Raw genomic sequence first — 72,089 nt, forward strand, 5'->3', positions numbered from 1 at the left:
ATGGCAAGTTAACTCCTGATGATTGCGTACATAAGTTTGCAAAGATTTTACTGACCAATGTAGTAATAGACGTGCAAACATGTGTTTATGTTTTTATAACATTTCTTTGTCCAGCCCAACATAATATTTTCACCCAGCCCAACAAATCCACGGATTTCGAGAAAAATGCAAAAGGGCTTTAAATTCTACCGTAATATATAAAGGGGTTGCATAGGTGCTACATCATTGTTTCACCCTGCCCACCAAATGGACTAAAAAACAAATGGACTGGCTGACATGTGGGCTGGTAGGTCGAAGCCTAAGCACTTTCATAAAAATAAAAATACAAAGGTCCAAGCCTAAGTAAGGCGTTGGATTCACATCCAACGACGGACATTCTTCTTCAATCTGTCATCTTCTTCCCCCAGCGTTGCCAGGACCGCCTGCTCCAGCTTCCGACGTCCAACAGGGCTGTTTTGCACGCCTCGCAGTGAAACGCTACCCCACCGATGGCCAGGCCATCCCTCTACTCCTCCGCACCTCCTGTTATTCTTTGCCGAGGGTAGGCCCCCTAAGCAGTCAAGTTTCCCACTCGTCTCCGTCTACAACTCCACTGCCGCGGCATCCCCATCTCGGGGCGTTCCAGTTTGGGGCCTCGTCTTTGTCCACTGGCTTGGTGCGCTCAGCACGGTGTGGTCAACACGGTCAACAAATGAGAGTCATCGGAAGATGACTGTACTTGGAGAGGCTGACAGTGGGGATGCACCATGCCCATGGACGCATGCATGCAACTGCATCCTTTTTAACCTAAAAAATAATGTTTTCTCCCACTGACAGCTGTGACCCACCAGCTACATCTTCGCACACAAGGAAGTGCGTCCTTATTATGGAAAAAAATGATTCCCCCCTGACAGCTAGGACCCACCAGCTATATATTCGCACGCAAGGAAGTGCGTCCTTATCCTCCCTATCAGCTGGGACCCACCCGATCGAAGCGTACGTAGCGTTGTCTGTGTACATATCGGTCGATCGGTTTGTCTGCCATGATGAACCGTGGTCGAGTAAGGAGCAATAGAAGTTTAGGCAGTCCAGTCCAAACCATGTACACATACGTACCACTAGTATGCGTCGGTGCTATACAAACGGTTTAAAACCCCTTTCCGCGATGGCATTTGGAACCGTCGCCTAGTGAGTGTGGGCGATTAGGGGGTCCTTCCCACATGACCTAGAAACCGTTGGGGATATGCCCTCCTGGCACACACGCTCGGCAAAATGAGGTCGTGTGCGACCTGCGAGCGACCAAATACGGTTATACGTACAGTAGTGCTAAACAAATACAATTATATAGGCGAAACCATTTTCGGTCGTAAGTACATCCCACACAGTCAGTCCCCGTGAAACGTTTCCGTTCGTATATACTTCTCACAGAGTCGCTACAAGGAAAACGTTTCCGTTCGTAGGTACATCACACACAATTTTCTCATTAAATCGTTTGTGATGGCGTTCCCATCACACACAATATTAAAAAAATTATTGTTTACGTTATTGAATGCATCACACACGGTGCGTAGAAGAAACTGTGTGGCAAAGGCTATCCATCACACACAGTTTTCATGCGGTAAACGTTTGCGCAAGGTGGCCTAACGCAAACAGTTTTGAAGAGAATGTCGTGTGTGATTGTTCATAGATCCAACATGGTTTATTCCTAGAAACCGTGTGCGTTGCCTGAGGTCATTGCCCACGGTATTTTCTCAATAACCGTTTGCAATAGAAAAAACCAATTAGCAGGCTAATTGCCCTATTATTAATAATCCATTTATTAATCTAATTGACATTCGTATTAAACACATAATATATTTCATTCCCATATTAAGGAAGCAGGATTTCATAATTGAAATACATCAGAGTACAACATGATAGCTTCATCACTCAGCTACCCCATTACACAACTGCACCAGCACCAAGTTTCAGATAAACTTTCGAAATTAGCATCATAGACAGTACATAGACAGATGCATCTCATCGGGAAAACTGCTGAAGCAGTAGGCGAATATTGAGCCTTCATTGATGTTGAAAATCTTTGCAACTTTAGGCCAGTGCCTGTGGATGATTGACCGTCCATCCTTTGTCCTCTTCAGGAACACTTCAATATTGAACCGTGGGTGTTGTATGAAAACCTTCCTCGCCTCCTGACCATAGAGGTGGTTTGAGAGGTAATCATCATTGAACTGCTTTGGAAAGGCCTGAAAACAAGGATCTGCATAAATATCTTCTCTATATTAGAAATGGCGCAAAGGAATAAAAAAAGGCAAGGTATAATAGTTAGTACCATCTTGTAGTGAACTGATGTCCTCTTCATTGTGCAGACAAAGATGTTGTTATTTTTTGTCGCCAATTTCTTTATCCTAACAATCTTTCTGAGTTTCTTGACTTGATTGATATTCATGGACAACTCATTTCTCCATATTCAAAAAGGGTCGAACAGTGGGTCAAAACCTCAGACAGCAGGACCTACATGTGCAAGACCAAATTGTTAAAAACCTAAGTATTAGAATGGTTCCTGCAATTGCACAATAATGTGCTATTAGACAATGGACCATGCACGTGCTAACCTCGATTGTAAACCTCGGTGCTTCCCATTATACTGTTTCCCTGAAATGCATATAAGGTAGTTAGTCATCAGGTTAAGTAAGGGTTCACATGCTATTAGTAAAATATGTAGATGAAAAATAAGCACATTGCATATTCATCAGATTAATTCAAGCCACATGGAAAACCCATTTATGCAAACCAAGCAAGATTAAGAACTAGGAAATATAGCACTTGTATATGTTTCTCATGTATTAAGTGCAGCCAAATTCGATTTATTCCTCACATGCACAACAATACAAAATTCCAACCACGACAATTGGACATCACATTGCAAAATTGAACCAAGCAGTTAACTAAACACCACAACAAATGAACCAAACATTAACTGAGCACCACATTGCACAATATAACATACTCCTAATAGAAGATCAAACAGTTAACCGAACCAAGCATGCTTAACAACTTGGAAATATAGCAATTGTATTTTTTCTCATGTATTTAGTACAGCCAAATTCGATTTACTTCTCACATGGTATACAATAACAGAATGCACCCACAACTATTAAACATCGCATTGCAAAACTGAACCAAACAGTTAACTAAACACCACAACACAAATGAACCAAACGTTAATTGAGCAACACATTGTACAATGTATAACCAAACCAAGCATGCTTGACAACTTGTAAATATTGCAATTGTATTTGTTTCTCATGTATTTAGTACAGCCAAATTCGATTTACTTCTCACATGGTATACAATAACATAATGCACCCACAACTATTGAACATCGCATTGCATAATTGAACCAAACAGTTAACTAAACACCACAACACAAATGAACCAAACGTTAACTGAGTACCACATTGCAAATGTACAACCAAACCAAGCATGTTTGACAACTTGGAAATATAGCAATTGTATTCGTTTGTCATGTATTTTGTAAAGATAAATTCGATTTATTTCTCACATGGAAGACAATACAAAATTGCAGCCTGAAGAATGGAACATCACATTTGCAGAATTGAACCAAACAGTTACCTAAAGACGACAACTAATTAACCAAACAGTTATAAGTGAGCACCACAATACACGACATATAAAACATATACACAGGAGCAACGGATTGCATGGTAAAATTAGATAGCACAATTCACTAGAATTTATTAAGGAAAGGCAGGAATAGCACACGCAACGGTAAACCGAGCATGCTTAACCAGCATAGCTAGAAAATGGCAAGGTGATCCTCCAAGATCTGGGGGTCGGCACGAATGGTAGCCATCACGACGTCATCCGCGCGTGCGGCCACGATTTGGTTCTCCGCTGCCAAATGCTCCTTGAGATCCTGGCTATACTGCATGCACCATGGCTTAGGACGACGCTTATTTGGTGGAGGGATCAGTGATTTGGGTGGAAGGTGTCGCGCTCGCGCCGGCGGTCGGGGCATGTGGGATGTGGAAGGAGGAGGAGGACGGGGTTCGGGTGTGTATTACCTGCCTAGATAGGCGAGCTCGAGCAGCGTGAAGGAGGGTCGTTGGCGAGGAGGCGGCGCTGCAAGCAAGGAGTGAAGGTTTCAACTTGGAAAGGAAGGCGGAAACAGGAGAAATATGGCTTTTGGTAAGGGGGAGGGGGCGGGGAGGTAGATATTTCCGCGAAAGATGAAAATTTGGAATCGCTTCAGCGAAAAACTGGCGCGCAAAGTGTCATCAGACACGGTCCCTTATTCAGAACTGTGTATGATATGTGAACACCACAAATGGTTCAGATAGCTTAACCCGTGTGCAATGAGTTTGAATGTCAAAACTTTTGGTTCCAGTTTACCTGCTTGCAGTGCTCATCCACGTCATTGCATAATTTGGGTACACAAAGGAGACTACAGCACACCCACACTGCTCAATCGAGCAAATTCAGCAATTAAACAGAGCTAGCTGGCCTAAACATTACTCTAACAAATTAAAGAACGATGCTCTTAATTAAACAAAACAAAGAGTACTACTACGGCTGGTGCTCGTCGATCTCCGCCACCTCCTCCATGTCCAGCTCGCGCCCAATGATCCCTGGGGAAGGAGCTCCATGGCATCCAACCACCATATTAGGCAAGCATCTCGCCATCCGCGTCCGCCATCTCGTCATCCGTGTCTGTGATCTGGGCTTGGACGGCCTCCGTCATCGCAAGGTATGTGGTGGAGGAAGGGACGGCTGCTTGAACGCTCTCGGTGATTGCCAACTCTTCGGTCGTGGGTTGTCGTCCATTGTTGGAGAAGCTTCGTTTGATTTGTGTGGTGACTGCCACGAGTTGGGTGTGGCGGCCTCGACATGGTCGTGGGCGGCTGTCAGGGCTAAGGCCGCCGCTTTGGAACGGACAACTGTTGTGCCGCTCTCGCCAGCTGCTATCCCTGAGACAGATGTTGCTGCTGCCACCTGAGAAGCAACAATGGCCGTTTGGGCTGCCATGGCCGCCCGATCACAGATTGCGGCGCGCTCAAGCACCTTGTTAGCATGCGCATGGAGGCTGCGCCCGCGCTTTCGCCGGAGTGGGCCGCCGAAGTTGCCCTCACGACGCGGGTCCATGTCCCCATCTTTCACCGACGACGATTGAATAGTGAAATGATATTTGGGGAGTGAACTAGTGTGCTTGACACGCCGCCGGCTATGGATTGTAGCTGACGCACCTTCTCGCGTAAGCCATGGGCGTACTATACACTGATGGTGCTCCAGGATATTTTGTACTGCATCTCACACGGTTGGTGATAATAAAATGTGTGGGATCAATTTGATTTTTAATTTTGATTTGAATTATAGAATGGGGTCACAGCGGCGATGGATGGTGTTTGAATTGCTAGACCTTTTATCTGAAGTGAACATGCAACTATATGTGTGTCGTAAAAAAATTATAATTCTTCAGGGTTCCTTTGGACATTTTTATATGGTAACTTGGTTTTCTAGGCATTTCAGGTGCACAATTCAAAATTAAACCACATGCTCCAGTCCATAAAAACGGGTTGCAAAATCAAATGTTTGTCCTTGGTTGCAAGCTTAGGTCACATGCAAGAAATGAGAATGAATGTCAAACACCTTGACACTGTCGCTCAGCCGCTAACATTGAGATACATGCTTTTAACATTCTAGTAAATCGAAAACTCGTCTGAAATTCATGAAACTTGACATGATATCATGGAACGGCAACGACATGCCATGGTAAAATTGTCCCATTTTGGGCAGGTGTGGGGTATAAGCTTCTCGCAAACCAGAGCTTCTCTCACAACAAGCCTGATCGTTTCAGTAGGGTACGTGCTACCTTGGGGGACTAAACGATATATGTTGCCTCTTCTTACTTTCAAAATGTTTCTCGTGTCAACATAGAACAACACGAGTGTTGTGTCAATTTTTGGGATTTTTCGGGGTTCGTTTTGACATTTTCATGCATTAATTGCGTTTTCAATGCATTTATGAGCACAATTCAAATTTGAACTACATGCACATGCTCTAATGCATATAAATTGGTTAAAAATTCAAATATGTGTCCTTGGTTGCATGCTTAGGTCCCATGCAAGAAATGGGAATGAATGTCAAACACCCTGCCACCTTCACTCGGCCCCCAAACATTGAGATTCCTGGTTTTTAAATTCTAGTAAATCCAAAACTCGTCTGAAATTCATGAAACTTGGCATGCTATCATGGAGCAGCATCAACATGCCGTGGTAAAAATATTGTCCCATTTGGGGCAGGTTTGGGGATATGCTTCTCACAAACCAAAGGCTCTCACAACAAGCCTGATGGTTTCGGTAGGGTACGTCCCACCTTTGGGGATGAAACGATATCCGCTGCCTCTTATTGCTTTCAAAAAATTTCTAGTGTCAACATAGAACAATATGTCGTGTCAATTTTTGGGATTTTTTGGGGTTCGTTTGGACATTTTTATGCATTAATTGCGTTTTCAATGCATTTATGAGCACAATTCAAATTTGAACTACATGCACATGCTCTAATGCATATAAATTAGTTGGAAATTCAAATATGTGTCCTTGGTTGCATGCTTAGGTCCCATGCAAGAAATGGGAATGAATGTCAAACACCCTGCCACCGTCACTCGGCCGCTAACATTGAGATTCCTGGTTTTTAAATTCTAGTAAATCCAAAACTCGTCTGAAATTCATGAAACTTGGTATGCTATCATGGTGCCATGGTAAAAATATTGTCCCATTTGGGGCAGGTTTGGTGACATGCTTCTCACAAACCAAAGGCTCTCACAACAAGCCCGATGTTTTCGGTAGGGTACGTCCCACCTTTGGGGACGAAACGATATCGCTGCCTCTTATTGCTTTCAAAAAATTTCTAGTGTCAACATAGAACAATAGGAGTGTCGTGTCAATTTTTGGGATTTTTAGGGGTTCATTTGGACATTTTTATGCATCAATTGCGTTTTCAATGCATTATGAGCACAATTCAAATTTGAACTACATGCACATGATCTAATGCATATAAATTGGTTGAAAATTCAAATATGTGTCCTTGGTTGCATGCTTAGGTCCCATGCAAGAAATGGGAATGAATGTCAAACACACTGCCGCCATCACTCGGCCGCAAACATTGAGATTCCTGGTTTTTAAATTCTAGTAAATCCAAAACTCGTCTGAAATTCATGAAACTTGGCATGCTATCATGGAGCGGCATCAACATGTCGTGGTAAAAATATTGTCCCATTTGGGGCAGGTTTGGGGATATGCTTCTCACAAACCAAAGGTTCTCACAACAAGCCTGATGGTTTCGGTAGGGAACGTCCCACCTTGGACGAAACAATATCCGCTGCCTCTTATTGCTTTCAAAAAATTTCTAGTGTCAACATAGAACAATAGGAGTGTTGTGTCAATTTTTGGGATTTTTCGGGGTTCGTTTGGACATTTTTATGCATTAATTGAGTTTTCGATGCATTTATGTGCATAATTCAAATTTGAACTACATGCACATGCTCTAATGCATATAAATTGGTTGAAAAATCAAATCTTTGTCCTTGGTTGCATGCTTAGGTCCCATGCAAGAAATGGGAATGAATGTCAAACACCCTGCCACCGTCACTCGGCCGCAAACATTGAGATTCCTGGTTTTTAAATTCTAGTAAATCCAAAACTCGTCTGAAATTCATGAAACTTGGCATGCTATCATGGAGCGGCATCGACATGTCGTGGTAATTTTTTTGTCCCATTTGGGGCAGGTTTGGGTATAAGCTTCTCACAAACCAGAGCTTCTCACAACAAGCCTGATGGTTTCGGTAGGAATGTCCCACCTTCGGGGACGAAATGATATCCGCTGCCTCTTATTGCTTTCAAATTTTTTCTAGTGTCAACATAGAACAACATGAGTGTTGTGTTAAATTTTGCAATTTTTCGGGGTTCGTTTGGACATTTTTATACATTAACTGGGTTTTCTAGGCATTTTATGTGCATAATTCAAATTTGAACTACATGCACATGTTCCAGTGCATATAAATTGGTTGGAAAATCAAATTTTTGTCCTTGGGTGCATGCTTAGGTCCCATGCAAGAAATGGGAATGAATTTCAAACACTAGGGCACTGTTGATTGCCAAAATGTTGAGATACTTTGTTTTTAAATTCTAGCAAATCCAAAACTCGTCTGAAATTCATGAAACCTGGCATGCTATTATGGTATGTCACCCGACATGCAGTGGTACTTTTCATGTCCATTTTGTTAGAAGAAGCACTCGAATAATAGCCAACAAAGGCATTTTCAAACAAATAGCTACCACTCTAACCTCACAAACGTTTCTATAATTTAAATCATGTCCGTTATGTTAACCATTCACGTGATGCCACATGTCTTCATTCTAACGACTATAGGAGGTGCTGTGTGGACAGCTGCTTGACTGAACGGGAGGTGTGCGAGCACAGTCCAGTGCGCACGTCGACCGAGAGGCGTGCAAGTTGTCCTCCAATGCGCAGGCTCACCGGGAAGCTTGTGAGCTGTACGGTGCGCAGGCTCACTGGGAATCGACCCCTTTGACCTCCATGGCCGCCCGCCTTCCTCTCCATTAATGGCGCCCGAGCCACTGCTTAATCGGGGCGGCCTTACTATTCGCCTCCCATTCCCCTCCGTCCCGCAGACCTCCACCAACGCCATGGTGCAGAAGGATCATCTGCCACTAGTCTTCAAGTTTGGTGAAGTCGACTCCGAGCCAGAGGAGATAGAAAATAAGGAGGAATGTGGCCTCATGGACATGGCCCAGAACAAGCTGGCCACGGCTGTTGCTGCCCCCGCTCCCGTCCCAGCTCCATCCCAGCACCCGCGCCAGTGACCATCCCCGTAGCATTGACGGGCTCGTCGCCGAGCACTATCATAGAGCTGGAAGCCGCGGGCGTCACCGAGGTCTCCGCGGACCTGCACAAGCTCGTGTACATGCCAGCGCCAGCGCCCATGCCCGTGCGCGCCCCTCCACCCACCACGATGCCGGTCCATGTGCGTTTGGCTGCACCCGCCGCGCCAGTGCCCGTGCGCGCGCCCCCCTCAGCGGCATGGGACGTCGCCGTCGACCGCTGCCTCTCAGCGCCGTTAGCTGCCATCCTCCCGTGCCCCGCCCATCGATCGCGCGAAGACATGATGTTTGATTTACAAGTGAAGAACATTCTGAGCTGCCTTGAAGACTTCAACGACGGCGTCCCGGAGGACGACAACGACAAGGACGGCGCGGACGCCGCCTTCGCCACTGCCAGAAATAGTTTTTTTCTTGGGTTTAATATTGTATCTCGATCGCAAACATTTTAGTTAGAACATTCTACCTCTTGAGCACTGCATTGGATTTCCCCGAAGAGGAGAGGATGATGAAGCAAAGTAGCGTAAGTATTTCCCTCAGTTTTTGAGAACCAAGGTATCAATCCAGTAGGAGACCACGCATAAGTCCCTCGTACCTGCACAAAACGATAGCTACTCGCAACCAACGCGATTAGGTGTTGTCAATCCCTGCACGGTCACTTACGAGAGTGAGATCTCATAGAGATGATAAATAATATTTTTGGTATTTTTGATATAAAGATGCAAAGTGAAAAGTAAAAGGCAAAGTAAAAACAAAGCAAGTAATAAAGCGATAGAGATTGATATGATGAGAATAGACCCGGGGGCCATAGGTTCCACTAGTGGCTTCTCTCAAGAGCATAGAGATTCTATGGTGGGTGAAACAATTACTGTTGAGCAATAGACAGAATTGAGCATAATTATGAGTATATCTAGGTAATGATCATGTATATAGGCATCATGTCCGAGACAAGTAGATCGAAACGATTCTGCATCTACTACTATTACTCCACTCATCGACCGCTATCCAGCATGCATCTAGAGTATTAAGTTAAAAACAGAGTAACACTTTAAGCAAGATGACATGATGTAGATGGATAAATTCATGCAATATGATAAAAAACCCATCTTGTTATCCTCGATGGCAACAATACAATACGTGCCTTGCTGTCGCTGATGTCACTGGGAAAGGACACCGCAAGATTGAACCCAAAGCTAAGCACTTCTCCCATTGCAAGAACTACCAATCTAGTTGGCCAAACCAAAAAGGATAATTCGAAGAGACTTGCAAAGATAACTCAATCATACATAAAAGAATTCAGAGAAGATTCAAATATTTTCCATAGATAAGTTGGATCATAAACCCACAATTCATCGGTCACAACAAACACACCGCAAAAAGAAGATTACATCGAATAGATCTCCACAAGAGAGGGGGACAACATTGTATTGAGATCCAAAAAGAGAGAAGAAGCCATCTAGCTACTAGCTATGGACCCGAAGGTCTGAAATAAACTACTCACACTTCATCAGAGGGGATATGGTGTTGATGTAGAAGCCCTCCGTGGTGGATGTCCCCTCCAACGGAGCTCCAGAATAGGCCCCAAGATGGGATCTCGTGGATACAGAAGGTTGCGGCGGTGGAATTAGGTTTTTAGCTCCCGTTCTGATTGTTTGGGGATACATAGGTATATATAGGAGGAAGGAATACGTTGGTGGAGCAACGGGGGGGGGGGGGGGCACGAGGTAGGGGGCGTGCCTAGGGGGGCCGCCCTCCACCCTCGTGACTGCCTCTGGCACTTCTTGGAGTAGGGTCCAAGTCTCCTGGATCACGTTCGGTGAGAAAATCACGTTCCCGAAGGTTTCATTCCGTTTGGAATCTGTTTGATATTATGTTTCTTCGAAACAGTGAAATAGGCAAAAAATAGCAATTCTGGGCTGGGCCTCCGGTTAATAGGTTAGTCCCAAAAATAAGATAAAAGTGGAAAATAAGCCCAATATAGTCCAAAACAGTAGATAAAGTAGCATGGAGCAATCAAAAATTATAGATACGTTGGAGACATATCAGGTATCCCCAAGCTTAATTCCTTCTCGTCCTCGAGTAGGTAAATGATAAAAAAGAATTTTTGATGTGGAGTGATACTTTGGCATAATTTCAATGTAAATCTTCTTAATTGTGAGATGAATATTCAGATCCGAAAGATTCAAGACAAAAGTTCATATTGACATAAAAAATAATAATATTTCAAGCATACTAATCAAAGCAATCATGTCTTCTCAAAATAACATGGCCAAAGAAAGTTATCCCTACAAAATCATATAGTCTGGCTATGCTCCATCTTCCCCACATAAAATATTTAGATCATGCACAACCCCGATGACATGCCAAGAAATTGTTTCATACTTATGACATTCTCAAAACTTTTTCAATCTTCACGCAATACATGAGCGTGAGCCATGGATATAGCACTATGTGGAGTAGAATGGTGGTTGTGGAGAAGACAAAAAGAGGGAAGATAGTCTCACATCAACTAGGCGTATCAACGGGCTATGGAGATGCCCATCAATAGATATAAATGTGAGTGAGTACGGATTGCCATGCAACGGATGCACTAGAGCTATAAGTATATGAAAGCTCTACAAAAGAAACTAAGTGGGTGTGCATCCAACTCGCTTGCTCACGAAGACTTAGGGCATTTTGAGGAAGCCCATCATTGGAATATACAAGCCAAGTTCTATAATGAAGAATTCCCACTAGTATATGAAAGTGACTAAATGAGAGACTCTCTATCATGAAGATCTTGGTGCTACTTTGAAGCACAAGTGTGGTAAAAGGATAGTAGCATTGTCCCTTCTCTCTTTTTCTCTCATTTTTTATTTGTGCCTTTATCTTTTTTTTGGCCTCTTTTTTTCGTCCGGAGTCTCATCCCGACTTATGGGGGAACCATAGTCTCCATCATCCTTTCCTCACTTGGGACAATGCTCTAATAATGATGATCATCACACTTTTATTTTTCTTACAACTCAACAATTACAACTCGATACTTAGAACAAAGTATGACTCTATATGAATGCCTCCGGTGGTGTACCGGAATATGCAATGAATCATGAGTGACATGTATGAAAGAATTATGAACGGTGGCCTTGCCACAAATACGATGTCAACTACATGATCATGCTAGCAATATGACAATGATGGAGCGTGTCATGATAGACGGAACGGTGGGGAAAGTTGCATGGCAATATATCTCGGAATGGCTATGGAAATGCCATGATAGGTAGGTATGGTGGCTGTTTTGAGGAAGGTATATGGTGGGTGTATGATACCGGCGAAAAGTGCGCGGTATTAGAGAGGCTAGCAAAGGTGTAAGGATGGGAAAAATGCGTATAATCTATGGACTCAACATTAGTTGTAAAGAACTCATATACTTGTTGCAAAAATCTAGAAGTATTACGGGCATGCTCCTAGGGGGATAGATTGGTAGGAAAAGACCATCGCTTGTCCCCGACCGCCACTCATAAGGAAGACAATTAATAAATAAATCATGCTCCGAGTTCATCACATAACGGTTCACCATACGTGCATGCTACGGGAATCACAAACTTCAACACAAGTATTCTTTGAATTCACAACTACTTAACTAGCATGACTCTAATATCACCATCTTCATATCTCAAAACAATTATCAAGCATCAAACTTATCTTAGTATTCAACGCACTCAAAAGAAAGTTTCGCATATCTTGAACACCAAGTATATGAACATTAAGCGAATTACCATGATATTAACGACTCTCAAAATAATCTAAGTGAAGCATGAGAGATCAATAGTTTCTTTAAAACAAATCCACCACCGTGCTCTAAAAGGTATAAGTGAAGCACTAGAGCAAAAATTATCATGCTCAAAAGATATAAGTGAAGCACTATGAGCAAAACTATCAAGCTCAAAAGATATAAGTGAAGCACATAGAGTATTCTAACAAGTTCCAATTCATGTATGGCTCTCTCAAAAGGTGTGTACAGCAAGGATTATTGTGGTAAACTAACAAGCAAAGATGCAAATAATACAAGACGCTCCAAGCAAAACACATATCATGTGGTGAATAAAAATATAGCTCCAAGTAAATTACCGATGGAAGTGGACGAAAGAGGGGATGCCTTCCGGGGCATCCCCAAGCTTTGACTTTTTGGTGTTCTTGGATTATCTTGGGGGTGCCATGGGAATCCCCAAGCTTAGGCTCTTGCCACTCCTTGTTCCATAATCCATCAAAAGAATTCACCCAAAACTTGAAAACTTCACAACACAAAACTCAACAGAAATCTCGTGAGCTCCGTTAGAGAAAGAAAACAAAGAACTACTTAAGGTACTGTAATGAACTCATTATTTATTTATATTGGTGTTAAACCTACTGTATTCCAACTTCTCTATGGATTATAAACTATTTTACTAGCCATAGATTCACCAAAATAAGCAAACAACACCCGTAAAACAGAATCTGTCAAAAACAGAACAGTCTGAAGCAATCTGTAACTAACACAAACTTCTGGAACTCTAAAAATTCTACCAAAATAGGAAGTCCTGGACAATTTGGTTATTGAACATCATCAAAAAGAATAAATGCAAAAGCACGTTCCTGTGATTTAACAAAATTATATTCGTGCGTGCAAAGTTTCTGTTTTTTAGCAGAATCAAATCAACTATCATCGTAGGTTATCCTATAGGTTCTACTTGGCATAAACACTAATTAAAAGATATAACCACATCCAAACAGAGGCTAGATGTATTATTTATTCCTAAACATAAGCAAAAACAAAAAACAAAAATAAAATTGGGTTGCCTCCCAACAAGCGCTATCGTTTAACGCCCCTAGCTAGGCATAAAAGCAAGGATAGATCTAGGTATTGCCATCTTTGGTAGGAAATCCATAAGTGGCTCTCATGATAGATTCATATGGTAATTTTATTTTCTTTCTAGGGAAGTGTTCCATGCCCTTCTTTAAGGGAAAGTGGAATCGAATATTCCCTTCCTTCATATCAATAATTGCACCAATCGTTCTAAGGAAAGGTCTACCAAGAATAATAGGACATGAAGGATTGCAATCTATATCAAGAACGATAAAATCTACGGGCACATAATTCCTATTTGCAACAATAAGAACATCATTAATTCTTCCCATAGGCTTTTTAATAGTGGAATCCGCAAGATGTAAGTCTAGAGAGCAATCATCAAAATCACGGAAATCTAGCAAATCACATAAAGTTTTGGGAATAGTAGAGACACTAGCACCCAAATCACACAAAGCATGAAACTCATAATCTTTAATTTTAATTTTAATAGTAGGTTCCCACTCATCATAGAGTTTTCTAGGGATAGAAACTTTCGACTCAAGTTTTCCTTCATAAGATTGCATTAAGGCATCAACAATGTGTTTGGTAAAGGCCTTATTTTGACTATAAGCATGAGGAGAATGTAGCACGGATTGCAACAAGGAAATACAACCAATTAAAGAGAATTTTTCATAATTAAATTCCTTGAGATCCAAAATAGTGGGTTTAGCAACATCTAGGTTTTTATTTCTTTGAATCCCACTTTCATCAAATTCATCATCAAGATCTAGAAACTTCGAAATCTTAGAACGCCTTCTAGGCAAAGGAAGATCATATTCAGTTTCATCAAGATTCATATTGCAAAACAAAGATTCAATGGGGGACACATCAATAACTTTTAGATCTTCATCTTGATTTTCATAGGAATCGGAAGAACACGCTTTAATAAAGGCATCTTTGGAAGCACACATCCTAGCAGTTCTTTCTTTGCACTCATTAATGGAAATTCTCATGGCTTTGAGAGACTCATTGATATCATGCCTAGGAGTAATAGATCTAAGCTTTAAATTATCAATTTCAAGAGAAATTCTATCAACGTTCCTAGCCAAATCATCAACTTTAAGCAATTTCTATTCAAGCAAAGCATTAAAATTCTTTTGTGAATTCATAAACTCTTTAACACTACTCTCAAATTCATAGGGCATCTTATTAAAATTTCCATAAGAGTTGTTGTAGGAATTTCCATAATTATTAGAAGGATTACTAGGATAAGGCCTAGGATTACAATTCCCTCTATACGCGTTGTTTCCAAAACTATTCCTACCAAGAAAATTCACATCCATAGATTCATTATTATTCTCAAGCAAGGTAGACAAAGGCATATCATTGGGATCAAGAGGAGTATTTTTAGGAGCAAACGTCTTCATAAGTTCATCCATCTTTTCACTCAAAACTTTGATTTCTTCTATAGCATGCACTTTTTTACTAGAAGATCTTTCGGTGTGCCATTGAGAATAATTAGCCATAATATTATCAAGCAATTTTGTGGCATCTCCTAACGTAATTTCCATAAACGTGCCTCCCGCGGCTGAATCTAAAAGATTTCTAGAAGCAAAATTCAATCCGGCATAAAAAATTTGTATGATCATCCATAAATTCAAACCATGAGTATGGCAATTGCGAAGCATCAATTTCATTCTTTCCCAAGATTGGGCAACATGCTCATGATCAAGGTGTTTAAAATTCATGATATTGTTCCTAAGAGTGATGGTCTTCGCGGGAGGAAAATACTTAGAGATAAAAGCATCATTGCACTTGTTCCAAGAATCAATACTATTTTTAGGCAAAGATGAAAACCAAACTTTAGCACAATCTCTAAGCAAAAATGGAAACAACTTCAACTTGACAATATTGTTATCCGTATCTTTCTTCTTTTGCATATCACACAAATCAACAAAATTGTTTAGATGAGTAGCGGCATCTTCACTAGGAAGGCCGGCGAATTGATCTTTCATAACAAGATTCAGCAAAGCGGTATTGATTTCACAAGACTCATCATTATTAAGAGGAGCAATCGGAGTACTAAGGAAATCGTTATTATTGGTATTCGAGAAATCACACAATTTGGTATTATCTTGTGCCATGGCAACAAGTAATCCAACACACAAGCAAACAGAAAGGCAACGAGAAAAGGCAAACAGGAAAGAGAGGAGGAGATTGGGAAAGAGAGGGCGAATAAAACGGCAAGGGTGAAGTGGGGTAGAGGAAAACGAGAGGCAAATGGCAAATAATGTAATGCGAGAGATAGGGATTGTGATGGGTACTTGGTATTGTTGACTTGCTTGCGTGAGCCTCCCCGGCAACGGCGCCAGAAATTCTTCTTGCTACCTCTTGAGCACTGCGTTGGATTTCCCCGAAGAGGAGAGGATGATGCAGTAAAGTAGCGTAAGTATTTTCCTCAGTTTTTGAGATCCAAGGTATCAATCCAGTAGGAGACCATTCACAAGTCCCTCGTACCTGCACAAAACGATAGCTACTCGCAACCAACGCGATTAGGGGTTGTCAATCCCTTCATGGTCACTTACGAGAGTAAGATCTGGTAAAGATGATAAATAATATTTTTGGTATTTTTGATATAAAGATGCAATGTGAAAAGTAAAAGGCAAAGTAAAAACAAAGCAAGTAATAAAGCGATAGAGATTGATATGATCAGAATAGACCCAGGGGCCATAGGTTTCACTAGTGGCTTCTCTCAAGAGCATAGAGATTCTACGGTGGGTGAACAAATTATTGTTGAGCAATTTACAGAATTGAGCATAATTATGAGTATATCTAGGTAATGATCATGTATATAGGAATCACGTCCAAGACAAGTAGATCGAAACGATTCTGCATCTACTACTATTACTCCACTCATCGACCGCTATCCAGCATGCATCTAGAGTATTAAGTTAAAAACAGAGTAATGCTTTAAGCAAGATGACATGATGTAGAGGGATAAATTCAAGCAATATGATAAAAACCGCATCCTGTTATCCTCGATGGCAACAATACAATACGTGCCTTGCTGCCCCTGCTGTCACTGGGAAAGGACACCGCAAGATTGAACCCAAAGCTAAGCACTTCTCCCATTGCAAGAACTACCAATCTAGTTGGCCAAACCAAAAAGGATAATTCAAAGAGACTTGCAAAGTTAACTCAATCATACATAAAAGAATTCAGAGAAGATTCAAATATTTTCCATAGATAAGTTGGATCATAAACCCACAATTCATCGGTCTCAACAAGCACACCTCAAAAAGAAGATTACATCGAATAGATCTCCACAAGAGAGGGGGACAACATTGTATTGAGATCCAAAAAGAGAGAAGAAGCCATCTAGCTACTAGCTATGGACCCGAAGGTCTGAAGTAAACTACTCACACTTCATCGGAGGGGATATGGTGTTGATGTAGAAGCCCTCCATGGTGGATGCCCCCTCCAGCGGAGCTCCGGAACAGGCCCCAAGATGGGATCTCGTGGATACAGAAGGTTGCGGCGGTGGAATTAGGTTTTTGGCTCCCGTTCTGATTGTTTGGGGATACGTAGGTATATATAGGAGGAAGGAGTACATCGGTGGAGCAACAGGGGGCCCACGAGGTATGGGGGCGCGCCCTCCACCCTCGTGACCGCCTCTAGCACTTCTTGGAGTAGGGTCCAAGTCTCCTGGATCACGTTCGGTGAGAAAATCACGTTCTCGAAGGTTTCATTCTGTTTGGACTCCATTTGATATTCTGTTTCTTCGAAACACTAAAATAGCCAAAAAATAGCAATTCTGGGCTGGGTCTCCGGTTAATAGGTTAGTCCCAAAAATAATATAAAAATGCAAAATAAGGCCCAATATAGTCCAAAACAGTAGATAAAGTAGCATGGAGCAATCAGAAATTATAGATACGTTGGAGACGTATCAGAACACCCGTATGCAAACCGACAGCTTCCCCAGGAAGCCAAGGGAAAATGTGTCGAGCAGGATTTGTGCAGCTATTGATCGCAAACGTTTTAGATAGAACACCCATATGCAAAGCGAGAGCAAGATTTGTGCATCTCTTCAACGCAAATGGTTGTTTTGGATGACCCGTGTGCAACCACTTACAAACAATTTGGTAAGATTTGCATCTGTCATAACTTGAAAGATTGACATTTGTTGATCTAGTAAAATTCCCATTTGTCAACCTTGTAACACTGCGATTTGTCAAAATATGCAGCTAAAAATCACTAGCAGTATCCAATTTTTGCAACTAAAATTCAATAATTAAGCATAGATTTCATTCATAGATTAAGCAGTCGTGCTTAATTTATACAAATAGTTCAACTCGACAACTGAACCGACCAAACTTTTCCCCAATTGTTGCCAACCATGTACTAAAATAGCTAGTTCTACTTTATATACTAGCTAATTTTAAGTATGTTGTACAGTTCCACCACATCTATAGTCAGATGAACTGAACAAAATAGCCCCTAAATACTACTACTAGTACTACTACTACAGAGGGGCTTTGTACTACTTCCGGCATTCTCTCCTCTGCCAGGCATGCTCGGTAAGAGGCAGAGGAGGAGGAGCCTACTGACGAGCTAGACAAATGCAATACGGTGCCTGCCGCTGCTGCACGTTCGGGCGATGCTCCCCAGCTCGAACGCCCACTGCCGCTCCAGACGATCCCTCTCGAAGCGGTGGTTCTCCCTGTAGATCTCCTAATTCCTCACCTCTGAGGCGGCGTGTGCCGCAGCCATGATGGCGGTAAGGCTCTTTGCATGCTTGACGAGGCACTCCTCCTCCTCCCACTGGAACTCGGTGTAGCGCGCAAGGTTGCTCATGCATGTGCCGGCATCCACCTCTGCCTTCCGCCTTCGGGCGGCAGTGACGGAGCGGGTGATGACCCCGGTGATCGATGGTGGGCTGGTGGCCAGGGCGGCCGATGATGGTGTGGCAGCCACGACCACCACCTCCCGCCTTCGGGACACAGTGGCGGAGCAGGTGTTGGCCACGATGGCCGACAGTGGGGTGGCGGCCACGACGGCCACCTCCCGCCTTCGGGCCGCGACGATAGAGTGGGTGATGGCCCTGGCTTTCGACGGTGGTGTGGCGGCAATGGAGGCCGGCAACAGCTGCCGACGGGCACCGGCTACGGAGCGTGTGGTGGGTGTTCCGCGCAAACCCAATAGGGACGCCACACGCACTACAGTATGCCAAGGACGGCGCCACCGCCGTGGTGTAGGCTCCCAGCTGGAGCTATCATCTGATGACGACAGAGTGGCTGAGCGACCACGACGGCCCGGTGCCATTGGCGATTGTGGGAGAAGAACACGAGATAAGCTACAGGGAGGGAGGGGGAAATGCGACGCATGACTCGCCGGCCATGAGGGTTTTTATAGCAGGCCGGTAAGCATTGGGATTTTGGGGGATTACACCCAGTTGGGCGGGAAGCTTGCGTGGGAACCTGCGAGGTTGCGCGGGAACGGGCTCACTGATGATTCATTGGCGCCAACGATTGGCCAAAAGAACGCTCCCGTGCGCTGCGCAAGCTTGCGTCGTAAGCCATCTGCGGCAGTGGGGTGACAAGACGTGCGAGAGCAGGACGAAACGCCACGTACACATACGGTTAATAAAAAATGTTTGCGATGAAATTACCTACTATACACCCATCCTGGTTTATAAGTAGGATTTAACTAATAAAATACGAATGCATGTCGCCAAAGATTATATAGTTGGATTCGTATTCGAACATAGTTTCCAATTATATAATTTTATAACATGCATTAACATCTTGTTGGTTAAATTTGAGGGAAAAGTATGGCACATAATATAAAGGGGACTATAGACCAAGACAGAGGAAGTAGCACACGGCTGCTCTCTACGCAGCGACGCAACTGTCGGCCGGCTTGTAGGCGACCATTTCCCGCGTGTTCAACTGCTCTATGCGTGTGGTTGCTTGCGGTTGAGGCGGCCGTGGCGCGCTCTTCTCGCGTCCTGCCGCACGTGCTCTGCCCTCTCGCGTCCCTCCGGGTGCTCTGCCCTCATCCCTCCACGTGCGCTGCCAGTGTTTGGGGCCGACGCACGATCGCACATGTTCGTGTGCATGCGGTTGCGCCGGGCGCGGCTCCACAATGTAGTTACCCGATGCAAAAACTGCCATGCGGACGCACCGAGAATCCAGGCCGTCCGGCCCCCATTTATTCCTGCGGGCATTTACCTTCATCTCTCGCGTCACACGACACAATAAGCACCTCCACGACAACACATACATAGAGGACATCCAGCTGTTCCAATGGCGATCCCCGTGGCTCCAATGGCGCTCCCAGCGGCCGACAACGACAACGGCGGGCAGTTCACCATGCATCACATAGTGGACACCCACGCGAGGAGAAGGCCCTCTCGGTGGTGTACACGAATGATCCAGTGTCGTTGGAGAGCTCCATCCAAACTATGGAGCAGTTCCATGCCGAGGACAAGTACCAAGTGGTTGGCTTCGACCTCGAGTACACCATCGGTCATGCCGGGCACGATCAGAAGGTTGCAGTCGCCCAATTGTGCGTGTGACATGACGTCCTCGTCTGCCACTACCACGTGGACACAAGGCCTTGCGATCGTTTCTCCAGTTTTATCAAGAGCTCCGACTATAAGTTCGCTGTGGTGGATACCACCAACGATCTAAAAGCGCTCAAGGTTTCGGGCTTGAAATGCCTGAATCTTGTCAACATACAAGACCACTACAAGGTCTGGGGCAGTGCCAAGAACAAACTGAACTCCCTGGTTGACCTTGCCTCGGCCATCATCGACCTCTACTACATGAAGATGAAGGATGAGAGCAAGAAGGACAAGGACACCTGGCACAGTGTTTGGCATCAGAGACTGGATGAAGAACACATCAAGTACGCGGCCAATGACGCGTACACAAGCTACGGGATGTATAGGCGGATCGTTGACATGAGGAAGTGTCTTGTTCATGACCGAGCCGAGGGATCGAGCCAAAAAGCAGTGGCGGGAGCGTCACAAGAAGTAGATGACTAGACGATTGTTTCTCCTACTTTAGAATGCAATTGTTTACTGAGGTGTGTGCGAATGATCTGTATAGTCACTTATGTAATTGCATGTTTATTTCAGTTATACACACACACACACATGTTATTCTTCTGTAGACAGAGCAAATCACACGGCTTATTAGCGGCAATCGTCTGTGTTATTATTGGTCTTCGCACACATTTCTGATCATGGACCTGTTACCGCGTATCACACACATATTGTTTGGTTGAACCGTTTCCATTGTGTTGTGCAATAAAGGCTGCAAAGAGGGATCTACAGCAGCAAGGACTAGCTTCCCTATCGATAGCTCATCTAACCAAACTCCCAAGTTAAGTGTGCTGAGGCTGGAGTAGTCATAAGATGGGTGACTGGATGGGAAGTGGACTCAATATTAACTAGCTGGATGGGCAACTGCAAAGGTTTATTATACACCTTTGTATTATAAACCTTTGTACTGACCCATCCCATCTAGTTATATCGAGGTCTTTGTTTTGTATTTTTTGTCATTTTTTGTTTTCTAAACACATGTTGATTGGTTGAAGAAGGTCTATCTCATTACTTTTTGATAATTTTTATACACAAGCAACTAGTTTTTTGTACGAACAGAATTGCACACGAACTTACTATAGTAACCGTCTGTGTTATAATTTCTCATCACAAACAGTTCATCCAAGTGGGTTGTGTGTTGCGTATCACACACATATGGTTTACACGAATCGTTTGTGTTCTTTTGGCTGATCACAAATGTCGCATATCACACACATGTTAAGATGAACTGTATGCCGTATATCACACACACCTTGATCTGGCTGACCGTTTCTGTTGCATTCCCTAATAGCACATAGTTCATCGGAGGATACTGTATGCCGTATATCTCAGCCACATTTATACGGCTGCCCGTTTCTATTGTTCTTCCTCATCACAAACAGTTCCGCTGGATCAACCGTATGCCCTGCATCGCACACACAACTAAAATCGGAACCGTGTTTGATGCATCGGTCATCGCAAACGTTTTGGACATTTTTGACAGTTCTCTGATCGTAGTGTCGCGTTAGCACCATCCTGCAGTAATGTACATCCAGGGTGCAAGAAAGTAAATACGACCACGTATGTACATACGGGCGGGGTCTCGAACATGTACTCGTGCATACCTACGGCCGTGGCTCGTGTACATGGAGAGGCCACAAACAGCAGCAACGACGTCCTGTTCGTTGGAAGCCAACCAGCTGGGTCAGAATGGAGAAACTGCGTCGTGTTCATGGGGAGGCAACGGAATGCATCATGTTCATCGGGAGGCAACAGAATACGTCGTGTTCATCGGGAGCAAACCGACTTGGACGGAATAGCCGAAACAAGGTCTGGCATGACGCAGAATGGAGGAAACGGGCTTTCTGGGACCGCGTATGGTCGAAATGGGGTCATGTTAATCAGGAAGGCTCTGGCGTACCGCAAAACAGAGGAAATGGACTTGTGTTCGACCACGTACGGTCGAAATGGGGTCCTGTTGATCGAGAGGGGTGTGGCGTACCGCAAAACGGAGGAAACAGACTCATGTTGGAGCGCCTATGGTCAAAATGGGCTACTGTTCATCGGGATGGGTGTGGCGTACCGCAAAACGGGACTCCATGGGCTACTGTTCATCTCCACCGTCAACCTCCTGCAGCCTCCACAGGCTATTATTCATCCACCGTCGACCTCCTCCAACCTCCACATGCGACTGTTCATCCACGGGCTCCTATTCATCCAGCCTCCACCGCTCCTCCATCAGCAACTGTTCAACCAGCCCTCTCCACGGGGTCCTGTTCAACCACCCCTCCACGGGCTACTGCTCATCCAGCCCTCCACCTGCTACTGTTCAACCAGCCCTCCACCTGCTACTGTTCAACCAGCCCTCCATGGGGTCGTCCTATTCATCCAGCCCTCCATGGGGTCCTGTTCATCCACCCCCAACTGGCTCGATCAATCGGGGTCTTGTTCATCCAGCGGCAATGGCCTCTACTACCACGGGGTCCTTTTCGTCCAACCCCCACCGGGAACTATTCATGCACCCCCCTCCACCCCCATCAACGCTCACTGTTCATCAAGAGGCAGCAGGTTCGATTGGCTTCAGTTAGCAGTAGTAGCGAAGGAATCGCTCGATCGGGTTCAGTTAACAGCCAGGGATCAATCGATCGCTCGGGTTCAGTAATGCGTAGCCTGCAGTTCAATCGCTCGTCTCGGGTTCAGTTAGAGCCCAACGCCTCGCACCGACACGCGTACGTGTACGAGAGAAAAGCACATTGCACGGCCCCCGAGCACCCACCGTAATGGGGAACTCCCCGATATTTTCCTCGCCCTTGCTTCTACCATGGCTTTTTCCATCATGGATGGCCCAAAGAATGTCATGCAGCTGCGTCGCCGGCCCGCCCAGGATGAAAAGCCCATTTTCTGTCATGATTTTTTGTAATAGAGGTAGGAGCCCACCACATCTATGATGATACCGGGTTTTGTCACAATTATCGTCATAGAAGTGTAATAAGAATGACAGGAAAAAAATTTCGTTTGGCCCAAAATGTCATGGATGTGTCTTTTTTTGTAGTGACAGTGCTGAACAAAATTATGCTACTACTGAAAAAGAATTTCTAGTAGTGGTGTTTGCTTGTGATAAATTTAGATCTTACATTGTTGATTCAAAAGTAATTGTTCACACCGATCATGCTGCTATTAAATATCTTATGGAAAAGAAAGATGCTAAACCTAGACTCATTCAATGGGTTCTCTTACTACAAGAATTTGATTTACATATCACTGATAGAAAAGGAGTTGAGAACCCCGTAGCTGATAACTTGTCTAGGCTTGAAAATGTGCTTGATGACCCACTACCTATTGATGATAGTTTTCCTGATGAGCAGTTAGCTGCAATAAATTTTGCTAATAACACTCCTTGGTATGCTGACTATGCTAATTACATTGTTGCTAAATATTTACCACCTAGCTTTACATATCAACAAAAGAAAAAAAATTCTTCTATGATTTAAGATACTACTTTTGGGATGACCCACATCTTTATAAAGGAGTAGATGGTATTATTAGACATTGTGTACCTGAGCATGAACAGGGACAAATCCTACGGAAATGTGACTCCAAATCTTATGGAGGGCATCATGCTGGAGTCAGAACTACTCATCAGGTATTGCAATCTGGATTTTATTGGCCTACTCTCTTCAAGGATGCCCGTAAGTTCGTCTTATCTTGTGATGAATGCCAAAGAATAGGTAATATCAGTAAGCGTCAAGAAATGCCTATGAATTATTCACCTGCTATTGAACCATTTGATGTTTGGGGATTTGATTACATGGGACCTTTTCCTTCCTCTAATAGGTATAAACTTATTTTGGTTGATGTTGATTATGTTACTAAATGGGTAGAAGCTATTCCAACAAGTAGTGCTAATCACAATACCTCTATTAAAATGCTTAAGGAAGTTACTTTCCCAAGGTTTGGAGTTCCTAGATATTTAATGACTGATGGTGGTTCACATTTTATTCATGGTGCTTTCCGTAAAATGCTAGCCAAGTATGATGTTAACCACAGAATTGCCCACCTCGGGTACCTTCCGGACTCCGTTTTTCTACAGCTTGCTTGTTTCCCAAGATAAAAAATCTTTATATACCCCCTGAACCTATTGAACACCGTTTCATGGAGAAATCTTCTGTTTTCTTTTCTTGCTATTTTCGGTCAGATCTGTTGAGCCAGGCATCATGTCTTCTTCTTCCTCCAACAACGTGGAAGAGGATGCTTGGTTGATGAAGATCGAGCTGAAGAGGGAAGAGCATGTAGAGGTCGTCAAGGGAGACACAAGAAAGGAGGTTACCATAGACCAAGCCCCGGTGGTCGACCAAGCACTGCCAGCCGAGGAGGGATAAGAAGATATCCTTCAACCTTATTATGCTCATATTACCCCTACTGAGATTGAAGCCTTTCGCATCATCGAAACGATTCATGTGAAAAATAAGTATCTCACCTGTGAAAATATTTTGCATCAAGAGAACATTATCTTTCTCCGGGGCGTCATTCGTCGATTGGAGAATCTCTTGATCCTGAAGGACAGGATCACCTCTACTTCTTCACCACCACCATCTTCTTCATCACCAAAAGAAAATTAAGTATCGGGTATGGGCACTCCCCTTGTCTTCCGCCAAGCCCCGGTATCGTATCATCCCCACTATCTTTTGCCTTTACTTATTTTAGTTTGCTCTTTTGCTTTAGATGAATAAAAGTTTAGTTTGATCCTTTCTTTTTGAGATCTTGCTTAGTGATCTATCCTTGTAATCGTGAGCGAGATATATAATAAAGTTTAGTTTTAGTTTTTTTACTTTATTTACTTTCTTGTTGCAATAAAAAGAAAGGAAATAAATAAATTAAAAGATCATATGCTAATCTTATGGTAGGTAATGACACCACATAAGGAAAAGTATAAGTAGAAAATTTTGTTAGAGATTGACAAACATAAAATTGGTCAATGATGCAATTCATGAAAGAATTAATAAGGGAAGAGAAGATTCACATATAAATACACTATCCTGGAAATCTTTTATGTATTTACTTTTTTGCAAGAGTCAAAGATTTTCTCTCTATTCCCTATTATTTTTCTCCTTTGGCAAGCATCATGTGGTGAGGAAAGATCTAGGCACATATGTCCAGTTGAATATGGGTGGCATGAGTTATTATTGTTGACATCACCCTTGAGGTGAATACGTTGGGAGGCAAAACTATAAGCCCCTAACTTTCTATGTGTCTGGTTGAAACGTTTTGCTCATGTGTATGCGGTGAGTGTTAGCAATCATAGAAGACTATATGATGGTTGAGCAGGTGGACTTGCCTAAAGGCTCTGATACGTGACCCGTCCTGAAAAGATGATGAATTGTAATTGCAAAGTTGATTGAGAACATAGTTTGTTGGCTTCTAATAGAGTTTTATCTTTATACTTCGATTGTGTGATGAATTGTTACTTACTCATGAGAAGTCTATGATAAAAGTTCTATGCTAAGAGTCTTGCGTTTAAATTTGTTGTTGTTATAATAATCTACATGATGCTTCTATGTCCGTATTTTGTTTTTATCGACACCTCTCTCTCTCTCTAAGCATGTGGACATGTTTTTCGATTTCGGTTTTCGCTTGAGGACAAGCGAGGTCTAAGCTTGGGGGAGTTCATACGTCCATTTTGCATCAAGATTTCCTACTGTTATTTATGATGTTTTTATGCATAATAATGCTTTTTGGAGTAATTCTAATGCCTTTTCTCTCATAATATGCAAGGTACACACAATGAGGGAGAATTCCGGCAGTTGGAAATCTAGACCTTGAAAAGCTACGTCAGGCTACCTATTATGCACAACTCCAAACAAGCTGAAACTTTACGGAGAATTTTTATGGAATATATGAAGAATATTGGAGAAAATAAGTACCAGAGGGGGCCCACCAGGTGGGCACAACCCACCTGGGCGCGCCAGGGAGGCCAGGCACGCCCTGGTGGGTTGTGCTCACCCAGGCCCACCTCCGGTGCCCATCTTCTGGTATATAAGTCATTCTGACCAAGAAAAAATAAGGTGGGGGGAACTTTCGGGATGGAGCGCCACCGTCTTGAGACGGAACTTGGGTAGGAGCACTTTTGCCCTCCGACGGAGCAATTCTGCCGGGGGAACTTTCCTCCCGGCGGGGGGGGGGGGGGGGGGAATCATCGTCATCATCATCACCAACAACTCTCCATTTTGGGGAGGGCAATCTCCATCAATATCTTCATAGCACCATCTCATCTCAAATCCTAGTTCATCTCTTGTGTTCAATCTTCGTAACGGAATTATAGATTGGTGCTTGTGGGTGACTAGTAGTGTTGATTACATCTTGTTGTTGATTACTATATGGTTTATTTGACGGAAGATTATATGCTCAGATCCAATATGCTATTTAATACCCCTCTAATCTTGAGCATGATTATCATTTCTGAGTAGTTACTTCTGTTCTTGAGGTCACTCAAGAAATCATGTTGCAAGTAATCATGTGAACTTGATATGTGTTCAATATTTTGATAGTATGTATGTTGTGATTCCCTTAGTGGTGTCATGTGAACGTCGACTACATGACAATTCACCATATTTGGGCCTAAGGGAATGCATTGTAGAGTAGTTATTAGATTATGGGTTGCGAGAGTGAAAGAAGCTTAAACCCTTGTTTATGCGCTATTCCGTAAGGGACCGAGTATATCCAAAAGTTTAATGGTATGGTTAGAATTTATTTTAATACTTTTCTCGTAGTTTCGGATGCTTGCGAGAGGGTTAATCATAAGTAGGAGGTTTGTTCAAGTAAGAACATCACCTAAGCACCGGTCCACCCACATATCAAATTATCAAAGTAGCGATCATGAATCGAACCAACATGATGAAAGTGACTAGATGAAATTCCCGTGTACCCTCAAGAACGCTTTGCTTATTATAAGAGACCGTTTTGGCCTGTCCTTTGCCTCAAAAGGATTGGGCTATCTTGCTGCACTCTTGGTACTATTATTGTTACTTCCTAGTTAGAAATTATCTTGCTATCACAAAATCACCATGAAATGTTCACACTATTTAACCTGGCGTAAAACCACTCTACTGCAGGTGTTTGCTCATTCATCTTCCTCTTTTCCCAATTGTCAGATCGGACACAGGGGCACGAGGTTTTCGTCTGGCCATTTGCAAATGCTTTATGTCTACTACACAACCTTATTCTTATAGACGTTGTTGGACCTCCAAGTGTAGAGGTTTGTAGGACAGTAGCAAATTTCCCTCAAGTGGATGACCTAAGGTTTATCAATCCGTGGGAGGTGTAGGATGAAGATGGTCTCTCTCAAACAACACTGCAACCAAATAAGAAAGAGTCTCTTGTGTCCCAACACACTCAATACAATGGTAAATTGTATAGGTGCACTAGTTCGGCGAAGAGATGATGATACAAGTGCAATATGGATGGTATATATGGGTATTTGTAATCTGAAAATATAAAAGCAGCAAGGTAACTAATGATAAAAGTGAGCGTAAACGGTATTGCAATGCTAGGAAACAAGGCCTAGCGTTCATACTTTCACTAGTGCAAGTTCTCTCAACAATAATAACATAACTGGATCATATAACTATCCCTCAACATGCAACAAAAAGTCACTAATAGGGGAGAACAAACGAAGAGATTACGGTTGGGTACGAAACCACCTCAAAGTTATCCATTATGATCGATCTATTCAAGAGTCCATATGTAGCGACCAAACTTCAAACAGTCTAGTCTCTGTGCATCAGTGTCATCCTTGGATTGGTAATGCTGACACACACAGTACTTGAGGATTTATAATAGAGTTTGAATCACACACTTATTACATTGAATGTCTATTACAATAATATGGCTTAAGGCCATCTAAATGAGATAACAGCGGAAGGCTTGGAAGATAAAGTGACTCCATCAACTCCAACGACATAGCTGAGTGAACGATAACGACCTATGGCACCTTACTTGTCGTCTGAAAAGTCTGCAACATGATATGTTACAGCCCGAAACGGGTCAGCACATGGAATATGCTGGCAATGTAACACACAGAGTAATGAACAGAATAAATGCTATCACTACATGCATATATGGCTGGTGGAAAGCTCTATGGTTACTGATTTTGTGTAAGGCCAATTTTTCCCTACAACAAAGGAATAAATTTTATTTAACTATCATGGTGGTTGTTAAACATTGAGAAGGTTCCTCCAACTAAATCCCAATTAAACAATATCAATTAATCCCAACAAATTAAATTATAGTGATGAGATCAACATGATAATCCAAGAACCAGATACTCAAGATGTCCATAACCGGGGACAGGGCTAACCATGATTAGTTTATACACTTCACAGAGGTTTGCGCACTTTTCCCCACAAGACTCGGTCTCCTCCATTGGAATTCCCACACTACAAGGTGTTTGATAAACGGATGACCAAGACACAGTCTGTTAGAAACATTCACTCTTTACTCTGGATGGACAGTTACACCTACTTTCCCCTACATCTGCTAGCCCACCACTGAAAGAGGTCATGCAACCTACTCAACTATGCTAGAGCCCATAATAGCTTGTGGCTGCACATGGAAGTTTCTAGCAGGAAATATCTTATGATCCCTTTGAGCCTGGGTGGCGAACCATAGGATGATCACACGGGTACTCCGGGATATCCTAGGACAACACTAGATTCTTCAGGTGCCCTGACAACCACTGGGTACTCCAGGGTGCCTCAACCAATCCACCCAGATGTGTATTTAAGTGGCCACCTTAAGTTAACCATTAATTAACAATACTCACATCTGTCATGGACACACTCACCCAATCCACGTCTACGAGCATAGCATAGCGATCCTGAGCATAACGTAGAAGTAACTCCCAATGCTTTCATAATAAAAAGGGCAATAGGTTCTACCTCATCATCTACTTCCCAAACCCACATGTTATTCAGATCCTAACCATGCAATGTTTGAGGATTGAACTAATGCCTAAAAACTGGGTAATAAAGAGGTATTATCAAAGTGTTACTTGCCTTTCTGATGATCCTCAAAACCTAGAGACTCGTAGTAGCACGCTTCGCACTCCGGGAATTCTATCGCAAAAAAACAATAGCATACATAAGCACTCAACTAGAAGCATGGGTAAAACTCAAATAAGAAGATCTAACCAGAAAGTTTCCCAGAAGAACTCCGGTTTGCAAAAAGAATCAAATCAAACGGAGCAACGAAGCTCAAACTACGGAAGAAACAAGAATAATTTACTAATCTGGATAAAGTCAAATTTACAGTACCAAAATCTTGTTCAAGTTGGTTAAACAGAAAGAGGGCTTTGAGACGATGATCTAGGCGCTTGTTTCATCTAATTCGGATAAACGAGCGAGAAGATAAACTAGATCAAAGATCAAGGCAGAAATCGCGATCGAAAATAATCGCGGATAAACCCTGGAAAAATAAAACGAGATGAACAGGCTAACGAACGAACTTTCGCTACCTACGGCTAACTGACAAACAACGTTCATTAAACGAATGTACAGACGAATGTTCGCTAATTAACTAAACGATAAAAACTGAACCAATCTAAAAAAACTAGATCTAGGGTTTTAAAAACCGAATGGTTTTTCTGGAAAAAAAACGACGAACGGCCGGCGGCGGCGGCGTATACCTTCGGCGAGGTCCGGCGTGGCGGGGCGGCGGCGCTGGGTCTCCGGACGGCGGCGGGGGAGGCGCGGGCGATGGCGGCGGCTTGCAGCGGCGGCGGATGACACAGGCGACGGCGGGTGCGGTGGCTGGCGAGGCGGAGAGGGGCGGCGGCGGCGGGTACTTATAGGGGGTCAGGCGGGGTTGGCGGCTTGGGGGAGGGGGCGACAACGGCGTGTCCGGGACAAACACGTCATCCATGGCGGTGGTGGCGCTCAAGAATCCTCTCCCGAGGTGGAGTGGGAGGTGCGCGGCTGGGCTTCGGCCCGGCTCGGTCCACGGGGAACCAAGAGACTCGTAGTAGCACGCTTCGCACTCCGGGAATTCTATCGCAAACAAAGAATAGCATACATAAGCACTCAACCAGAAGCACGGGTAAAACTTGACTAAGAAGATCTAACCAGAAAGTTCAACTGAAGAACTCCGGTTTGCAAAAAGAATCAAATCAAACGGAGCAACGAAGCTTAAACTACGGAAGAAACAAGAATCATTTACTAATCTGGACTAAAGTCAAATTTTACAGTACCAAAATCTTGTTCAAGTTGGTTAAACAGAAAGAGGGCTTCGAGACAAAGATCTAGGCGCTTGTTTCATCTAATTCGGATAAACGAGCGAAAAGATAAACTAGATCAAAGATCGGGGCAGAAATCACGATCGAAAATAATCGCGGATAAACCCTGAAAAAATAAAACAAGACGAACAAGCTAATGAACGAACATTCGCTATCTGCGGCTAACTGACGAACAACTTTCGTTAAAACAAACTTACGAACGAACGACCGCTCATTAACTAAACCGGAAAAAAACCAAACCGATCTAAAAAACTAGATCTAGGGTTTAAAAAACCCGAATAGTTTTTCTGAAAAAAACGACGAACGGCCGGCAATGGCGTCGTATACCTCCGGCGAGGTCTGGCGGGGCGGGGCGGCGGCACTGGGGCTCTGGACGGTGGCGACGGGAGGCGCGGGTGACGGCGGCGACGGACGACACGGGCGGCAGCGGGTGCGGTGGCAGGTGGTGGCTGGCGAGGCGGAGAGGGACGGCGGCGGCAGGTACTTATAGGGGGTCGGGCGGGGTTGGCGGCTTGGGGAGGGGCGACGACAGCGTGTCCGCGACGGGCATGTCGTCCATGGTGGCGGTAGCGCTCGGGAGTCCTCTCCCGAGCCAGAGCGGGAGGTGCGCGGCTGGGCCGGCCGGGCTTCGGCCCGGCTCGGTCCGCGGGAAACTTTTTTTTAAAAAATAATTCTGCCGAACAAAAAATAATCCTAAAAAATATAAAAAAATTTCTTAAAATTCCAAAACAAATGTTCACCGTCTAAATGAAATATTTAGAACAAAGTGAACATTTTTCTGGCCTAAAATGCAATTTTTGAAAAAGTGCATTTTTCTAAATCAAATAAAATAGCAATAAAATCCAAATAAAATTAAACATTTGATTTTAACATTTTTCCTCCAATATTTCTTTTATTTTTGAGAAGTCGTTTTATCCCCCCTCTTTTATTTTAACATTGGAAATATTCGGAGAGAAAATGATTAAAACCAAATGATCCTCTTTTCAATATTTGAGAAAATTCAAATATGAAAATAACGAAATCCCCAACCCTCTCTGTGGGTCCTTGAGTTTCTTAGAATTTCTAGGATCAACCAAAATGCAACAAAATATGATATGCAATGATGACCTATGTATAACATTCCAAATTGAAAATTTGGGATGTTACAAACCTACCCCCTTAAGATGAATCTCACCCTCGAGATTCGGGTTGGCTAGAAAATAGGTGCGGTTGGTCCTTCCGTAGGTCTTCCTCTCGTTCCTAGGTGGCTTCCTCCTCGTTATGGTGGCTCCACTGAACTTTGCAGAACTTGATAACCTTGGTGCATGTGACTCGGCTGGCAAACTCGAGAATCTTCGCTGGTTTCTCCTCGTAGGTCAAATCACTATCCAGCTGAATCGCTTCCAGTGGCACTGTATCTCTTAGAGGAATATCGGCCATCTCTGCGTGGCACTTCTTTAATTGGGAAACGTGAAACACATCATGAACTCTTGATAATCCTTCTGCAATTCCAGCTTGTAAGCAACGTCTCCCATACGTTCCAAAACTTTGTATGGTCCCACAAAACGTGGTGCTAATTTTCCATTAACTCCAAAACGCTCAACACCTCGAAGTGGGGACACACGAAGATATACTATGTCTCCGACTTCGTAAACATCTCCGTGCATTTAGAATCCGCATAACTCTTTTGCCTGGACTGGGCTACCTTGAGTCTGTCGCGGATCAGTTTAACCTTCTCTTCAGACTCCTTAATCAAATCTGGTCCAAACAACTGGCGGTCGCCAACTTCATCCCATAGCAACGGTGTCCTGCACCTCCTTCCGTACAAAGCTTCTAAAGGGGCCATCTTCAAACTGGCTTGATAAATGTTGTTATAAGAGAACTGTGCATATGGCAAGTTGTCGTCCCAACTAGATCCATAATCTAGCGCACAAGATGTCAACATGTCCTCCAGAATATGATTGACTCTCTCGGTCTGTCCATCTGTCTGTGGATGAAAGGCTGTACTGAAATCTAGCCTAGTACCCAAAGTTTTGTGCAACTAATTCTAGAACTTTGAGGTAAACTGGGTTCCTCTATCTGATACAATGGTCATCGGAACTCCATGCAGACATATGATCCTGGTCATATATATCTTTGCCAACTTAGCACTCGTATAGGTGGTCTTCACTTGGATGAAATGAGCTACTTTCATCAACTGATCGACTACAACCCATATAGAGTCATAGCTTGAACGAGTCTTGGGCAATCCAGTGATAAAATCCATGCCTAGCTTGTCCCACTTCCATTCGGGTATAGGCAATGGTTGTAGCAATCCTGCTAGCTTCTAATGCTCTTCCTTTACTCTCTGACATACATCACATACTGCTACGTACTCAGCAATATCCTTCTTCATTCCGGTCCACCAGAAACTTTCCTTCAAATCCAGATACATCTTGGTGTTTCCTGGGTGAATTGAGTATGGCGAATCATGGGCCTCTTGTAGGATCAACTTCCTGATCTCAGGGTCATTTGGCACGTATACACGATCCTCAAACCATAAAGTATCATGCTCATCCTCACGAAATCCTTTAGCCTTTCCTTTGCTCATCCTTTCCTTTATCTCGGCAATCTCCTTGTCGGTCTTCTGAGCTTCTCTGATCTTATCCATCAAAGTGGAATGAATTTCCAATGCTGCTACATAATCTCTCGGAACTATTTCCAAACATAGTTCGCGAAGATCCTCTGCTAACTCCTTGGGTAAATCTCCGGTCATGAGTGTATTAACATAACTCTTGCGACTCAATGCATCTGCTACTACATTAGCCTTTTCGGGATGATAGTGCAACTTCATATCATAATCCTTAATGAGCTCCAACCATCTCCTTTGCCTGAGGTTCAACTCCTTCTACGTGAAGATATATTTCAAAATCTTATGATCCGTGTATACCTTACAGTGCTTTCCGATGAGAAAATATCTCCATGTCTTTAACGCATGCACTACGGCTGCTAACTCCAAATCATGAGTAGCATAATTCAGCTCATGGGGCTTAAGCTATCATGAGGCATATGATGCATAAGCACTGCTCCAAGTCCTCGACGAGAAGCATCGCAATACACTTGATAATCCTTGCATTAATCTAGAAGAATTAGCACTGGGGCTGTAACCAAATGTTTCTTCAACTCCTAAAAACTGGCTTCACACTCCTCAGTCCATTTGAACTGGGTGTCCTTCTTCAACAACTCTGTCATCGACTTTACAATCTTGGAGAAGTTCTCTATGAACCTCCGGTAATATCCTGCGAGTCCAAGAAAACTCCTAATCTCTCCAACTGACGTGGGTGCCACCCATTTAGTCACAAAAATAACCTTGGTGGGGTCTACCGCTATTCCTTCTCCGGATATAACATGTCCGAGAAATCCAACTTCCTTCAACTAAAACTCACACTTGCTGAACTTGGCATGTAATTGATGTTCCCTGAGCTTCTTGAGAACCAAACGCAAATGCTCCTTATGCTCCTCTTCATTCTTCGAGTAGACCAATATATCATCAATGAACACTACGACGAACTTATCCAAAAACTCCATAAACACCTTCTTCATCATGTTCATGAAATAGGCAGGCGCGTTGGTCAGACCGAATGACAAAACGGTATATTCATATAGCCCGTACCTTGTGGTAAAAGTTGTCTTAGGTATATCCTGCTCTCGATTCTTCAGCTGGTGGTATCCTAATCGCAGATCGATCTTGGAAAATACTTTAGCTCCTTGCAACTGGTCAAACAAATCATTGATCATCGGCAGTGGGTACTTGTTCTTGACCGTCACTTCATTCAACGCACGATAATCAACAACCATCCTCAATGATCCATCCTTCTCCTCCACTAGAAGTACTGGGATCCCCAAGGTGATGAACTTGGTTGAATATAACCTTTATCCAGTAACTCCTTAATCTGCTTGTTAATTTCCTCCAAATTCTGTGCGGGCATCCGATACGGTCTCTTTGATATAGGCACGGTGCCTGGCAAAAGCTCAATCAAAAACTCAATGTCTCTATCCGGTGGCATGCCTGGCAACTCCTCCGAAAATACGTCGAGGTAATCCTTCACCACTGGCACTTCCTCCTGTTAAACTCCAGATAAGGAATTCACTTGAGTCCTCTTCGGCACATGCCGGGATACATACTTAATCCTGCTTCCTTCTGGGGTGGTGAGCATAATTGAATTACTGGCGCAATCGATGTTTCCCCCATACATCCATAACCAATCCATACCCAGTATCACATCCAAACCTTGCGACTCCAGAATTATTAGATCTGAGGGGGAAAATTGCCTACCTATGGTCAATGGCATCTGAAAACATCCTTGGCTTGGCATATGCTCCGCTCCTGGCGAGCTTACTAACATAGGTGTCCTAAGAACTTTGGTGGGCAACTTATACTTATCCACGAATCCCCTTGATATGTATGAATGCAATGCACTAGTATAAAAGAACGATTGCAGTAAATGACTTAACCAAAAACTTACCTATAACTGCATCTAGCTGCTCTTCAACCTCCTCCATGCTAACGTGGTTCACTTGTCCCCTGTTGAAAGGGTTGGGCTTCTTCCTAGAGCTTCCATTGCCATTTCCATTCTTTGCTTCAGAACATTCCGTGGCATAATGTCCATTCTTCCCGCACTTGAAACAAGTAATGTGACTTAGATCCTTCTTGGAGGGTGTTGCTGGGTTGGAACGGTTCTGGCCGTTGCTTCCTCCATTCCCATTCCCATTTTTGGGGCCACTATGGTTATGCGAACTTCCTCCATTGGAATTATGGCCTCCATGGTTATGGTGAATGTGTCCTCCCGAGTTCGGGGTAAAACGTGGTCTCTGCTGAGCTCCTGTATTGTACTTCCCTTGTCCATACTTTCTCTTGCGGCTATCTATCTGCTGCTGCTTCCCTTCAATCGTGAGAGCTCTATCTACCAACTCCTGGTAGTTGTTGAAGGTTGCCACCATCAACTGCATGCCCAGCTCATCATTCAGTCCTTACAGAAACTTCTCCTGCTTTGCAGCATTTGTAGCTACATCACCAGGGGCATAACGTGCTAACTTACTAAACTCATCCACATACTGGCCCATTGTGCGTCCTCCTTGGTGCAAGTTGCGAAACTCGCGCTTCTTCATGTTCATAGCTCTTGCTGATACATGGGCAGTGCGGAAAGCCTGCTGAAACTGGTCCCATGTAACAGTGTCAATGGGGTAAGTGGTTGTGAAATTCTCCCACCATGATGTTGCGGGTCCATCAAGCTGATGTGCGGCAAAACGCACTCTCTCCGCATCTGTGCATCCTACAGTGGTCAGCTCTCTTCCAATCTTGCAGAGCCAATCATCTGCAACAATCGGCTCGATGCTACTAGAGAACACCGATGGATTCAGCCTTAGAAAGCGGGCTAAGTGATCAACAGGTGGTGGTGGATGGTTGTTGTTGTTGTTGCCTTGGTTCTGATTCTGAACTAGTAGCTGCATCAAGGTATTCTGCTGCTGGATCAACTGAGTGAGCTTCGGTGGGTAAGCAAATCCATTGTTATATCTCGGAGGCATCTAATGGGTTTAGAAAAGGTGAGGAAACCAAAAAGAATGAGGTCTAGAGGGAAAACACTACCCATATGCACATGAGACAAACACAATCATATCACTTCAATCAATTCACACAAGGGCTTACAATCGGTCTAACTATTGTTACAAAAGTGCTTGGACTATTCTATATACATGGGGGAATACTACTACTGATATGGTGGTCGACTAGAAGTTTTTTAATCGCTAGAAGACTCCATGATATCTGCTCCACCTTCATCAACATAGTCATTATCACTATCATCGGGATCTGAGTCGGTGTCGTTGATGATGATGTAGTCCTCCGAACAAATGTCCTTGGAATCGTCGTCATCTCCTCCTAGCGTGGGGTCTCCCATGAATACTCCTAGCTTCCTCGTTAGGTCGTCATTCTTCTCCACTAGTATCGTCATTTCCTCCTCATATCTGTTGCATATAGACTTGAGTTCCTCCTCTAGCTCAGTGATCCTGGTCATTGCTTTCTTCAGATCTATCATTCCTGCGCACATCTGGTTCTTCTGGTGACGAATGTGCTGGTTTAACTCCTGGATGAAAGCTGCAATGGGCATGTCCCTCCTGGTGCTGATCATCTCCCATTGCTCATCTCGGCGCCCACATATCTGGTAGATAGTGTCCTTGAGATCCTTGTGGTAAACTTCTCCAATGCATCCCATGGTGATGTGGGCTGCCATGCTCTTTTCTAGACTCCAGGTTGGTGCATCAAAGGAAAACTCTATGAGATCAGTGACTAGCATGAACGTCCTTCCTGGAACTTGAACTCAAATCATCCAACACTCCTCTTCTGGTAAAGTGGCCATGTAGGTCCTGGTGAAGCTTGGTATTCCAATGTTCAGGTACCTAGTAACTTCCTTCAAGTGTCGTCCAAAAGGGTGTCTTCATCCGGTTGTGTACACTTGTTCCCTGAGTCCGCATCCTATAGAGTCGAAAAAGGACAGGAGTCAGAAATGAGTAGAGAAGAGTGACCTATGGTTTTAGCTTAGTGGTCGTGTCCTACAGTCAGCGTGTGCTCTAATACCATCTTGTAGCGACCATACCTCAAACAATCTAGTCTCTGTGCATCAGTGTCATCCCTGGAGCGGTAATGCTGACACGCATAGTACTTGAGGATTTATAATAGAGTTTCAATCACACACTTATTGCATCGAATGTCTCAAAAGAGAACTTATTACAATAATATGGCTTAAGGCCATCTAAATGAGAAAACAACGGAAGGCTTCGAAGATAAATTCAGTCCATCAACTCCAATGGCATAGCTGAGTGAACGACAATGACCTATGGCACCTTACTCGTAGTTTGAAAAGTGTGCAACATGATATGTTGCAGCCCGAAATGGGTCAACACATGGAATATGCCGGCAATGTAACACATAGAGTAATGAACAGAATAAATGCTATCACTACATGCATATATGGCTGGTCGAAAGCTCTATGGTCACTGATTTTGCGTAAAGCCAATTTTTCCCTACAACAAAGGAATAAATTTTATTTAACTATCATGGTGGTTGTTAAACATTGAGAAGGTTCCTCCAACTCAATCCCAAATAAACAATATCAATTAATCCCAACAAATTAAATTAGAGTGATGAGATCAACATGATAATCCAAGAACCAGATACTCAAGATGTCCATAACCGGGAACACGGCTAACCATGATTAGTTTATACACTCTGCAAAGGTTTGCGCACTTTCCCCACAAGACTCGATCTCCTCCGTAGGATTTCTCGCACTACAAGGTGTTTGAGAATCGGATGACCAAGACACAGTCTTTCAGAAACATTCACTCTTTACTCTGGGTGGACAGTTACACATACTTTCCCCTACATCTGCTAGCCCACCACTGAAAGAGGTCATGCAACCTATTCAACTATGCTAGAGCCCATAATAGCTTGTGGCTGCACACGGAAGTTTCTAGCAGGAAATATCTTATGATCCCTTTGAGCCTGGGTGGCGAACCATAGGATGATCACACGGGTACTCCGGGATATCCTAGGATAACACTGGATTCTCCAGGTGCCATGACAACCACTTGGTACTCCAGGGTGCCTTAACCAATCCACCCAGATGTGTATTTAAGTGGCCACCTTAAGTTAACCATTAATTAACAATACTCACATCTGTCATGGATACACTCACCCAATCCACGTCTACGAGCATAGCATAGCGATCCTGAGCATAACGTAGAAGTAACTCCCAAAGGTTTGATAATAAAAAGGGCAATAGGTTCGACCTCATCATCTACTTCCCAAAGCCACATCTTATTCAGATCCTAATCATGCAATGTTTGAGGATTGAACTAATGCATAAAAAGTGGGTAATAAAGGGGTATTATCAAAGTGTTACTTGCCTTACTGACGATCCGCAAAACCTAGAGACTCGTAGTAGCACGCTTCGCACTTCGGGAATTCTATCGCAAACAAACAATAGGATACATAAGCACTCAACTAGAAGCACGGGTAAAACTCAAATAAGAAGATCTAACCAGAAAGTTTCACTGAAGAACTCCGGTTTGCAAAAAGAATCAAATCAAACGGAGCAACGAAGCTCAAACTAGGGAAGAAATAAGAATAATTTACTAATCTGGATAAAGTCAAATTTTACAGTACCAAAATCTTGTTCAAGTTGGTTAAACAGAAAGAGGGATTTGAGACGAAGATCTAGGCGCTTGTTTCATCTAATTCGGATAAATGGGCGAAAAGATAAACTAGATCAAAGATCAGGGCAGAAATCGCGACCGAAAATAATCGCGGATAAACCCTGGAAAAATAAAACGAGACGAACAAGCTAAGGAACGAACTTTCGCTGTCTGCGGCTAACTGACAAACAACATTCGTTAAACGAATGTACAGACAAACGTCCGCTAATTAACTAAACCGATAAAAACCAAACCGATATAAAAAAACTAGATCTAGGGTTTTAAAAACCGAATGGTTTTTCTGAAAAAAAAGGACGAACGGCCGGCGGCGGTGGCGTATACCTCCGGCGAGGTCCGGCGTGGCGGGGCGGCGGCGCTGGGGCTCCGGACGACAGCGGTGGGAGGCGCGGGCGATGGCGGCGGCTTGCAGCGGCGGCGGACGACACAGGCGACGGCGGGTACGGTGGCTGGCGAGGCGGAGAGGGGCGGCGCCGGCGGGTACTTATAGGGGGTCAGGCGGGGTTGGCGGCTTGGGGGAGGGGGCGACACGGCGTGTCTGGGACCGACACGTCGTCGATGGCGGCGGTGGCGCTCGGGAATCCTCTCCTGAGCCTGAGTGGGAGGCGCGCGGCTGGGCTTCGGCTCGGCTCGGTCCGCAGGAATTTTTTTTTAAAAAAATAATAATTCTGCCGAATAGAAAAGAATCCTAAAAAATATTAAAAAATTCTTAAAATTTCAAAACAAATTTTCACCGTCTAAATGAAATATTTAGAACAAAGTGAACATTTCTCTGGCCTAAAATGCAATTTTGAAAACGTGCAATTTTTCCAATTCAAATAAAATAGCAATAAAATCCAAATAAAAGTAAATATTTGATTCTAACATTTTTCCTCCAATATTTCTTTTATTTTGGAGAAGTCATTTTATCCCCTCTCTTTTATTTTAACTTTGGAAATATTCAGAGAGAAAATGATTAAAACCAAATGATCCTCTTTTCAATATTTGAGAAAATTCAAATATGAAAATAACGAAATCCCGAACTCTCTACGTGGGTCCTTAAGTTGCTTAGAATTTCTAGGATCAACCAAAATGCAACAAAATGTGATATGCAATGATGACCTATGTATAACCTTCCAAATTTAAAATTTGGAATGTTACACCGTAGTAAAATAACACGAAGCTATTCTTTCCGTTCGATCTATCATAGAGTTCGTACTAGAATAACACCTTAAGACACAAATCAACCAAAACCCTAATGTCACTTAGATACTCCAATGTCACCTCAAGGATCCGTGGGTATGATTATACAATATGCATGACACAATCTCAGATTCATCTATTCAAACAACACAAAGTACTTCAAAGACTGCCCCAAAGTTTCTACCGGAGAGACAAGACGAAAACGCATGCCAACCCCTATGCATAAGTTCACAAGGTCACTGAACCTGCAAGTTGATCACCAAAACATACATCAAGTAGATCACGTGATATCCCATTGTCACCACAGATAATCACATGCAAGACATACATCAAGTGTTCTCAAATCCTTAAAGACTCAATCCGATAAGATAACTTCAAAGGGAAAACTCAATCCATTACAAGAGAGTAGAGGGGGAGAAACATCATAATATCCTACTATAATAGCAAAGCTCGCGATACATCAAGATCGTATCACCTCAAGAACACGAGAGAGAGAGATCATAGACATAGCTACTAGTACATACCCTCAGCCTCGAGGGTGAACAAAACAATAATACTTCAAGCATACTAACAAAGCAATCATGTCTTCTCAAAATAACATGGCTAAAGAAAGCTATCCCTACAAAATCATATAGTCTGGCTATGCTCTATCTTCATCACATAAAATATTTAAACCATGCACAACCCCGATGACAAGCCAAGCAATTGTTTCATACTTTGATGTTATCAAACTTTTTGAACTTTCATGCAATACATGAGCGTGAGCCAAGGAGATAGCACTATATGTGGAATAGAATGGTGGTTGTGGAGAAGACAAAAAAGTAGAAGAGAGTCTCACATCAACTAGGCGTATCAACGGGCTATGGAGATGCCCATTAATAGATATCAATGTGAATGAGTAAGGATTGCCATGCAACGGATGCACTAGAGCTATAAGTGTATGAAAGCTCAACAAAAGAAACTAAGTGGGTGTGCATCCAACTTGCTTGCTCGCGAAGACCTAGGGCATTTTGAGGAAGCCCATCATTGGAATATACAAGCCAAGTTCTATAATGTAAAATTCCCACTAGGTTATGGAAGTGACAACATAGGAGACTCTCTATCATGAAGATCATGGTGCTACTTTGAAGCACAAGTGTGGTAAAAGGATAGTAACATTGTCCCTTCTCTCTTTTTTTGGTGGGCTTATTTGGTCTCCCCCTTTTTTTCATAAAGTCCGGAGTATCATCCCGACTTGTGGGGGAATCTTAGTCTCCATCATCCTTTCCTCACTTGGGACAATGCTCTAATAATGAAGATCATCACACTTTTATTTACTTACAACTCGTGGATTACAACTCGATATTAGAACAAAATATGACACTATGTGAATGCCTCCGGCAGTGTACCGGGATATGCAATGAATCAAGAGTAACATGTATGAAAGAATTATCAAGGTGACTTTTCCACAAATACGATGTCAACTACATGATCATGCAAAAGCAATATGACAATGATGGAGCGTGTCATAATAAGTGGAACGGTGGAAAGTTGCATGGCAATATATCTCGGAATGGCCATGGAAATGCCATAATAGGTAGGTATGGTGGCTATTTTGAGGAAGGTATATGGTGGGTGTATGGTGCTGGCGAAAGTTGTGCGGCACAAGCGAGGCTAGCAATGGTGGAAGGGTGAGAGTGCGTATAATCCATGGACACAACATTAGTCATAAAGAACTCATATACTTATTGCAAAAATTTACAAGTTATTGAAATAAAGTACTACGTGCATGCTCCTAGGGGGATAGATTGGTAGGAAAAGACCATCGCTCGTCCCCGACCGCCACTCATAAGGAAGAGAATCAATAAATAAATCCTGCTCCAACTTCATCACATAACGGTTCACCATAAGTGCATGCTACGAGAATCACAAACTTCAACACAAGTATTCCTCAAATTCACAACTACTCATCTAGCATGACTATAATATCACCATCCTCATATATCAAAACAATTATCAAGTATCAAACTTCTCATAGTATTCAATGCACTTTCTATGATAGTTTTTATTATACCCAACTTGGATGCCCATCATATTAGGACCAATATTATAACCAAAGCAAATACCATGCTATTCTAAAAGACTCTCAAAATAATATAAGTGAAGCATGAGGTATCAATAATTTCTAAAAAATAAAACCACCGCCATGCTCTAAAAATTTATAAGTGAAGCACTAGAGCAAAATTGTCTAGCTCAAAAGATATAAGTGAAGCACATAAAGTATTCTAATAAATTCCGAATCATGTGTGTGTCTCCCAAAAGGTGTGTATATCAAGGATGATTGTGGTAAACTAAAAAGAAAAGACTCATATCATACAAGACGCTCCAAGCAAAACACATATCATGTGGTGAATAAAAATATAGCTCCAAGTAAAGTTACCGACAGATGAAGACGAAAGAGGGGATGCCTTCCGAGGCATCCCCAATCTTAGGCTCTTGATTTTCCTTGAATATTACCTTGGGTTGCCTTGGGAATCGCCAATCTTAGGCTCTTGCCACTCCTTATTCCATAGTCCATCGAATCTTTACCCAAAACTTGAAAACTTCACAACACAAAACTCAACAGAAAACTCGTAAGCTCTGTTAGTATAAGAAAATAAATCACCACTTAGGTACTGTTATGAACTCATTCTAAATTCATATTGGTGTAATATCTACTGCATTCCAACTTCTCTATGGTTCATACCCTCCGATTCTACTCATAGATTCATCAAAATAAGCAAACAACACATAGAAAACAAAATCTGTCAAAAACAGAACAGTCTGTAGTAATCTGTATCATTCAAATACTTCTGTAACTCAAACATTTCTACCAAATTAGGAAGTACTAAGAAATATATGTAGCAATCCATATAAAAAATAATGAGATCAAAAGCACGTTTATGTGAATTATCAAAAGTAATTTACTGGGTGCAAAAGTTTCTGATTTTCAGCAGGATCAACACAACTATCACTGTGAGCTATCCTAAAGGTCTTACTTGGCACTTTATTGAAACAAAAGCTATAAAACATGATTACTACAGTAGCATAATCATGTGAACACACAAAAACAGTAAAGGTAAATATTTGGTTGTCTCCCAACAAGCGCTTTTCTTTAATGCCTTTTAGCTAGGCATGATGATTTCAATGATGCTCGCATAAAAGATAAGAATGGAAACATAGAGAGAGCATCATGAAGAATATTACTAACACATTTAAGTCTAACCCACTTCCTATGCATAGGTATTTTGTGAGCAAACAAATTATGGGAACAATAATCAACTAGCATAGGAAGGCAAAACAAGCAAACTTTAAAACTTTAAGCACATAGAGAGGAAACTTGATATCATTGCAACTCCTACAAGCATATATTTTCCTCCCTCATAATAATTTTCAGTAGCAACATGAATGAATTCAACAATATAACCAGCACATAAAGCATTCTTTTCATGATCTACTTGCATAGAAATTTTACTACTCTCCACATAAGCAAATTTATTCTCATCAATAGTAGTGGGAGTAAACTCAACAAAATAACTATCATGTGAAGTATAATCCAATTGAAAATTAAAATCAAGATGCCAAGTTTCATGGTTATATTTATTCTTTACAGCATAAGTGTTATCACAATAATCATCATAAATAGGAGGCATGCTTTCATCATACTAAATTTGCTCATCAAAACTTGGGGGACAAAAAATATCATATTCATCAAACATAGCATCCCCAAGCTTGTGGCTTTGCATATCATTAGCATCATGGGCATTCAAAAAATTCATACTAACAACATTGCAATCATTCTCATCATTCAAATATTTAGTGCCAAAAATTTTATAGACTTCTTCTTCTAGCACTTGAGAACAATTTTCCTTTCCATCATTCTCACGAATGATATTAAAAAGATGAAGCGTATGAGGCAAACTCAATTCCATTTTTTTGTAATTATCTTTTATAAACTAAACTAGTGATAAAACAAGAAACTAAAAGATTCGACTGCAAGATCTAAAGATATACCTTCAAGCACTAACCTCCCCGGTAACGGCACCAGAAAAGAGCTTGATGTCTACTACACAACCTTCTTCTTGTAGACGTTGCTGGGCCTCCAAGTGCAGAGGTTTGTAGGACAGTAGCAAATTTCCCTCAAGTGGATGACCTAAGGTTTATCAATCCGTGGGAAGTGTAGGATGGAGATGGTCTCTTTCAAACAACCCTACAACCAAATAATAAAGAGTCTCTTGTGTTCCCAACACACCCAATACAATGGTAAATTGTATAGGTGCACTAGTTCGGCGAAGAGATGATGATACAAGTGCAATATGGATAGTAGATATGGGTATTTGTAATCTGAAAATATAAAAACAGCAAGGTAACTAATGATAAAAGTGACCGTAAACAGTATTCCAATGCTAGGAAACAAGGCCTAGGGTTCATACTTTCACTAGTGCAAGTTCTCTCAACAATAATAACATAATTGGATCATATCCCTCAACATGCAGCAAAAAGTCACTCCAAAGTCACTAATAGTGGAGAACAAATGAAGAGATATGGTAGGGTACGAAACCACCTCAAAGTTATCCTTTCTTATCGATCTATTCAAGAGTCCGTAGTAAAATAACACAAGCTATTATTTCCGTTCGATCTATCATAGAGTTCGTACTAGAATAACACCTTAAGACACAAATCAACCAAAACCCTAATGTCACTTAGATACTCCAATCTCACCTCAAGTATCTGTGGGTATGATTATACAATATGCATCACACAATCTCAGATTCATTTATTCAACCAACACAAAGTACTTCAAAACTTCAAAGAGTGTCCCAATGTTTCTACCGGAGAGTCAAGACGAAAACGTGAGCCAAGCCCTACGCATAAGTTCACAAGGTCACTGAACCCGCAAGTTGATTACCAAAACATACATCAAGTAGATCATGTGATATGCCATTGTCACCATAGATAAGCACATGCAAGACATACATCAAGTGTTCTCAAATCCTTAAAGACTCAATCCGATAAGATAACTTCAAAGGGAAAACTCAATCCCTTACAAGAGAGTAGAGGGGGAGAAACATCATAAGATCCAACTATAATAGCAAAGCTCGCGATACATCAAGATCGTATCACCTCAAGAACACGAGAGAGAGAGAGAGATCAAACACATAGCTACTGGTACATACCCTCAGCCTCGAGGGTGAACTACTCCCTCCTCGTCATGGAGAGCTCCGAGATGATGAAGATGGCCACCGGTGAGGGATCCCCCCTCTGGCAGGGTGCCGGAACAGGGTCCCGATTAATTTTTGGCGGCTATAGAGCCTTGCGGCAGCGGAACTCCCGATCTATTGTGCTCCTGGATGTTTTTAGGGTATATGGATATATATAGGCGAATGAAGTCGGTCAAGGGAGCCACAAGGGGCACAAGAGGGTGGGGGGCACGCCCAGGGGGGTAGGGCGCACCCCTGACCCTCGTGGCCACCTCGAAGCTTCCCTGACGTCTACTCCAAGTCTGCTCGATTGCTTCGGTTCCAAAAATAACTCTCCCGAAGGTTTCATTCCATTCGGACTACGTTTGATATTCCTTATTTGCGAAACACCGAAATAGGCAAAAAAACAACAATTTGGGTTGGGCCTCCGGTTAATAGGTTAGTCCCAAAAATAATATAAAAAGTGTATAGTAAAGCCCATTAAACATCCAAAACAGGTAATATAATAGCACGGAACAATCAAAAATTATAGATACGTTGGAGACGTATCAATGTGGCTTTCACAAACCCCTTGGTTTTTGCTAACCATTCATTGGTCATCTCTTTCTCACTAGTGTGACTCAGGGAGTCCTGGATTAGGGGGTCCTCGGACAGCCGGACTATATACTTTGGCCGGACTGTTGGACTATGAAGATACAAGATTGAAGACTTCGTCCCGTGTCCGGGTGGGACTCCCCTTCGCGTGGAAGGTAAGCTTGGAAATTTGGATATGTAGATCTCCTTCTCTATAATCGACTCTATGTAACCCTAACCCCCTCTGGTGTTTATATAAACCAGAGGGTTTAGTCCGTAGGACAACAACAATCATAATCATAGGCTAGCTTCTAGGGTTTAGCCTCTATGATCTCGTGGTAGATCAACTCTTGTAATACTCATATCATCAAGATCAATCAAGCAGGTAGTAGGGTATTACCTCCATTGAGAGGGCCCGAACCTGGGTAAACATTGTGTCATCCGCCTCCTGTTACCATTAGCTTTAGACGCACAGTTCGGGACCCCCTATCCGAGATCCGCCGGTTTGGACACCGACATTGGTGCTTTCATTGAGAGCTCCACTGTGCCATCACGGTAAGGCTTGATGGCTCGCCTTGTTGTCAAGGACAACATCACCTCTAGGGGAGCCCTGGCTGTAGGCCAGACTCTCCGGCTGGGCGGCTTCGTCATGACCGCCCATTCGGCCACCGCACCGACGATGACTTCTCAGGTCATCAAAAACAGCCTCCACGTCAGCTTGGAATTCACCGAGCAGATGGATCCAATGGAGCTCTCCTCCTTGAACGAGCTCTTGGATCGCATCTCCGCCCTGCGAGTCGCCCCAGATTATGATTAGATCGGGCTTAAGCCCGACCAAAGGGAGATTAACTCTCCGTCGGTCACCCATCAGATAGCGGTGGTGGAGGAGCAATGCAGAGATTCTTCCTCTATTTTGAGGACAAACTATGTCCGGATTCCCGAGTTCTCCAAGCCGGATACCCGTCTACGGGAGGACATGGCCCAAGCTCTGAACCTAGAATCGGACAGCGGGCTAGAAAAATTGGGCAACATCCTGGAGCCCAGGCTGTCAAGCTCGGAAGCTCTTCTGCCCCTAGGTCTCAGATTGAGTCAGGGTTTGGACTCAAATCTAACCACCCACCCAGATACAAGTGATCTTTCCCACATTAGACAAGATCCCCAAGAGACAGTACATCACTTCTAGGCCAGATTCGTCCTTGTAATGAGTAAGGAGGACGCAATCTCATTATTTTGCAAAAATTGCACGAACAAGGGAATCCTGAATGCCATAATTCGCCGTGACATAGCACACTTCGCTGACTTGGCGGCCATAGTACAGAAGTACCATGCGATGGAAAGCACCTGGAAAACCCAAACAAAATTCTGGGATCCTCCGGCTCTCACTAAACCCTGCGTCCGAACAAAAAGGGTGCACTCTCGCAAGTCACCCAATCCAATTACAAAGAAACCAAAGCCCACTACAGGGCGTGGAACCATATTGGAGGGATGGTTCAATGGTCCATGCAAAATTCACAGTACACCGGATACCATGCCAACACACAACCTCAGAGCATGTTGGATACTCCGGCAGGTGGCCAAGAGAGGCGAGGATCTCCTCATCAACAATACCGCAGAGCACCATCCCGCGGAAAATAACAATACAGTACTAACAATCTTCGAGACTTTTGCCTCAAATAATAGGCATAAGTGTGCACTCCACAGCCTCGTCGAAGTCTGCCACATTGCAGCAAAAAATCCATGGAACGACACGGCCATAACCTTCAATGCTAGTAACGAACCTCAATTTCTAATAGTCCGAGCACCAGCCACTTTGGTCCTTAGTCCAATTGTGGACGGCTTCCGGCTTACTAAAGTGCTCATGGACGGTGGCAGCGGATTAAACCTCATCTATGAGGAAACTCTTAACAAAATGGAAATAGACAAGAGCCGCATTGAGCAAAGCAGCATGACCTTCAGAGGAATCATCCCCAGCTGGGAGGCACGATGTGCGGAAAAAATCACACTAGATGTGGTATTCGGCACATCGGAGAATTACATGACCGAAGAAATCACATTCCATGTGGCCCCGTTCAGTAGCGGATACCATGCCCTTTTAGGGCGGGATGCATTCACGAGCTTCCAAGCTATACCCCATTATGGGTACATGAAGCTCAAGATGCCCGGGCCCAATGGAATCATCACTCTAGCTAGTGATCCGGACATAGCACTCCGCGCTGACAATAAAACCGCCGCACTGGCCCTTGAGGCATTATCCGAAGCCCTCATGGCCAAAGAACTAACTGCGCTGCGCTCCATGGTGGACAGGGATGACGTGATACTCGACAAACGACCCAAGTCCACCTCTTTCAAACCAGCGGACGAAATAGTCAAATTCCAGGTCCACCCAACGGACCCTACAAAAATAGCATCCATCGGGGCACAGCTGAACCCCACAATAGACGCCGCACTGAGAGAGTTCTTGCGTGAGAATTGGGACATCTTCGCCTGGCATCCTTCAGACATGCCAGGTATCCCACGCAGGCTGGCCGAGCATAGCCTAAACATACTGAAGGGATACAAGACGGTCAAGCAGACTCTTCGGCGCTTTTCAGAACCTAAGCGACAAGCCATGGGAGAAGAGCTAGCCAAGTTACTCGAGGCCGGATTCATTAGAGAAATAAAACATCCGGACTGGCTAGCAAACCTGGTGATGGTACCAAAGAAGGACAAATCCTCGCGCCTATGCGTCGATTTCAAGGACCTCAATAAGGCTTGCCCTAAGGATCCCTTCCCCCTCCCCCGCATCGATCAAATCATCGATGCTACTACAGTACACGACTCATTGTGCTTCCTCAACGCATACTCCGGATACCATCAAATCAAGATGGCGGAGTTGGATCAAGCCGCAACGGCATTCATCACTCCATACGGCCCCTTCTGTTTTAACACCATGCCTTTCGGGCTCAAAAACGCCGGTGCAACCTATCAACGCATGATTCAGACATGCCTGGAAACACAAATCGGCAAAACAGTGGAGGCATACATAGACGATGTGGTCATCAAAACAAGACACGTCGAATCTTTAATAGACGACTTGAGGCTTACGTTCAACAATCTCTGAACATATGACATTAAGCTCAATCCGGAAAAATGCGTTTTTGGCGTGCCTGCCGGAAAGCTCTTGGGCTTCATCGTTTCCAATAGAGGAATTGAAGCAAATCCAGCTAAAATCCGAGCTCTGTCACAGTTGGCTACCCCAACAGGCCTCAAGCAAATCCAGAAATTGACTGGATGAGTGGCTGCCCTAAGCCGCTTTATCTCCCGATTGGGAGAAAAGGCCCTACCTCCTTATTGCCTTCTTCGACGCACCGAACACTTCGAGTGGACGGACGCGGCCACGGCCGGACTGGAAGAAATAAAGGCCCTCTTGGCCAGCAATCCAATCCTGGCCGCGCCAAAGATTAGCGAACCCATGCTGTTATATATAGTTGCAACACACCAGGTTGTAAGCGCAGTACTCGTCATCGAACGAGAGACGGATGGACATAAGTTCCCTGTTCAAAAGCCGGTATACTATGTATCCACTGTCCTCACTCCATGCAAATCACGGTACCCACATTATCAAAAGATAGCATACGCGGTCTTCATGGCATCCCAGAAACTACGACACTATTTTCAAGAGTGTTCAATCACGGTGGCCTCTAAAGTACCACTCAACGATATAATAAATAACCGCGATGCCACATGTTGGGTTGCTAAATGGGCTATCGAGCTCCTCCCGTTCAACATAACATACAAACCACGGCGAGCCATTAAGTCTCAAGTACTGGCAGACTTTGTCGCTGAATGGACAGAAGTCGAACTCCCTAAAGAGTACGAAGCGTACTCCAATTGGATCATGCACTTTGACGGTTCTAAGATGCTGGCTGGTCTGGGGGCAGGCGTCATCCTGACATCCCCCACCGGAGATACAGTCCAATACATACTCCAAATATTATACACAAACTCCAACAATGCAGCCGAATATGAGGCTTTGTTGCATGGTCTTCGGATGGCAGTCTCCATGGGCATTCAACGCCTAGAAGTGCGTGGGGATTCAAACCTCGCAATATCTCGAATAAATGAAGACTTTGATGCCAAGGGCCCAAAAATGGCGGCTTACCATAATACCGTCCTCAAAATGTCAGCTCGGTTCGAGGGGCTCGAATTCCACCATGTGGTCCGAGAGAACAATCAAGCGGCGGATATCCTCGCCCGCATCGGCGCTAAGCGCGACCCCGTCCCACCTAATATCTTCTTGGAAAGGTTGTTCAAGCCATCCGTGGTGTGGAAGGGGAGACCGGCGATACCTGTCCGGATTCGAACACAACCCCAGATCCCGAACACTCTGATGTAATCGGAGGCTACACCACCGAAATAACACCTTCGGCCCATGTGATTATGGCTGTCATCGCCCCGTGGACGGAACCCTTCTTAGCCTACTTAAATAGGCAAGAACTTCCTAAGGACCAAAATGAGGCACGTTGCATTATGCGGCGCTCTAAAGCCTACAAGGTCCACGAGGGAGAGCTTTATAAGAAAAGCGCGACTGGAGTGCTCCAAAGATGCATCTCCGAAGAGGAAGGGCGGCAGCTCTTGGCCGAAATTCATGCCAGACTCAGCGGCCACCACGCCGCAGCTCGGGCCCTTGTAAGCAAGGCCTTCCGTACAGGTTTCTACTGGCTGACAGCCCGAGCAGACACACAGGACCTTGTCCAACATTGCGTTGGTTGCCAGCTTTTTGCAAATCAAAGCCATATGCCACCTACCGCTCTCCAAACAATCCCCATAACTTGGCCCTTGGCAGTCTGGGGGCTTGATATGGTTGGACCCCTTAAAGGAGGAAGCCATAAGAAAAAATACTTGTTGGTCATGGTGGATAAATTCACCAAATGGATAGAAGCCAAACCAGTTAAAATGGTTGAATCCGGACCAGTGATAGACTTCATATCAAGGGTTGTACACCGTTACGGTGTCCCCCACAGCATTATCACCGATAATGGCTCCAACTTCACAGCCGACGAGGTGAAAACTTGGTGCGGCAACATGGGCATTAAGCTCGATTACGCCTCCGTATATCACCCCCAAACGAACGGTCAAGTCGAACGAGCAAACCGTCTGATTATGAGCGGCATCAAACCCAGACTAGTGCGATCCTTGAAGGAATCAGATACGCACTGGGTCGAGGAGCTCGACTCCGTACTATGGGGGCTCCGGACCATGCCGAATTGCACTACCGGATACACACCGTTTTTTATGGTGTACAGCACAGAGGCGGTATTGCCCTATGATATCATTCATGACTCACCTCGAGTGCGCATGTACGAAGAGAAAGAAGTCGAGCTTGATTGGCAGGACAGTTTAGATACCTTGGAGGAGGAGCGCGACGTCGTGAAAGCCCGTTCCGCATTCTATCAGCAACAGGCTCGCAGGTATCAAAGCAGAGAAGTACGGGCCAAAACTTATAACGTTGACGAACTCGTTCTATGCCTACTGGAGAAGAAAAAGGACAAGCTCAAGCCCAAGTGGGAGGGTCCCTTCATCATTGATAAAGTTCTCACCGGAGGGGCATACCGTCTGCGTGATGCATCTGATAATCGACTCGAGCCAAACCCATGGAACGTGGCTAGACTCCGAAGATTCTACGCGTAGTGCTGAACTGTGTGTTTGTCTCCTTACCTCCGCCTTTCTTTTTCAAGTTATATCCTATTTTTCTTTCTTCCTTTTTTATGGCCTTAAAAGCTTGACGTGTGTCCTGGCTACACAAATGTGACGCGCCATGCGAGCTCATTATACCTAGGGGCTTCTTATACAGAAGCTTAATATAATTATCTCCCGGGCTTTATGCCCACTACATATGTGTTGCTTCTCCATATGTACCTTTTTTTGCCATTATATGTATCGATATGACTTAAGTTTTGGCCAAGCTGGGTTGACTGGCTCCTGTGTTTATGCCCTACGTTCCCGTTAGTTCGGCTAGGGCATAAGGGGAGCACCTCTGCGATTGTTACTGCCGGGTCAGCCGGATGTGTACCTCAGACTGGGTGAAGCCGAAAGCTAGCGTTCTTAAGGGAATTTTCGGTTGGTGAACAAAAGATGTTTCTTACCTATTGCAATACATGCCCCCAGATGTTTATATCCCGCGTCTCTTTTCGTAGTTCAGACATGCACATTAATACATGCGTACCCAGGGAAAGGAACCCTTAATGGAACTATTCTCCCTGGAAGATGTTTCTTACTATCCATGTAATATAACATAGCTAGTTGGGTACTTGTTTGTTCAAGCACTTATGACCCCTACGCCTGGTTTCCACGCGTACCCCGGTTTTTACATAACTGAGCGGGTATTCGGATACACTCCGGACTGTCGGGTCCGGAGGATGAATCAAAAAGGTGCGCCATGACAAATGATTTACAATCTAGCTAGGGACAAAATATGTCATTTGAAGTATGCAGTCACTTAGACTGACTAAATTCTTCTTCTATACCATCCAACAGACTGTCTAGCCTACAATCCTGTTGGGAATACTTTGCGGCTAAACCTACATGGTCATATACCAGACTAACGGAGATCTCTTTCCCATCCGACCCTACAGGTCCGACCTCGGCCATGTGGTTCGGGTTAGCCTTGGTGTATCACGTCTTCACCATGGCCCAGGCTTCCCTTGCACCTTGTCGGCAGGCCGATATCGTCCATAACCGGAAGCGCAGCCGCGCTCCCTTGAGCATCTCTACAAGCTCCCCCATGCCTCCTGGCAGGGAGGCGGATGGCCACAAGGCCTGAGAAATACCCTGCATCACCCGCCGAACTTGTTCGTGCAGTTGTGAGAGCTCTTGTAGAAGATCGCCTGCAGATCCGGGCATCTCCTCTTCGTGACGACCTGTCAGCATACCTACAGACATAACTCTGTTAGCCCATTTCTTCGCCGAGCTTTATAAAGGTTCATTCGGGCACTTACTTAAAATTCCGCGTCGAAGCCTCTTATTCTCCTTCACGGAGTCAGCAAGCTGGGCTCGAACATCTTTTAGTTCAACGCCCAGACGGGTATGGGCATCCTGGAGTTCATTTTTTTCCCAAATAACCCGTGTAAGCACGCGCTCGGCAGCCTCTAGCTGTCATTGAGCATGTTGCTCATCCCTCGGTATGATCTCCGGATTACCTCCGGGATTGTCTACAGAATCTATTGTTAGATTTGCATGCATGCCGAATACTAACTGATACATGGCATCACACTCTTTTCGGTCAAGACAAGTATTACCAAATGAGGCCTTCTTGGACTTCTCCATTCCGGTAACTGCGGCCCGTAGCTGGGCTTTGCACTCCTCCAGCTCTTGAGACGACTGGGTATTCTTCTCTGTAAGAACATATGCATACAATGATCCTTAAATTAGTTGTGCCAGCTGTTTCAAGTCTCAGGGGCTACTGATATACATAATTATTAGATTTTCTTACCCGTATATCCTTTACATACTGGTCCGTGGCTCTGGCAAGGCCATCTTGAGCAGCTCGGATGTACGTGTCTCCGGAGTTGAAGGCATTGAACGCCTCTTCGGAGAAACTAGGGTTGCGAAGTACAGCCCGGTGACGCCTGTGATTCATGGCGCTCTCCACTTTGGAATTCGTAGCGGACAGTCTATCCGCATCCTCTATAGGAGGACCATCCGGCGTTGTCCCCGCGTTAGCCTCTGCCCCTAAGTCCGGCTCTGGAGGCCGGCTGGTGGAGGCGTGGCTGGCAGGCTCTCCAGACACAGTCCGACGAGCGTTTTTTCTGCCAGGAACCATGGACATTATTATATTTTAGAGACGATAATCACGGAGCAAGTTTTTAATCTTACCTCTGCGATTGCGTCTTAGTCCTGACCACCTTCCTTTTGAGCCTACCCAGCTTCGGTGCCCCTTGTTGACAAGTCACCGCGGGTTCGGCACGGCGCCCCGATGGCCTTCCCTGTAAGACACAATACGTGTGCGGTGGGTAAGATGCAAAGAAGGGATCCTTCTTAGAAGTTGGGACTCGGTTTTACTTACATGCGATGCAGGGAGTAGGCCAGGGGAATTGGCTATGATGGCCACCAAGGCACCATCACAGCTTAGCTGATAGAACGTCCTATCAACGAGCTCCACAAATACGTCCGGATCTTCTTCGAGTCCGGGGTCGAGGGCCCGGTCGGGGTCCTCTGGCTGTGGAGACGGGCTGTGGACCTCCCTCACAACTTTTTGCTGTTCCTACTATGAATTAGCAAGGTAAATATTTATGATGAAGAGTGCGGGAATGACTGGAGTAAAGGATAGCAGCTCACCCAGCTTGGGGGGGTTATACATGGAGAATCCATCCCGTGGCTAAATACGGATGAACTCCTCTTCTTCTCCTTGGTACAAATCGGATAATATTTTCGCCAGAGCAGTGGCGGAGTCTAGACCTTTACGACCATAGTGGGTGGCATCGTCTTCTCCATTGAAGTGCCACATGGGTTTCCCCCGATACTGAAGTGGATGCACCCCCGCATTATACATATTGACATAACCTCAATTATTGTCAGTCCTGATTTGGCCAGTGTTTTTATCCTGTCCATCAGGTAAAGGACCTCTCTGTTATCTTCCTCCTGGGGGCTCCCAGGGCGCCAGCTGTGGCATTTCTTCAACGGGGCATTAGCAAACTCAGGAAGGCCCATCCGAATAGGGTCCGGAAAGGGGACGTCCTCCATATAAAACCACTCTGAAGGCCAGTCTTCGGATGTCTTCTTCGGAGTACCAGACAGGTATCCGGTCCCGGCGATGCACTTGATATATCGACCCCTCCTGAGTGCGGGGGCAGAATAGCCTCTTCCATAGCTCGAAATGAGCCTCACAACCCAGAAATAGCTTGCAGAAGGCGACATAGCCTGCGATGTGTAGTATGGAGGCAGGAGTGAAGTTATGCAGCTGGAGGCCGTAGAACTCCAGGAGCCCGTGGAGGAACGGATGGATTGGAAATCAGAGTCCCCTTAGCAATTAAGGGACAAGGCATACCCGCTCCCCCCTGGATGGGTTGGGAAAACTCTCCGCTTGCTCCCCGCCATTGTAAGTGGCTAGTCCGGCTCGGACGGGGACCATATATGAAGGCGGGAGAAACCCCTGGGTCTGCAACTCCACCAATCGACCGTGGCGGACAAAACACTTCTCCCAATCACCTAGCTTATCATTGCAGGAGCGAGAGGAGGAGTTGCGGCGGCCGGCCATGATGGAATGGCTTTTTCCGGGCGCGCTCTGATGGATACTCGCTGGGGGAAGATGTTGTGATTTGGATCTGAGGATCACCGTCTCTTTAATAGATGAGTTACTAACATGGTCAAGGTCGCAAATGTAAAAATGCCCCGACTTCTCGCATTTGCTCGACACGTGGAGACTGCCATTATTAGGGTACAGAAGCCGAGGAGTGCAACATTAATGGGAAAGCCGGACACTGCTCGTTACAACAGGTACTTAGGGATTTTCGAGAAGAACCCGCCTTGCAATGCCGAAGACAATCTGCGCGCCGGACTCATCGTCATTGAAGCCTGGTTCAGGGGCTACTGAGGGAGTCCTAGATTAGGGGGTCCTCGGACAGCCGGACTATATACTTTGGCCGGACTGTTGGACTATGAAGATACAAGATTGAAGACTTCGTCCCGTGTCCGGGTGGGACTCTCCTTTGTGTGGAAGGCAAGCTTGGCAATTCGGATATGTAGATCTCCTTCTCTGTAACCGACTCTGTGTAACCCTAACCTCCTCCAGTGTCTATATAAATCGGAGGGTTTAGTCCGTAGGACAACAACAATCATAATCATAGGCTAGCTTCTAGGGTTTATCCTCTACGATCTCGTGTAGATCGACTCTTGTAGTACTCATATCATCAAGATCAATCAAGCAGGAAGTAGGATATTACCTCCATTGAGAGGGCCCGAACCAGGGTAAACATTGTGTCCCCCGCCTCCTGTTACCATTAGCCTTAGACGCACAGTTCAGGACCCCCTACCCGAGATCCGCCGGTTTTGACACCGACAGTGACCGGTGTACACGATCACTCATCTTGGCTTGCCTAGCTACAGGACACACAAGAAACACATATATAATTCACCATGTATATATTCATTAGTTAATCTAGTTAATGAATTTTATTACATCCATGCAACCTACACTCCAATAGGTAAAGATAGGTCCTAATCCCACCTGAGTATGTGTAGATTGGGTTCGCTTTCCCATGCTCTGCTTCAGATCCGGTGCAAAATTTCGGCAGCATCTCCCCGCTATTCTCCTGATACATGTCTCTGCAATAAACAAAGAGGATGTGTACCCAGAGAACAACGGGGAGGCACTGGTGAAATTTATGCATCGGATCCGGAACAGAGCATATGGGAAAATGAACCCAATCTACACATACTTGGGTTGTCCATGGATAACGTTGGACAATTTAAAAGAATCACGGTTATAAATATGCAAATGCATGCATATTTATAACCGTAACCCTTTCTAACACCAAAACAAAGCAAACAATTAAGGGGGAGGAGGAGACGTCATTTGTGCTCACCCACGAATGAAGGGGCGGATCTCGTCGAACACCGGACCCTCGCGGCGATGAAACAACTACACATTGAAATCCAAAGATGAGCAACATAGCATTATTGTTTTTGCCATCAATCTAACTAAATATTTACAACGGGATGCCACTGCCAAGTTGTAAAAAAAATGATTCGCACTGCTTGTTCCTCGACCCCTTGACCCTCGACCTTCTTTTCCTTATTTTCTTTATTTTTCTACCTTTTCTACTACTTTTTTCATCATCTTCTTCTTCTTCTTCTTCTTCTTCTTCTTCTTCTTCTTCTTCTTCTTCTTCTTCTTCTTCCTCCTCTTCTTCTTCCTCTTCCTCTTCTTCTTCTTCTTCTTCTTCCTCTTCTTCTTCTTATTTTTTTTAATCTTTCTTCTTTCTTCTTAACCTAAACTAAACCTAAACTAAAATAAATCTAAACCTAAACCTAAAAAAACAGAAAAAAACCTAAACCTAAACCTAAACTGAATTAAATCTAACTAAACTAACTACACTAACATAGAAAAATGAAAAAAAAGAGGGGAAGGGGGCTCACCAGAGTGGTCAAGGTGGAGGCCGATGGAGGAGGGGGCGGGGTGGCCTGGGGAGACCGCAGCAAGACTCGGGGGTGCTGGGCGTGGGGTGGTGCAGGGCGCAACGGGGCGAGGCGGGAGGAGGGGGTTGATGACTATCTCCGGAGTATGGGAAATGTTGAGGATGTTGATGGCTATTGTATAACACTAAACCTTCACCAAATGATGGATCAAGGAAGATATAATGCACCGACCACTTTAGAAGCAGCGGCCATGTGGGTGGAAGGGAGCGAACGAACAAGACAGTTTGATAATAGTGTCATCCTGCAAGGGAAGAATAGAGATATATATGGCATACAGTCCTATCATGGAAGCTATGGCGCATTGTCCTACCCTCTGTTCTTCCCTAAAGGCGACCTTGGGTGGCATACCGATATACCGAAGGAAGGTGTGCCCTATGATACTGTGATGGCTACCCGTGCAACTCGTCTAGATCGTGATGATAACAATGATTCATCGCATCCCCCACCAGATGATGATGATGTAGGTTAGTGTTGAAATTATTTATTACATGTACACTCCATAATTTGCAATATATATCTCCTATTTACAAAAGAAGACTTTTCAATTCTCCATGCAGCTTCTGGAGGCATACCATGTGTATCTGTGCAGGACTACTACTGCCATAAATTTCAGATGTGTCCTGAGATATTCAACCCGATCCTCCATGGCAAGCGTCTTTTCCAGCACTTCGCAGTTGACACATATATCAAGATTCAGAACTCTCAGCTAGACTACATATGTGGTCTTCAGGATAGGATAAGAGCCGACCTATACCAAGGCTTAGTGGATAGCTTGCATTCTGGTGAGGGTAAGGAGGATGCTATTGGAAAGCATACAGTGTTGGGTATGTCATTTATTGGTGGTCCACAGGACAAGAGGCGTCACTACATGGATGTTATGGCCATGGTGCGGAAGTATGGCAATCCTGCTGTATTCCTCATAATGACATGCAACCCAAACTGGGATGGCTCACAATGACATGCAACCCAAACTGGGATGATATCAAGTGCGAGCTCTACCCTAGTCAAACACCTCAGGATCGTCCGGACCTCATTGTGCGTGTTTTTAGGGAAAAATTGGAGGAACTCAAGAATAAGTTGGTTCAGAAGGACATCCTAGGAAAGGTCTAAGCCTATGTGTATGTGGTGGAGTTCTAGAAGAGGGGTCTTCCCCATGCCCACTTCCTTCTTACCATGGAGGGGTGATAGAAGCTTACATGCCCCGAGCAATATGACTGTCTTATCTCTGCCGAGTTGCCAAACAAAAAGAAGTACCCAAAATTGTACAAGATGGTCATGAAGCATAGGATGCATGGCCCCTATGTTGCTTTGAATCGTGATTGCCCACGCACAAAGGGTCGTCCTGCTTGCAAGATCACTATCCCCAGCCTTTCAATGCCACTACCTTACAGGGCAAGGACTCCTCCCTCTTTACAGAAGACATGAAGATGGTTGTAAAGTAATGGTTTAGAAGGAATGGCTTAATAATAGGTCGGTCGTCCCATATAACCCACACCTCTGCGTAACTTCAATTGTCACATCAATATTGAGGCATGTGGAAGCATATATAAAGGTTGTTAAATACCAATTCAAGTACATATACAAGGGCCATGATTGGGCGTCTATTTCAGTGAGCGAGGCTGGCAAGGCAGAGAGCAATGGAGACGTAGATGAGATAAAACAATATAGAGATGCAAGGTGGGTGACTCCTCCGGAGGCCTTGTGGAGGATATACGGCTTTGAATTGAGTAAGGCCTCACCACCTGTGATGCAACTACAACTCCATCTTCCAAACATGCACATGGTGTCGTTAAAAGAGGGCCAAGATATCCGACAAGTAGTTAACAATGAAGGTGCTGAGAAGTCAATGCTTACAGAGTACTTCGAGGCAAACAAGTTACACAAGGAGGCCCGTTCTATCTTATACAGGGACTTCCCTGAATGGTATACTTGGCAGACATGTAAGGATAAATACTGGAAAAAAGGGCACGCGACACTGGTGGACAAGTTGGAAGAATTGTTTTTGCTCATCCAGCTGAGGGGGAATGCTATTACCTACGAGTCCTTCTAAACCATGTCACCGGTGCCACCTCCTATGGCCTTCTAAAGACCGTTAATGGCGAGATCCCGCCAACCTTTCATGAAGCTGCAGAGAGAAGAGGATTGATCAAAGGGGGCAGCACATTGGATGAGTCCCTTACTGAATCTACATTGCACGAGATGACTTCATCTCTACGAAGGCTCTTTGCAACAATATTGGTATTTGGCGAGCCAAGCGGTGTGCGAACTCTGGAAGAAGCACTTGGAGGCAATGTCAGAAGACTAATGCCGCAACAATCCATCCAAAGTGGCATAGAGCAAATGATTCTAATAGATATTAGGAATATGCTACAATCAATGTGCAAGGACATAGAGTCATTTCCTCTTCCTAATATCAATGAGGAATATGACAGTGCCACTAGTGTTCCAAGGGAGATCTTTGAGGAGTTCACCATCGAGCTCAACCCTGAGGACACAAATCTGTCAGACTCACTCAATATAGAACAGAGGGCCGCATATGATGAAATTATGTCTGCTATTGATGGTAATGAGGGTGGTGTGTTCTTTGTGTATGGACCTGGAGGCACCGGAAATACATATTCGTAAAGAGCACTGCTCACAACGGTACGCAGGCATAAAAAGATTGCCATAGCGATAGCTACTTCCGGTTTTGCGGCTTCCATAATGCCTGGAGGGAGAACAACTCATTCACGGTTCAAGATACCATTGAACATTGATGATGGCGGGTTTTGTAGCTTCACGAAACAAAGCGGGACTGCCAAGATCCTAAAGTCAGCCTCTCTCATTATTTTGGATGTGGCTTCCATCACAAAGAGACAAGTAGTGGAGGCTTTGGACAACAGTATGCGTGCTATAATGAGCCGATCAGACTTGCCATTCAGTGAAAGACGGTTTTGTTCGGTGGAGATTTCAGACAGGTCCTCCTTGTTGTACTAAGGGGTCAAGGGCTCAGATAATTGACTCATCACTACGTAGGTCTTACCTTTGGGATTGCATGCGTCACCTTGATACGTCTCCAATATATCTATAATTTTTTATTGTTCCATGCTATTATATTATCCATCTTGGATGTTTTATATGCATTTATATACTATTTTATATTAGTTTTGGGACTAACCTATTAACCTTGAGCCTAGTGCCCGTTTCTGTTTTTTCCCTTGTTTTTGAGTTTTATAGAAAAGGAATAGCAAACAGAGTCCAAACGAGCTGAAACTTCACGACAATTTTTTATGGACCAGAAGAAGCCCACAGAGTATCGGAGATGGACTAGAGGAGCCATGAGGCATCCACAAGGGTGGAGGGCGCCCCCCAAGGGCGCGCCCCCCTACCTTATCGCTATCCCGTGGACACCTTTGACATGAAACCGACGCAAAAAATTCCTATAAATCCAGAAACCCCCAGAAAGAAACCTAGATCAGGAATTCCACCGCCGCAAGCCTCTGTAGCCATGAAAAACCAATCAGGAGCCTGTTCCAGCACCCTGCCGGAGGGGGAAACCATCACCGGTGACCATCTTCATCATCCCGGCGGTCTCCATGACGAGGATGGAGTAATTCACCCTCAGGCTGAGGGTATGTACCGGTAGCTATGTGTTTGATCTCTCTCTCTCTCTCTCTCTCTCTCTCGTGTTCTTCATTTAGCACGATCTTGATGTACTCCAAGCTTTGTTATTATAATTGGATCATATGGTGTTTCTCCCCCTCTATCTTTTTGTGATGAATTGAGTTTTACCTTTGAGGTTTCACTATTATCGGACTAAATACTATTATGGATTTGAGAACACTTGATGTATGTCTTTCATGGGCTACCCATCGTGACAATGGGGTGTTCTATTGATTCACATGATGTATGTTTTGGCACTCAACTCACGGATTCCTGAGGTGACATTGGGGTAACCTATGCATAGGGGTTGATGCACGTTTTCATCCTTGTTTCTCCGGTAGAAATCTTGGGGAAGTCTTTGAGGTTTCTTTGTGTTGGATTGAATATTATGAATCTGAAGTTGTTTGATGCATATCGTATAATTGACCCAGACATACTTGTAGTGACATTGGAGTATCTAGGTGACATTAGGGTTGATTGATGTGTTTCATATGGTGTTATTTTACTATGAACTCTAGGGCTGTTTGTGACACTTATAGGAATAGCTCAATGGATTGATCGGAAAGAATAACTTTGAGGTGGTTTCGTACCCTACAAGAAATTTCATCTTATGTTCTCCGCGATAGGAACTTTGGAGTGACTTTCTTTGCACATTGAGGGATAGCCATATGATCTAACTATGTTATCATTGTTGAGAGAACTTGCACTAGTGAAAGTATGAACCCTGGCCTTGTTTCCAAGCATTGCAATACCGTTTTTTCTCACATTCGTTACTAGTTACCTTGCTGTTTCTATATTTTCAGATTACAAAAACCTATATCTACCATCCATATTGCACTTATATCACCATATCTTCGCCGAACTAGTGCACCTATACAAATTACTATTGTATTGGGTGTGTTGGGGACACAAGGGACTCTCTGTTATTTGGTTGCAGGGTTGTTGAGAGAGACCATCTTCATTCTACACCTCCAACGAATTGATAAACTTTAGGTCTTACACTTGAGGGAAATTTTCTACTGTCCTACAAAACTCTGCACTTGGAGGCCCAACAACATCTACAAGGATAAAGTTGCGTAGTAGACATCAAGCTCTTTTCTGGCACCGTTGCCGGGGAGGTTAGTGCTTGAAAGTATATCTTTAGATCTTACAATCGAATGTTTTAGTTTCTTGATTTATCACTAGTTTAGTCTATAAAATAAAACTACAAAAAAGGAATTGAGGTTGCCTCATATGCTTCATCTTTTTAATGTCTTTCATGAAAATGATGGAAAGGAAAATTGTGGTCAAGTATTAGAAGAAGAAGTTCATAAAATTTTTTGCATAAAATCTTTGAATGATGAGCATGATGGCAATGTTGTTAGTATGAGTTCTTTGAATATCCATGATGCTAATGATATGCAAAAACATAAGCTTGGGGATGCTATGTTTGATGAAGAAGATATGTTTTGTCCCCCAAGTTTTGATGAGAAAATTTATTATGATGAAAGCAAGCCTCCTATTTATGATGATTATTGTGATGACCTGTATGCTATGAAGAGTAATGATAACCATGAAAAATTTCATCTTGATTTTAATTTTCAATGCCATGATAGCTATTTTGTTGAATTTGCTCCTCCCACTACTATGAATGAGAAGAATTTTGCTTATGTGGAGAGTAGTAAAATTTCTATGCTTGTGGATCATGAAAATAATGCTTTGTGTGATAGCTATATTGTTGAATTCATTCATGATGATACTGAAAATTATTATGAGGGAGGAATATATGCTTGTAGGAGTTGCAATAATATCAAGTTTCCTCTCTATGTGTTGAAAATCTTGAGGTTATGCTTGTTTTTGCCTTCCTATGCTAGTTGATTCTTGTTCCCATAATTTGTTTGCTCATAAAATCCCTATGTGTAGGAAGTGGGTTAGACTTAAATGTGCTAGTCATATGCTTGATGATGCTCCCATTATATTTCAACTCTTATCCTTTATGTGAGCATCATTGAAAACCATCATGCCTAGCTAAAAAGGCATTAAAGAAAAACGCTTGTTGGGAGACAACCCAATATTTACCCCTACTGTTTTTGTGTGTCCACATGATTAAGCTAATGCATTAATCATGTTTTATAGCTTTTGTTTCAATAAAGTGCCAAGTAAAGCCTTTGGGATAGTGAGGATGATAGTTCACTTGATTCTGTGCAAAAACAGAAACTTTTGCTCTCAGTCCAGGAATTTGGAACATTCACTAGAACGTGTTAAAATACTGATTCTTTTTTGTACAAGATTGATACACAAATTTTCTACGTTGTCCTAATTTTTCAGAATTTTTGGAGTTACAGAAGTATGGAAAGTTTCCAAATTACTAGAGATTGTTCTGTTTTTGACAGATTTTGTTTTCTTTGTGTTGTTTGCTTATTTTGATGAATATATGAGTAGTATCGGAGGGTATCAATCATGCAGAAGTTGGAATACATTAGATACAACACCAATATAAATTTAGAAGTAGTTCACAACAGTACCTAAGTGGTGATTTGTTTTATTATTCTAACAGAGCTTACGAGTTTTCTGATAAGTTTTGTGTTGTGAAGTTTTCAAGTTTTATGTAAAGATTCGATGGACTACAGAATAAGGACTGGAAAGAACCTAAGCTTGGGGATGCCCAAGGCACCCCAAGGTAATATTCAAGGACAACCAAGAGCCTATATATACTTGGGGATGCCCCGGATGGCATTCCCTCTTTCGTCTTAATTCCATCGGTAAATTTACTTGAGGCTATATTTTTATTCACCAGATGATATGGGTTTTGCTTGGAGCATCAATTTCTTTTATTAGTATTTGCTTGATTTTATTTAGATTAATGTTTTGCATCTTTTAGTTCAATAAAAAGTTCGAGTGTAGCCTTTACCATGCCTATTTTGCAAGTCTATATGTTGCTGTTTTGAAAACAAAAAATTTTCTATCATTGTCTGAATATTTGTGAATAGTCAGAAGATGATAAAATCTTGCAATTTTTACACAATGAGTAACAGCAAATTTTCTATAGTGTGATAATTTTTCAGAATTTTTGGAGTTAGGGAAGTATGATTCCTCTTGCATTCTTTACAGATTGTTCTGTTTAGACAAATTGCTGTTATGTTTGCATATGTTTGCCTGTTTAATGATTCTATTTGAGGATAGGAGTTTTAAATATGCAAAGGCATTTAGTATGCAATGTCAAATTATAATTTTTGTGATTTGCTATAGTAGAGAATGATACAGTTTTGCATTCATTTATACTAACTTATCTCATGAGTAATTGTTGAGTTTTGTGTGGATGAAGTTTTTAAGAATTAGGGAAACCACGATATGAAAGGAATTAAGGAGACACAAAAGCTCAAGCTTGGGGATGCCCAAGGCATACCAAGTTAATATTTTAAGAAGTCCCAAGCATCTAAGCTTGGGGATGCCCCGGTTGTCATCCCACCTTTCTTCTTCAACAACTATCGGTCAATTTTGGTTAAGCCTAAGTGTCATTTTATTTTGTTTTGCTTGTTGTTTGAATAATATCCCAAGATATGAAATTCTTAAATGTTAGAGAGTCTTCACATAGTTACATAATTATTCAACTACTCATTGATCTTCACTTATATCTTTTGGAGTAGTTTGTCATTTGCTTTAGTGCTTCATTTATGTCTTTTTAGAGCACGATGGTGGTTTTATTTTGAAGAAATAGATGAAATCTCATGCTTCACTTATATTATTTTGAGAGTCCTTAAATAGCATGGTAATTTGCTTATGTTATGAATTTAGTCCTAATATGATGGGTATCCAAGAAGGATATAAAAAAAATCATAAAGAGCATTGAATAGATGAGAAGTTTGATTCCTTGCATATTGTTTTGAGTCATGCTAGTGAGTAATTGTGGATTGTAGAAATAGTTGTGTTAAAGTTTGTGATTCCCGTAGCATGCACGCATGGTGAACCGTTATGTAACGAAGTTGGAGCATAATTTATTTATTGATCTTCTTCCTTATGACTGGCGATCGGGGACGAGCGATGGTCTTTTCCTACCAATTAATCTATCCTTCTAGGAGCACGCGCATAGTACTTTGTTTGATGACTAATAGATTTTTGCAGTAAGTTTGTGAGTTCTTTATGACTAATGTTGAGTCCATGGATTATACGCACTCTAACCCTTCCACCATTGCTAGCCTCTCTTGTGCCACACAACTTTCGCCGGTACCATACACCCACCATATACCTTCCTCAAAACATCCACCATACCTACCTATTATGGCATTTCCATAGCCATTCTGGGATATATTGCCATGCAACTTCCATCGTTCCGTTTATTATGACACACTTCATCATTGTCATATTGCTTTGCATGATCATGTAGTTGACATAGTATTTGTGGCAAAGCCACCATTCATAATTTTTATACATGTCACTCTTGAGTCACTACACATTCCGGTACACCGTCGGAGGCATTCATATAAAGTCATATTTTGTTCTAAATATCGAGTTGTAATTCTTGAGTTGTAAGTAAATAAAAGTGTGACTTCATTTTTAGAGCATTGCCCCATGTGAGGAAAAATAAAAGAGGCCAAAGAAGCCAACAAAAAAAAGAGGACAAAGAAGCCAAACAAAAAAAATGAGAGAGAGAAGGGGAAATGTTACTATCCTTTTTCCACACTTGTGCTTCAAAGTAGCACCATGATCTTCATGATAGAGAGTCTCCTATGTTGTCACTTTCATATACTAGTGGGAATTTTCATTATAGAACTTGGCTTGTATATTCCAATGATGTGTTGGGATCTATGATAGCGTGCGTCGACTGCAAATTAAAATTTCCTACGCACAGAACAACCAAGAACATACTACGAGAGATGGATCATAGATTGTTACCACTAGACGTGCAGTGTCGTGCAGCGGAAGTAGAGTTGGGGCAGCACGTCCGCGTCGATCATCTCTTCCTCGTCCAATCTCCCTCGAACAGTCAGTTGTTGGTTCCCACGTACAGGTTCACTGGAGCGGCGCAAGTGCACCGCCTCTAACACTATCCACGTGTGCAGGAGGAACGTCATGCGGCGGACTGCTAGGACCGATCACACAACCGGCGGCGAGTGGAGGTGGCTAGTTGAGACACATGCAAAGCCCTAACGATGGCGCCGAAGCGATCAACCCAATGAGTTTGCCGCACCTCCACTATTTATAGGCATCCATCGCGGGCTGAACACTTGGGCCTTGCACAGATCCTAAATCCCAAAGTCTACTCGGTCACGTTCCAAGTCCATCTCGGGTCACATCCGACCACTGTCCTCCAAAACGACCTCGTAGGTTCCTTCCCTTAAGCACGCGACCCCTTAGGTTCAAGTCGGCTTGGTCACAGTTCGGATCACCTCCGACCTGCACGATTAGTAGCAGCCTCTAGCAAGGTGTGCCGACCACCAAGCAGACTATGAAGCTAGTTAGGCGAACCTGTACAACGTGTCACACTTCTGTTCCCTTTGCCTCATGATATATGTTGTCGGGCTCAAGGCAAGAATGTCATCCTTGTGCTAGCCCGACCTCTTTCTCGTTCCAGTGATACCGATCACAAACTGGATTATCTCATAATCCTTGTCGCATGGCTATACTTATCCTGGTCGGATCACACGAGGGGCCCAGAGTATATCTCTCCTGATCGGAGGGGCAAATCCCCTCTTGCTCGACCATGTCTCGCAGCATGGGACTGGACAAACCCGAAACCTACCTTTGTAACTACCCAGTCACGGAGTAGCATTTGGTCGGCCCAAAGCAAGTCTGTCACCATCCCGAGTACATGCGTCAGCTCAGGTCTTAGGACATAGAACGTATATTGTACTAGAGACTCACAGATGACATATCGCTCTATCTCATAGTTGGGTCCGTACGACTCGGACCTTATCTCGACTCGGATTCGACTATGTTGAATCCAACCTGATCCTTCCGAGTCCATATTATCCGGTTAGCATCCAATGTTGTATGGCTAGTAAGACCGAGCCATCCACCGTGTCATATGCCAGTCTAGTTCGACGTGTGCCCACACGCCACTTGCGACTAGGGACAATTTAAGATGTATCATACAACACAAGATCTCACAGATAAGTCACGTACTTGCCAACAAGTATCATTGATTACATCCAAGGACTATCTTTATTTATAAACACATAGGAAATATCATCATACATGATTGCCTCTAGGGCATATCTCCAATAGTCTCCCACTTGCACTAGAGTCAATCAAATAGACATCGAATACCCATAGCTCTAATGTGCCCCTCATGCTTGGGTTGTGGAAGAGGCTTAGTCAACGGATCTGCAACATTTGCATCCGTGTGAATTTTTCATAACTCTACATCACCATTCTTTACGATCTTTCGTATCAAGTGATATTTCTGATCTATGTGCCTGACCTTGTGGTGATTCCTCGGCTCCTTGGCTTGTGCGATGGCACCAAAATTATCACAATAAAGGTCCAATAGTTTTACTGAGGCTGGGAAAATACCAAGATCATCCAGAAAGTTCCGGATCCAAACACCTTCCTCTGCAGCTTCACAAGCCGCAATGTATTCGGTTTCTTCGGTAGAATCGTCCACTGTATCTTGCTTGGAACTCATCCAGCTCACTGCTCCTCCGTTCATGACGTACACGAATCCAGACTATGATCGACAATCATCTCTGTCAGTTTGGAAACTAGCTAGCGTCAGTGTAACCCCTTATGACGAGCTCTTCCTCACCTCCATAAACTAGGAACATCTCTTTAGTCCTTTTTAGGTACTTCAAAATAGTCTTTACCGCTTCCCAGTGACTCTCACCTGGGTTGGCCTGGTATCTACTTGTTAGGCTTATTGCAAAAGCAACATCAGGCCTTGTACATATCATGGCATACATGATGGATCCGATTGCCGAGGCATACAGAATCCTACTCATCCTACTTCGCTCATCAGATGTCGAAGGACTCTATGTCTCGCTTAGCGTTATGCCATGTGAGAGTGGCAAGAACCCTTTCTTCGCCTTACTCCTGTTGAACCGCTTCAACACTTTATCTATGTACGTGCTCTAGCTTAAGCCGAGCAGCCTCCTCTATAGATCTTAATGCCTAAAATATAGACTGCCTCACCAAGGTCCTTCATCGAAAGCTTGCCATTCAATGATTCCTTGACCGAGTTTAGCATCGAAACATCATTCCTGATTAACAATAGGTCACCCACATACAAGATGAAAAACACTACCGAGCTCCCACTTAACTTCTTGTATAAACAAGTGTCCTCCACTAATGGAATCAGGAACTTTGCCGTCAGCCGTTTCTTTGCCGTCTGGTAACTGATGGCAAAGACAGTCTTTGCCATTAGCTTGATGAAAACAGACGGCAATGAAGCAGCTAACGGCAAAGAAATTCTTTGTCGTCCGCAATATCTTTGCCATCAGCTAGCTGATGGCATAGAACCTTTGCCGTCAGCTAGCAGACGACAAAGAGGCAGCGTGGACCATTGGCGAGAGCCACCTAACAACCACTTTCTTTGCCGTCCGCTAACTGATGGCAAAGAATCTTTGCCGTCTGCTAGCAGACGGCAAAGAAACTGGCCAAACTTCCGTTAGCTAGGCTCTTTGTCGTCTGCTAGCGGACGGCAAAGAGCTATGCCCTATCTAACAAAACGCCCAGCCCGGCCTGCCCCTCTCTCCCCATGCCTCTCTTCCTCCCCGTCCCATCCTCGTGCCTCCGTCCTGCCTCGTCCCAACCCATGCTGCCGCCCCACCCCACCTCGCCGCCCCGGCCGGCCTTGCCGCCCTAGCCACCCCGGCCCGCGGCGCCGCCCCATCCGTGCCTTCCCGGACTGCCTCGCCGCCCTGGCAGCCCTGCTAGGCAGCCCTGGCCCCGCCCCGGCAACCCCGCCCCACCGTGCCGGTCCTCCCCGCCGGCGCCCAGCCGACCCGCCTCACCGCCCCGGCCACTCCGGCCTGCCGCCCCGGCCGCTCCAAGGTGAGATTTTTTTCTATTTTTTTAGATTAAGTTTAATTAGGTTTATTATAATTTAGTTTAGGTTTTGTTTAATTTAGTTAGTTTAGTTTTGGTTTATTTTAGTTTAATTTAGGTTAAGTTTTTGGTTTAGTTTAGGTTTAGTTTAGTTAGTTTGCTTTAGTTTTAGTTTAGTTAGTTTAGTTTAGTTTAGTTTAGTTAGTTTAGTTTAGGTTTAGATTAGTTTAATTTAGGTTAAGTTTGTGGTTGATTATGAACATGTCAAATTTGTTGTTATTGTTTTAGTTAAAGCACTTATTCCCGCATCGACATCAACGATGCCTATCCCGCATCCTCGTCGTCGACTCGGCGGAGGAGGTCTGCTCGATCAGAGGGGCCATGTCTGAGACTAGGCTCCGCCGGGCTGGTATTGGGAGGTTCTACCTTCCGGGGGGGCACAGCTTGGTGAGGAGCTAGCGCGTCATTGACCCGAACCTTGTTTGGTGGTGGTCGCGTGGGCCAGTGACGGTGCCGAGGCTTTCAGACACCGCGGAGGTTGTACGTTAGCGTGTGAGCGAGGAGGACGATCACATCTATCGCTACATGGTTGTGTTGGAGGGCAAGTTCGACAATACCTGGCAGGTTCTTCAGGGATCTCACTGGAGCTATGATCCCATGATGGTTCCTTCTCTTTGGGTGTCCACCGCCCGCGTCGATACCCGTCGGTCACTACAGTTCTAGTTGTATGAGCGATGCTATATGTATGATACTATTCGAGATGTATTAGTGATAATATGAAACGATTTACGGACGCAACAGATGATGTATTTTTGCTTATTGAATGCATGCTAATTTAGTTTACCTGGGGACGAGCGGGTTAGGGGGTTCCTCGGTGTCGATGGTACCCTAAATAGCAAGTATCGTCCGTGCAAGATACATGTGGCCGTCGGTGTCGAATACTACATCCACATCCCACAAGTGGCCAAATATGTCCTGCGTCCGCAGCAATAGTTCTGGGCGTCGATGGCGGTCGAACACCATCGCGAATTTGTCTGGCAGCCTCTGAGATGACGATTGAAAGCTAAGTGTTGAAACTTGAAACACCCAAACTGACTCAACTCGGTTTGGTTGTTTGAACTTTCAAAACTTGGCTTTAATCCTCATTGCAAAGGCTGCTAGACAAATTTGCTAAGGTGTTCGACCGTCATTAGCCACCAAAACTATTGTTGCAGGACACCGGGCACCGGGGTCGCTTGTGGGAGGTGGATCTAGTGTTCAATGCTGAGCGCCTCATGTATCTTGCACCCATGATACTTGCTATTTAGGGTTCTATCAACGCCGAGGAACCCCTAACCTGCTCATCCTATTGTAAATATTTAGTTAGGTTGACAGAAAAAACAGTATTGCTATGAAACTCATCTTTCGATTTAAAAGTGCAGTTTTTTCGTCGGTGCGAGGGTTTAGTGTTCGACGAGCTCTGCCCTTGCTTTGGTGGTTAGCACAAATGGCATATCCTTCCCCCATTGATTTGCTCTGTTCCAGTCTTCATGCTGATGAAACTTGCTAGCTATTGGTGTCTTCAATCATCAGTATGCGTGACCACTATGCGTCTCCCTTAGTTAGACAAAAAATGAGCTACACTTAGCTTTCTTTCCTCAAAAATGTCATGATAATCTTTGTTACCTCCAAAATGATATAGACTTACATTACTTTCCTCGAAAATGACATAATAACCTTAGTAAGCTCCAAAATGACCTATTTACCTAGCTTATCTCTAAAATGACCTACACTTAGCATTTTTACCTAGCTTAGTAGAAAAATGGTAGTTATACCTACCTTAGTTAGAAGAAGAAGAAGGAGAATAAGATTAAAAAGAAAGGAGAAAAAGAAAGAGAAGAAAAAAACTTCTTCTACTTCTTCCTTTTCTTCCTTTTCTTCTTCTTCTTCTTCTTCTTCTTCTTCTTCTTCTTCTAGCTAGTCTTCTTCTTCTTCTTCTTCTAACTTGCTTCTTTCCCCATTTGTAGATTTGCTTTAGATGACGAAGCTTGCATTGATGGAGTATGCTTGTTGTTGGATATGTTGGCAATGTATATGTGTTGGATGAAACCATTTGCTATGTATATGTGTTGGATGATCATATCCATATGGCAGGGATATGATTTGTTATGTATATGTGTTCGGATGCTTGTCAAAAGTATTTCCATATGTGTGTGTGTATGTATATATATATATGTGTGTGTGTGTGTGTGTGTGAAATTCTATCAAATTGAATGAAATCAAGAAAAAACAGGGGTTGTATAGACTCTTTGCCGCCTGTTGTCTGATGGCAAAGAGCTTTGCCATCAGCTAGCGGACAACAAACATGCCACGTGTCAGCCACCTGTGCAATCTGGGGGGCAGTGGGCTGGCTATTTAGTAGCTTTGCTGTTAGCCAGTTGACGGCAAAGAACGTTGCAGCTTTGCCGTCAGCCAGCTGACGGCAAAGCTACCAAATAGGCCAGCCCCCTAGGCGCTGCCACATTGCATGCTATGCCCTCCGCTGGCAAATGACAAATAATCAATGTTCTTTGCTGTCTGCTGGCTGATGGAAAATATGCAAAGGTCTTTGTCGTCTGCTGGCTGACGGCAAAGCACGCCATTAACCACTTAGCGGACCTAAGCTGACACATGTGCCGTCCAGCCTCTTTGTTGTCTGCCACCGGACGGCAAAACCCGTTTCATCTTTGCCGTCCGTCAGCAGACGGCAAAGGGGCCTTTGCCATAGCCTGTTCAGCCGGACGTGTTGCCGTCTGCTGGCGGATGGCAAAGGTCTTTGCCATCCGCCATGTGTGCCTTTGCCGTCAGCCGTGGTGGACGGCAAAGTTCCTGATTCCTGCAGTGCTCTTTGCTTTTGATGAAATTGAGATCAGTGACAACCTCATCAAAATGAATATTCCAGCTTCGAGATCCTTGCCTCAACCCATAAATGAATCTCTTGAGCTTGCATACCTTACTAACGCTAGACGGATTGACAAAACCCTCGAGCTGTATTATATACACGTCCTTGGTTAAATTTCCGTGAAGGAAAACCATCTTGACATCCATGTGCCATATCTCGTAAATCGAAATATGCAGCTATAGCTAGTACGATCCTCACCGACTTCAGCATCACTACCGATGAGTAAGTCTCGTCGTAGTAAATTCCTTGAACTTGTCCATAACCCTTAGCGACAAGCCGAACTTTGTGGATCTGAACATTTCCATCCACATCAGTTTTGTTCTTAAAGACCCATTTGCAACCAATGGCAGTTACGCCAGGCGGCAAATCGACCAAGTCCCAGACTTGATTCTCATCCATGGATTTTAACTCGGATCTCATGGCCTCCAGCCATACCTCAGAATCTGGGCTCACCATTGCTTCCACATATGTGGCCGGCTCGTTGCTTTCTAGCAACAATACATCACGCACTCTGCGCAATCTTTCCGACCTCCGTGGTTTCGGTGCCGCTTACACTACGGGTTCCCTGACTGACTCTGGTATGATCTCATCACCAGCCGAGCCGCCCCTGAGTGGGCC

This window comes from Triticum aestivum, chromosome 6B, assembly GCF_018294505.1.
Source record: "Triticum aestivum cultivar Chinese Spring chromosome 6B, IWGSC CS RefSeq v2.1, whole genome shotgun sequence".
Lineage (NCBI taxonomy): Eukaryota > Viridiplantae > Streptophyta > Magnoliopsida > Poales > Poaceae > Triticum > Triticum aestivum.